Raw genomic sequence first — 72,089 nt, forward strand, 5'->3', positions numbered from 1 at the left:
AAACGGATGTCAGTAATTTTGATATTCTAGCTGAACAACTATATATGTTGATAACCAAGAAGAGCATATATTGCATTTAAGCAACAAACCACAAATTGTGTCAGTAATTTTGACATTCTACCTGGGTTGTTTGATGTCCACGAAGTCCATCTTCTTGCTACATCACCAAAAAAAAACAACTAGAAACAGGTCCTCCAAATATGTTAGACATTTAATAGTGTTTAATTGATAAGAAATCGAACGAATTTGAGGATGGGGAAATTAGGGTTTTTGAGTTTTGGGGGGAAAAGAGAAAAGGGGGAAGAACTATGACAGGGAGAAAGAAAAGGGAAAAAGAAAATAAGTATCCGAGATATTACGTCGATATATATATATAGGTCGGTCAAAGTCAAGGGTGACATGGCACTTAACGAGCTTCGGCTGTCAAAAACTAAAGATATACCTTTTATTAGGAAATTTTTGAAAATAGAATCCTTTAAATAGACGAAAACAAAATAGGTTACCTTTAATAGGAATTTCGTGTAAATAGGTTACCTTTTTTATAGATTTTTCCCTTACATCAATTACTCACGTACAGTTTCTTTTTTTGACACCACCATCACCATCCGTCGGCGCCATCACACCGCCGTCATCATCCCCGCATTGCATGGGTACCAAGATTATATATATATATATATATATATATATGGGGGGGTGAGATATTTTGAGACCACCTCTTATTTTAAGACCAACTAGGACCATTGATTTTTGTACACCATCATGATCTACAAGACTTTTTGTAAAAACACTAACACTTTCCGGTGACGGTCCCACCAGAAAATCATGTGTAAGTTAACTTACACATGATTTTTCTGTGGGCCCATATATCAATTCTATATTTACCTATCACCCTTTCTCTTTCCTAAAATTTCAACCAATCATTTTTTCTCTCTCTCCTGCATAAATCATTTATTCCTCCAATTCATTCAAAATCTTTTATCTCGTACATCGATAAATTATAAAAATTATATGGGTGTTCTTAAAATTTCATGATATTTAATTAGAGATCTCATTCGATATAGACGAATTTTTAAATGCGAGGGCGGAGCCCGTACGATGAAGGCATTTGGCTATCACACTCCATGACCTATCACCCCACCATCTGACCGCCGCAACGCGCGGGTACTCGCTCTCGTATATCGTAAAACGTGAACGTATGATATCTTACTACATTTGCTAGTTTACAGCTACCTTTTGGTATACAAATATAACTTTGTGGTTTAAAACTTTTATTACTAGCTTAATAGGAAATAGGATACAATAATTTTTATATGAGCCTGTACATGCTAGATTAATATTCTAAAAAAAAATACGTACACTACCCCAATTTGTTATGAGAATACATTATTGATGAATGAAATAAACATGTACATTAGAGTCATTTCACCTCTAAGTTGTTATATATATAAATTTGCCAAACACTAAATGCGCAGATTATTTGATTATCTCGATTTCAAAATGCAAAATCAAATCCAAACACTAAGTTTTTATATCACGTTTTGTTACAACTGATTTTCTAATTCTGATTTTATATATATCATAATTCATTTTGAAAATGCAACCCCAAGCACCCCTTAACATCTTCTGCAACATAAATGTTTGGTAATATGAGAGGGGAGTCAACAAATACAGAAGGCAAAAAAAAAAATGCAAAACTTGAAAATGGGCAAAAGTGATTGAGAAAGAGTAATTAAGACAGCAAACTTAGTTTGGAAAGGCAAGACATATGACAGTAACTATGATTTTCAAAGCAGAAACATCATCCTAGCTCTGCATTATGTCTAGTACTAGAAAATAGGAAATGAAAATCTTAATAGTGAGCACAGGTATGAGTCGTTCCATCGTTCTGCTTTCCACACTCGTAACAAAAGTGATGCCCGCACCTGCGAGTCATGAATCAGTGCTAGATCTATAGAAACAAATTAAGCAAAGTCCTAGTTTAATTAATTAACCTGCAAGAGATATGTGGACATCCAGAAGTTCTTTCAACAAAGACCTTGCAGCTGGGGCACCTCATCCATTTCTTGGTTTTAGCAAGATCCATCAACATAAGGTCCTCTGGCTCTCTCTCTCCGTTTTTATACTCGCTACAATCCAACCCGCAATGCCATGCCACTCTACACTGAGCACAAAACAGCCTGTTACATGACGGACATTCGGAGGAAGTGACCGCGACCCCTGCATCATCATCGTCCACCAACATGGCTGAACAGTCTTTAAAAGGGCAGTAAATGAACTTGTCAGACCCCATGATCAGAGACTCGCACAGCACGTCCTCCCATCTTTCCAGAACTTGTTTCGGTACCATACCCTGACACACTTGAGGTCCTATTACACCTGTGCAATTCGGGTCAGGACACTTGACCATGGCTGAGTTTTCTTTGATCATAGCTGCAACATGTTGGCAGATGCAGTCTGTGCAATACACGTGACTGCAAACGTTGGTGTTCCGAAACATCTCTGACTCGGTTTTGGAGTCCATGCAAATGCCGCAGTAAACTAGGGGCTCATATAAGAATACAGTTTTAGATTCCACCAATAATAATGGCTGTTTGTTCTTCAATAGTACCAATGATGACTGGTCCTCGTTTTCGTTTAACGTACTAGAAGAAGCTGACGATGATGGTATTAAATTAGCGGCAGCAGAAGAAGAAGAGTGAATAAGTGCCTCTTGAAGCTGGAGTTCTTCGGCGTCGGAGATGGGAAAGAGTTCATCGTTATCGTGTAAGGCTGAGAAATACTGTTCATCAACAATATTGTGATGATGATCAGAAGAGGTTGAACTGCTGGCCGCCATCTGATCAATCACTACTCCATTCGATCCATCGATCTGTGTACGTATGATGATTTAAGTACCCGCGCGGCCATTCATTCATTCATTATTATACGTACGTGCACATAGAAAGAAATTAAGAATGAATATTAATTCAATTAAATGCAAAAATAAATAGAGATCAATCCATCGATAAAACCCAAGTTATCAAGGAATGTCAAGAGGTGGTAGTTTTGGTCCTTGAACGCTTGTGTTATTCAAATTCCAAACAACGGTTTAATTACCACTTTTAATGATTTTGATTTTTGGTAACCCGACTAAACTTTTTGCAGCAACCCTGAGAGGGGCCCGCTTTTATGCTGTCATATTTACCATTATAGACATGGGGGCCCACACCTTTTTCACTTTCGCTGCAAAAAGTAGTGGTGGTCGAGATATTAAAAAATAGTGGTGGGGATATGGGGGGCGTTTTTGAATCTTGTGCTTTTTAAAAAAAAAACTAATACGGAGTAATAATTACAGTACCTTTTTCAAAAAACAAAACAAGTGATTAAATTAGCTAGCAGATACTAAAACGCCTTTTTCATCGACCTCAGTGACTCTGGCTCCCATTATTCACATTACTACTGATCGATAAAAGAATAATTTATAAGGGGTCTCCAACGCAGGCATAAATTAAACTGCCTTCCGCGTCGCCGTGAAACAATGGGTTCGCCGTTATAATCAGCGCGTCGATGTGAAAGATTAAGCTTTGCTTTATTTTATAAAAATAAAAAAAATACTGTACCATAGATACAGTCAATACATACACTTGAAAATGAAAACCCCTAAACGATATGATGCCGAATGGATTATACACACAAAAATAATAAAGAAAAAATTAATTAGTGGGCTGGGGAATGATATTTATTGATTACCTTTCTGTGCGTGTGATACTACTGGAAATCGGTAGAGAAACTAAAGAACGAATATTTTGCTGCTTACTAAAGTGTACTTTGTGTGACTGAGAAGATCCATATATGGCAGATACACACGTACATCAATATTTTTAGAGGTAATTTCGTATATACCCATTTTTCCAACTTATTAAAAAGTTGTAAAATGTCCCCATATAAACTATGGTTATCCATAGGACATTATTCAGATAGTTAAGTTTAAATTTTGAATTTCTGAAGTGTTTTGATTAATTATATATATCACGTAATACATCTATCTGTACAAATTCCGTATGCGTTTTTAACTCAAAGTCGTTGAGTCTCTCTACTCTCCGTAGAGAATAGAGATCTAGATATGAGACATTTTGGTTTTTCATGGATAAAATTTTAGACTGAAAATTCTATAGGAAAAAGTTTTTCGTGTAAAACAATGATAATTAATTATACAGTATGTTAGTTTTATAACCTTTTAATGTATAAAATGATGTTTTTAAGTGTTTTGATTGTGTTCGTATTTTAAGAGTGTCCTTATCGTAATGTTACTCTACTAGTATATTACATATATTTAATTTATTTATATTGCATTAAAAGAAATTTTAATATTTACTAGATTTTAGACCCGTGTCAAATGCACGGGATTTACAACATTATCATTATAAGGAATAATATGTGCAAAACGATAATATATACTGGTAAGTTAGTATGTAAAACTATACTCTAAAAAAATTGAGATATTCAAATGTAAATACAGAGTCCTAATTCAAATGGTTTAAAAAAAGTTTATATATCATCCTTCATCTTTTGCAATACTTTTTTTAGACGACATTATTGAAGTGATTTTTGTCTTTCCATCTGTCTTATATCAACACATTGAGACCCTTTTTCAACTTAACCCGAGAGACCGTAATATACAATTGCCCATATATAAAAACTTAATGTTATAAATACAAACCAATAGTCGATAAAGATTGGTGTTGGGATGACTAAAACTACCTAACATCTACCTCTCTTGTAGATAATGTAATATCAATTTTTATCCTACTCTAACTTCAATTGGTAGTTATGAACCATCTAAGATTACTTTAATTTATTAATATACATAAAAAAATTGTATGAATAGAGTTTTTCAATAATAAGGTCGACATTTTTTTTACATAACAAAATCTTATTTATTAGGTATATTGAATTAATAGTTGCATAAAAAAATTGTATGAATAGAGTTTTTCAATAATAAGGTCGACATTTTTTTTACATAACAAAATCTTATTTATTAGGTATATTGAATTAATAGTTGTATTTATCTAGAGTATATAACTTAGTTAATAGTTGTAGTTATCTAGAGTGTTTTTAGTCAGACATTTAATTTTTGTTTTAAATTGCATAACTTAATTTTAATAATAAATTGAATTAAGTCACATGTTTAATTTGATAATTTAAATAAATTAAGGGCTATGATTGGTCAATTGAAGTTTGGTTAGTTACCTTTTAGTATTTATTAAGATTAAGATAAGATCAAGATTAAGATTGTTAATTTAAAAAGTGTGAAATTATTACTTTGACTATCAAATGGAAAGAATATTGATCCGTTATTTCTATATATAATTAAAAGAAAATTCATACAATTTCAACAGAAACTTCTTAGAAGTTATCATTATTTGAACTAGCGTTTATTTTTTTCTTATCCAATTTACTTATTCACCCATCTTTATTAACTAAATATTATATTTTTTTATTATCTTTTTCCAGTATTTCTTTTTTATAATCAATTCCCTTTAAAACTATGATAGAAGTATAAAAAAGTTTTTTTTTATTTGATTACACTAAAAAATAATTATAAAAATGAAAACCTAATTAGATATAAGTATATAAATATTAAATTTCAAAGTCAGTGTGTGTGGGAGTACTATAGCTAAAAGTACTCCCGCTAATGCATAAGGTATATTAAGCTTTTGCACACCCAAATTAATCAATGGTCTTAAAGGTTGTTAATAATTAACGGTAGTTACAAAAGGGTATTTAACGAAGTTTGTTTTCAAGTTTAAGTTTTTAAACTCTGTCACCAAGTTTTGCTTTATTTATATTTTTGTCAAATAACTTTTGGTTTTTAAGTTTTTCCATTCTTATTTTTACCACATAACTTTTACTTATTAAACTTTCGTCAGGGAAAGTTTCTTAACTTTTGTAATTTTTTCCACATAACTTTTTTTTAGTCTCGCTCTGAAAATTTTATTTTATTTGCTTTTACCACGTAACTTTTGGTTTTTAAATTTTGTCACCAAAGTTTCATTTTCTTTACTTTTGACCACAATTTTTGTTTTCTTAACTTTTGTCACAGAAATTTTGTTTTTCGGCTTAATTTTTTTTAACTTTTATCGCGAGAATTTTGTCCCAATAAAAATACTAGTATAATATAATGAGGAAACGGCCCCATTGGATAACAAATAAAAAAACAAACTGTATGTAATCTCTTTTAACAAAAATATAATAACGTTGCTATCATTTTAAGTCTATAAATTAATGATAATATCAGGAGGTATAATATGTATCTTTTAACAAAAATGTAATAACATTATTATCATTTTGAGTTGATTATGACTTGTTTTGGGTCGGATTTGAAAAGACATGGTACTCCTTAGCAAAGATGCTAAAAAAGAGGCCACAAATTAAAAACTCCAATAAATAATAGAAATTGAACGCGTGACCTCCAACTTAAGAGGAAGAGGGTAAACATCAAGGGGTAAGTGGGATTAAGAAACAATTGAGATTTAATATTCAATGGGCCATATATATATTCCTAGCACGCATATCATCCGATACTAGCTTTTAGACTCATGTCCAACACTAAAATTGAGACTTACGACATTATTAATATTAGACATTGATACATGTAACTCATAAAAACTTATAAGTTTAAAAGTTGAAGATATAAATAGATACTAAGTATTTAATTCAAATGCCAAGAATATTAAGCTAATAGAAAGAAAACTAATGTAATAAAAGAACATTGGAAGCATATACCCTCCTTCATCATTTGAAAGACTTCTTTATAGACGAAATTTGTTGTAGTGTTTCTTCTCTTCTCATCTTTGTCCCATATTAACACCTTAAAGCCCCTTCACGACTTAACTCGATACTGCAATGTACAATTGTTCCTGTGTGAAAATCGAGCTTTGTAGATAGAAACCAATTTTAATGACATTGTAAAAATAATTATTAGTTATTTGTTTTTAATAAATAAAATAAAATTATGTAAAAAACTAAATGATGACATCAGCGAAAGTCAATTTGATGAAATCGAGTGATAAGATTGGTTAATAAGTCATTAGTTTAACTGTCTTTTAACTTAGAGTTAATTGCAGGATTCGTCTCTGTGGTTTACCTATTTTCGTGGTTTACATCCCTGCTAAGTTTTTTTAAACAAATCAGTCTAAACTTGTCACAAATGGCGTTAGTATTTGGCCGTTAAGTCGACGCACGTGAGCTGCATGTGAGGGCAGTTTTGTAATCTGCCACCCACAAATAGCTTTGTAACTGCACGATTCGTCCATGTGGTTTGTCCATTTTAATAGTTTACATCCCTACTTAAGAATTTTCGTAGAATAGATCCAAAGTACGAAAAACAGCTATAGAATAGGTATACTTTCACGGGTAAAACAACTAGAATAACTGGATGTATATATAATGGCATGCAGGGCATATAACAAAAGATATATTGATCGAGAAACAAAAAGATGAAAATGATGGATCGATCAAGGTCCTCAACTTAATCAGTTTTATAGCTAGCTGGGTCTGATAAAAAATGTAAATTTAATATTAATAAGAACGAATTGCATTTTTGGTTCCTGTGTTATCATACATTTTGCAAGTTTGATACAAATATATATAAAGTCGCGAAACGCATCCCTGTCATATTACACCTGTTGCAATTTTGGTCCAACAGTAACATTCCGTCTATTTTTACCGTTAAAAACATCATGTGCCCCTCACGTGAGGGGCAATATTGTCTTTTCAAATGAACAAGGACCATTATTGCAAACTAACTCAAACTTCCTTTTTTTCTTTTTTGTTTTTCATGTATTTATCATCACCGTCATCAAAAGACAACATAAAAAAAAGATTTATGATCTTTAAACACCTTATTATCTTTTATTCTCAGATCTAGACACACAAATCTTTGTACTGTATATCCATTATATGTCTATATCTCCATTATATATAACCAAAATCAATGATCCACATACATACATACATCTAAATATCTATATCATATACACATCTTTATTATCAATGATCCATGTATTATATACACATTTGTTCAATATCTATTTGTATAACATAAAGTGACCCATCTACCTCTTTGATTGTCTTCTTCGGCGACTATTTCTCCAACGAACTCACTGATACTGATGATGTCAACCTTCCTTTTGAAGTTATCCTCACTGGATTCGGCTCCCTTCGAAAGATCCACGATGATATATTTATATGGTTGCTCCGGCCTCCGACCATAACCACGATGACCACAACCATCAGCTCTACCGCAAAGACTGTGAGCTTATCCGATCAGATCTTTAAATGTCAACAACTTTTGATTACATATAGTTGTTCACTTTTTGTTAAATAATACTTGGATTGATAATTAAAAAAACAATGAAATAAATTAATATCATTGTAATTACTAGTACAATGATTTACCAGAGCTTTTGTGTTGCTCCGACAAGCCAAAAAGCTAGGTTTGTGGTGTGTACTTTTAGTTGATGTATAAATATGGGTGATGTATGTATGCATAGATGTGGGTGCAAATGTGGATGGTCAGAATCTACACTGCCACCACTTTTCAGATGCATGACGGCCGGAAATTTTGATTGAAACTAATAGTGTTGGCCGATTTTGATTCAAAGGTAATATATGTATGTGTAATTTGTATGTAAAAATAGATTTGAAATTTTCTCATTTTGAATGAGATATGGAATGAATTGGAAGAAGTTTTAAGGAATTGAGACTTTTTCTTATAAGTGATCTCATGATGATGATGTATTAGGTTTAGTTGCAAGAATGGTCCTTTTTTATTTGAAAAGATAATATTGCCTCTCACGTGAGGGGCACATGATGTTTTTAACGGTAAAAATAGACGGAACGTTACTGTTGAACCAAAATTGCAACATGTGTGATATGACAGGGATGCGTTTCGCGACTTTATACATGTTTGTATCAAACTTGCAAAATGTATGATAACACAGGGACCAAAAATGCAATTCGTTCTTTTAATAATAATCAAGACCGACCACAACCACAAGCCGTTGTTCCCGCACTTACAAACGCGAAAGGTGATGTATTGTCGAAAACGGACGGGTACAGATCACCATCCATAATTAAAGAGACACCCACACCTACGCACGTCGGTGCAAAGTTAAAAGAGAGAAAATAATTAAGGAGAACAGTATTAATTGATTAATTAATGGAAAATAAGAGAATTGGAACAATATTGATTAACCTGCAAGAAATAATGGAACAGCCAAATCGTTTTTCAACAAAAAAGCGGCGGTTGGGACACCGCATCCATCTCTTGGCCTCTTCAAGTTGGAGTTGTTGAGCGTCTTCGTCGTCAGAAATGGGAATAATGACTTTATCATCATATTTGGTTGATGAACTACTAGCAGCCATATACTTTTTAGTATATATGTATTGCTGCCTATACCAACGCGGCTATGCACGCACGCACGCTATTTGTATATATATATAAATTTGGAAGTTATTTATAATTATATTAGAGAAGAAGATATATGTTGATGATCAAGTAAACAACGGAATGTGAATGAATATAGGGGCCGTGGAATTTCACAATATTCTTCCAATATTAATTAGCCCACATACTATATCTGCAACTCAAAATCTAACCACTTTTTAATTTTTGAGAGTTTTAAATTTCCGAAAGTTATATTTACTTTTTTATTTTATTATTTAGGAAAATGATAATGACAGCTGTCACTAACAACATATTACATGCTTAAAAACTTGTACATTATATATTAAAAAGCGCCCCTGATTTTTCTAACAGCAAGGTACAATTTTTAATGCATCCAATTAGTTTTTACTGACAACCCCAGGGGCTAGGGGCTGTCACTAACAAAACCCTATTATTTAATTCGATTCAATTTTAATTGCATAATCGTTTCCTTGTTTATACCTATTATTGACATTGACATTTAACAATATAACAATAAATTAAAAGAGGATTATAGCTTCCATTTAATAATTAAATTAACGTTTCCATCAATTTCCAAAGTTGCTGATTCTTAAGATCTCAAAGACATAAAATCATTGTACATATGTTTGATATTAAATTATATTATAGCCCAAAATTTTGGTAACAAAAGTGTCTAAATATGGTAACAAATTTAATACAATAATAATCATTTATAAGTATTTCAACTTTTATTAAAAAAAAAAGTGTTTGCTAAATACAACACTTAGGGCTGTGTTTAAGGTGCATAAATTGTTTGTACATTTACCATGAAAATCAGGGGGCGAACTTTTAATATGAAAGGTACAAGTTTTTTTATGCACGTGCTGTATTTAGCATTTCCAAAAAAAAAATCAGCAACTTTGGAAATTGATGGAAAAGTTGTACTCTGATTGTTTTACTTCTTTTAAACTCTAAAAATCAGTAATTGTTTAATGGAATAACCGTATCTCTAGATGGTATATATAGGCTAGCTTGCAAAGAATTAAGATTATACGTGTATTATTCTTAATTTTATTCTTATTACTTACTAATAAAATAAGGAAACTTTATAATAGATAAGGAAAAAAAGTTTAGGGAAGAGTTAGAGAATGATTGGCATAAGGAAATAATTATAATATACATAACTAATACATATTTTATAATTATTATTTGATAGAATTTTTTTGATTGTATATGATTTAAAAGACATTTGTTGCTTTAAGACGGTACCACGTGTCATTCAATGGAAGTTATAATCCTGTTTTAGTTTATTGTTAAATTGTTAAATGTCAATGTCAATAATAGGTATAAACAAGGAAATGATTATGCAATTAATATTGAATATTAAAAAATCACCCCTCATTTTTTTTTAATTGTACGACTATTTAATATATATGTATTTGTTTAGCAAAATCTTTTATTTAATTGCCTATTTATCAAAAGCATATATATAATTTATCTTATATAAATGAATAATTATGAGTCAACCGTGCAATATGCACGAGTATTAGCCCTCGTAATAATAATAAACACATACAATTGTTAGAATTGGTGTACGTTTTAATTATTTAAACATGATGATGATGATTTTGACTTACAAGCTTGATTAATATATTAATTGAGGGGATTTTTTCCCTTCTTTTTATATAATACGTGAGTAGAGATGTACAAGTAACAAAATGGAAGTTTATTGCTTCAAATTCTGAATTGATACATAATTGTGAACATGAAATGCCTACCTATAAGTCGGTTGGAACCATCCGTTAATTTCTCTAATTTACTTTAGCTAACATCTATGCCATATTCTAATCAACTCCACTAATTTCTCGAGGATTCCATTAAACTAAATATCTAGTTATTTATAATTTTAGACAATCCTAGAAACACATTAAATTAAACGCTTTTCCTTAATGTATTTCGATGTAACTTCGCTGTTGTAGTTGACTCCAGGTTGGTTGTTTGTGAGTAGCCTATAGCCACTAGTCTTGCTTTGTGTATTTGTATAAAACCATCGGGTTTAAGTTTTGTTTGTTGACCCGCTTAACTCCAATGATTTTTTCACTCCAATGATTTCTTTATTTCTGGGAAGATCAAGTAATTCCCATGGATTGTTTTTCGCAATCATTTTAATTTCTTCATTTATAGCTGTCACTCATTTTTTTTGTCTTCGGTTGTAGCTTCATAGCTTTCATGTTCTATAGATGTGAAGTAGCAAGTCTCGTAGACTTTGGTTAATGTTTTGACTCCTCTAGGTGTTGACTTCGGAACTTGACTCCTCTTGTGCCAAAGGTAATGTTGATGGCGTAAAAGTTGATGTAGTTGGGCTTGTTTGCCTGTACTTTCATGAGTTCATCTCCTCCATAATGCTCAATTTGTGGTGGTTGTTGAGCGGAAGTCTCTATAGATATCCTTTGAAGATATGTTTGTTTATTAACTTTTTTTTTTTCTCTAAATTCCAAGAAGCATTTTCATCAAACTCTACATCTCAGCTTCAGAATATAGACTCGCTAGCCTTTTGATTGTGCTATAGCCCAAGAATATTCCTTTTTCTAAAACATGCTAAATAAGCACATATTTAATTTTAGTCATGTTGAATAATAAACAAAGATAAGCCTTCCAACAAACCCAGTTCGTAATTGAAAAGAAAAAATACAATATATATATATATATATATATATATTAAAACAATAAGAATCCTAGTTTTTTAAAACCCTCTTTAATTTAAAACTATTTTTAAAATTTGCCACATAGTATTTCATCCTATGTATCATCTCTATAATTTTCCACAATATATATTTATTTATGCAATAAAAAATATTAAATATATATTGGTATGTAAAAAAAAAATTATGAAATTAATAAAATTGATTTTGTTTCCTAAAACCCAACATTAGTTTCATATATAGATTAGATAATTGTGTCGACACATCACACCATTGTCATATTTTTTTTTTAAAGTTGGTTTTTGATTATTCTTTTCGACTTTTAATATGAAAAGTAATTGGGTTGTTAATTTTTATGTGCTTTATACATCATTATATTTCTCAAAAAATTTATATGCTTTAATGTATTATTATATATTAGTTCATGTTCATTTTTATTCTTTTTACGTAGGTTATTTTAAATAGCCGCACATCGTGTGGGTAAAAGACCTAGTATATATATATATATATAGGGAAAAGTGAGTATGGGGTTGTCCCCCATCTAAGCTTAGATGAGAATCTCTCACATACAAATATTTTACTATTTGTTTGAATTTTAAATAAATACATGGCCTGTCATGATTTTTATGATTATAAAAACTAAATGTGAGGGGTTCCCCAACTAAGCTTAGATGGGGGACAACCCCATACTCACTTCCCCCATATATATATATATATATATATATATACTATAGTATAAATCAAATTATATTTTGTTTTAATTCTAAGTTTTAACATCCAACGATTCTTCAAAACCATATTACATCAATAACTTACATTACCCGCCGCCACCGCCACCACCACCACTACCAGCACCACTACCGCTACCGCCACACGATACCATCATCCGTCATCGTCACTATCACGCATGGCGCAGGTAACCTCTAGTATAACACAAACCAAATACAAGTTCATGTATGTTAATGCTACGTGATGTTTAAACACATGATAAATTCATAATCTATACTATATTAATATACAAATTACTCTTCCCTTTTCAATTCTCTACCTTTAAAATACTCAAAATACCCTTAATATTCAACACATTCTTAACTCTCACACTAAATCTACCCAATATATTTTTTAAAATATTTTACACTCATATTTATATATACGATATTAATATACAAACTACTATCCCCTTTTCAACTCTCTACCTTTAAAATACCCAAAATACCCTTAGTATTCAACACATTCTTAACTCTCACATTAAATCTACCCAATATATTTTCTACAATATTTTAGACTCATATTTATCTAAATTATCTGTATCTCCTTTATTAATTAATTTAAATATTTTCACCTAATTTATAATATTATTAATAAAGTTATTTAAAAAGATACACCCCTTAATCATAAAATAATTACACTACCATTTACGTTAATTACTTTTAGATTAATAACCTCATCATTACCACCACCGCCACTAACACCACCAGTTGCCGCCACCGCCGCCGAAATGCGCGGGTCGTCGTAATAGATACGAACACAAGTTGTGAAATCCAAACCAGCAAGACTAGCCTCTTTGTATATAAATGGAACACGGCCGCACTAATGCGTGTACATCCAAAATAACCAAAAACAACATCAGAGAATATGTGCCAAACCCATTTAAAAAAAAAAAAAATCCATCAACAATCGTTAACACTTTTTATTAATGCAGATAAAAGCAAGCAATTCAGGTGCACCAATGCTATATTTAAAAAAAAATCAAAAAACCACCGACTTCATTGTCAACAAAAAAACACATAACAAAATTTTTATATAGCGTACTATAAACTGCCAAAAGAATTCCTCCAAGTTACAAGTAAAGCTGGATAAGCTCATCACTAACAACAGACGGTGTCAACACACCCAAATCTGTAAAAAGTAGGGTCAGATATTGTGGTGGGGTGTAATCTCTAGCTGATCTCTCAACTTCAACTTTTGCTGGGATGGGTACTCCAAAATCAACAGGGCGTAATGCAGGTACCATATCCTTCTGATCCAACGGATACAGACGAGCAAACTGCAAAGTTTAGAATATAATATATGATGAATAAGATGGCTGGATATTAAAACTTTACACGATCTGTTGAAAATCTCATTTCATACCTTGTAGCTCTCAGCAGCAACATAAACAGGCTTGTCCATGGTCTTGGCCACCAATGCAATCTGATATGTTCCCATCATGTTAATTATACCTCCACTTTCAACCACTCCATCTGCCCCGACGAATACCATATCAACTTCATCCATACTATATGCTACAGCTGAATCAATTAACAGCTTCACCGGAACATCAAGCTTTGCCAGCTCATTGGAAAATCTTAGCCCTGTCCTGTCTGGCCGCCCCTCTGCATTTAAGACCAAGACGATTTAAGTTCTTGAGTAGAAGTTCAGGATTATGAAGTTGCAGTCAGATTTTCAAATACATGCAAGAATGTGGCAGCTGGAGTAATTCAGAAAGCATTCAACCACATGTAAAATCAACTGGTAATTACAATTAATCATAAAAACAAAAATATTGTGTTCACACTTCACAGGGCACAACAGCTAAAATTCAATTCCAAACATATTCGCCATCTGCAAACATGATGAGTGCATTTTGTAGAAGAAAAATAATATGGAAAATAAAAGAGAAGTACGCATGGCGAAGGCCTACGTTAGGCAAGTCAGTGGGTTGGAATTAGATTGGCTCGACTGATAATCTATCCAGCAATCCAGATAAAGGCCGACGTATTAGCTAAAAGAGGTGACCCCTGCGCCAATTAATCTAACAAAAGTGGATCATGTCTGATTGACCTATTAAAACTGGTTTCATTAGCGACTTCCAACCCTTTAGTAGCAAGTAACTGGGCAAATTTGCATTGGATTGACTAATGATCCAACCATAACCCAAGTAAAGGGATCTGAACCATTAGCTAATGAGGGGCTGACCTACCAATTAATGTTAATAAAAAGGATGATGACCAACTGACCCACTAATATCAGCATCGCTCACTCGCTAAGGACCCCCCCCCCCCCCCCCCCCTCCCCCTTCTTTCTCTTCAGCAGGTGAGACAATGATAGATTTGGACAGGATTTACTAAAGCTTGTGATGTGAATATGTGATCCATGGCCCCACTAAATGGGTTGAGCTCTAACCCATGACTCATGACCCGTTTATCTAAATAAATATATTAAAATTCAGATTAACACATTAATATCGATTTTGTTTGCACTCCTCCAGTCCTCCATCTCCTTTCTGAAAATCCCCCTTACCACATCAAACATCAATCCTGCATTCTCGAGTTAAATTATTGTATAAAAACAAGAGGAAAGGAAAACCAATCTATTTTCATGCATTCTTTAGTTCTTTAAGGGCTATTTGATTGGAAAGTCCTCCAACTTGTCCAAAATATCTTTTCTGGGGTCCAAACGAAAAACTTCTTCATTGTGGGGAACAAAACCGGCTACAAAGTCTTTATGGGGTCCGCGACAAGGCTACCCGTCATTTTTAATTTTGAATTTCATTTTAATTATTTTTAGCCAAATTGATGATCTGTATCTTCCACCTCATTTTTCTCTTTTACTTTTTGTCTTTGTTTCTTTACTATATATAGATTTTGGTGTTTCATATATAGATACATATATGTATGATTGTTGTTGTGTATATAACAACATCAGCTAACCAAATACACCCTCGCTGAAATTCATCTCCGGCCAACCTCACCGGATATCAACCGAAGACTTGGATAACAATCGAGCTCGTTACCACCGAACATCATTGTAACGTTTGTGATTTTTACGTGTAATTAACGTGAACTAAACGTGATTAATTTTGATTTAATTCCATGATTTTGTGGCTTAATCGATTCTCGACCCGTTGACTCGAACGTGCTAAATGATTTATCATTTTATATGATTAAATAATTCATTTATTTATTTATGAATTAGGGAACGTGTATTTATGCTAAACGAGACTATGTGGACGCACTTAACAAGTTGAGACGTAAAACGATTTATTAGTTGGTTAGAAATGTAATCGGGTGATCCATGGGTCGACCCATGACCCATGAAACACCCAATGACCCAACCCTATCCAATCACCCAACCAATGCCTTCCACCCTCCCCCATTCATATCACTCTTTCCTTTCTCTCTCTAATTGAAGGCAAAACTACATCCTCTTTCCCTCTCACTAAATTCTTGCACTAACTAAATGTTGTTCAAGTTGGATTGGTATTAAATTCATCATCATTATCATCAAGTAATCTTCATCTTCAAATTTAGAAAGTCAAAGTGCAAGGAATCCACATTTATAGCTCAAATTCGGATTATTGGGCTTGTGGAAGAATTTGGTAAGTAAACTTGTGTTATTATTACCCTTTGATGTTTATAAACATGTTTTTAATCAATATGAAGTAACCATGAGTCAAAATGCAAGTCAAAATGATTTTTTGTCAAAAATTAGGGTTTTAATTTAATTAAATGGGTCAAAAATCAAATTTCCAGATTTGGGTATGTTATAGACCAAACTTTGAGTGGTTCAAGCTTGAAATCATGTTTGTAATCTAAACTAAGCAACTTGTGGTCAAAATTCGGATTTAAAAGTTATCTAAAGCAAAAATTTGGGTTTTATGCCCATAAACTAGGTCAAAACTAATTATATGCATAATGATGGGTTGTGGACCGATTTGAAAGGGGGTTTGAGTTTGTACATGTCCATTTCGACTAATGAGTACCTAAAAACAAGTATGATTTCAACACAAAACGAATTACAAGCAAATTAGGGTTCATATATTTTAAAATTAGGTCAAAAACAATAATTAATATGAAAATGATGATTCTGATCGAAATTGAAAAGGGAGTTGTGTTGTTTACATCCATTTCGATGATTAGCATCTAAAACATGTTTCAGTGGGCTCAATTTCGAATCAAAACTGATAATTAGTGTTAATTTGGCTAAAGTCAAGGTTTGACTTTAAAAGTCAAATCTGTCCATGATGTTGTCTGCCCAGAATCGTCCCTGCCATCAACCCAGCGTACCATACGCCCTTTTGGCCGTATCCTACGCTTGCCTGGATCCTTCGATTTCACCTTACGCCCATAACTAACTGTTTACGCTAAAAAATCTTGTTTCAGACGCCAAAATTGCAATTTTTGAGGCACCGTAATGTACGCCCAAATCCACCGTACTGTACGCCTATTCTGGTCTAGCCTAGCGTATCCTACGCTCCTTCTCACAGTATATTACTCCCCTTATGCTCTCTGCCGCCGTACCAGACGCCGCCACCACCGTACCTTACGGTGGTGGGGAATTCTTGTATTCCAGATTTTTGGCCAGCCTTCCTCCTCCTTTCTTGCATGGAGTCTGGTCCCATGTGGGGTCCTCTTGGGCTCTGTCTGAGTCGTATGCTGTGTTGAAGTGGCGTGGGAAAAAGCCTAATCTGATATGTTGAAGAAGAAGGAAGCTTTTTGTAAATACATATATATAAAAACACACGACCCTTTTTCTATTCAGCCTTCTAATTGGGCCCATTTCCCTAGCATGGGTCTGGCTTCCTTTTTGGGCCGTCCACTAGCCCCTTTTGCTGCCCTTTTTAATTGGTTTCGAGATTTAAAGGTCGGGAGTTCAAGCAAGCCCATATATACGTAAAATCATATACCTATTTAACTAAAACTAAAAGGTGGTTTTGTCACATAATAATAATCGTAATAAATATATATATATATATATAGGGGAAAGATAATTTGAGACCAACTAAAAAAAGTCCAAAAAAGGACCATTGATTTTCGTAACTTACACACCACCATCATCATCTACTACGATATACAAGACTTTTTTGTAAAAACACTAAGACTTTCCAGCGACGGGCCCACAGAAAAATCATGAGTAAGTTAACTTACACATGTGTAAGTAACTTACACGTGTGTAAGTTAACTTACACATGATTTTCTGGTGGGCCCGTCGTTGGAAAGTCTTAGTGTTTTTACAAAAAAGTCTTGCATATCGTAGTAGATGATGATGATGTACAAAAATCAATGGTCCTAGTTGGTCCTAAAATAAGAGGTGGTCTCAAAATATCTCACCCCTATATATATATATATATATATGATAGGCGTAAAACCCTAAACCAGTTGATGTCGGGCTAAGTTAGAGCATTACATGCGTATATACAAATATACCCATAAACGTACAAAATTATATACAAGTATATATATATACATATATGAATATATGAAAGTCTACATGAGCGTACATTCAATTAAGACGTATGTCATATATAAATGCATTGATAGGTGGTGATCCTTGATGGTTCTTGGACAATCTTGGCTCATCAAATATTTATAAATCAATTTAAACCTTGACGATCAAAGCAAAGGTGAGTTTCATAGCCCCTACGCTTATTTTATTTGGGGTGGAAAGTGTACTCATTTGTTAAACGCTTGTCGATTGATACGATTCATTATGATATGAAACGAGATGCCTATTTGCTTGCTTGTGATACGTGTTATTCAACGTTTATATGTGATGAATAACGTTATGTGGTAGTGTATTGAAACGTTTATTATGTATATGTACACTCACGTTATGGGTTGTTGAATCCACGTTATGGGTATCTTTATATCCACGTTACGGGTATCTCTATATCCACGTTATGGGTATCCCTATATCCACGCTATGGGTATCTCTATATCCACGTTATGGATTGTTGAATCCACGTTATGGGTACCTCTATATCCACGTTATGGGTTGTTGAGCCCACGTTATTGAACGTTATTAATCCTCGTATATCGTTAACGGTTGTTATCCCGATACTTGACTTTTTTTACTTAAATCTACGAACTCACCAACTTTATGTTGACCCGTTTTAGTACACTTTTCAGGTGAACAGGTGAATGAAAGACGTATCGGATGATGATTGATTATTTGCATGCTAGGACTGGACTTGGACTTTACCGTGGATCCGTGATTCATAGTCCCCGCTTATGGTTATGCTTAGGATCATATGTCATCTTTTGTACTCTCTTTTGTAAACGTTTGATGGTCGTGCTCCTTATGCATTTTTGTATGATCTCGGGATTTTAATTGATTGAATTGTATGGATTTCCATTCCTTTTAATGCATTTAGAATTGTCTCGTACTTAATTTCCATGTCGTGTTGTGCTTAGTATGTAACCTCGTGATTCCGCCTTGTCGAGGTGTTACAATCATCTCCAGCCAACCTCACCAGAATTCACCTCCGGTCATCTGCTACCATCTACACCCTCGCAACCCATACCTGGTCTTCACCTACGAATCCCGCCACACCTCTCTGTTGAATAAAACTTCCACCACCAAAATCTGACGGGGAGAGAGATAATAAAGGAATAAAACTCCACCCATCAAAAATGACGTCGTTACGACAATCAACATTGTAACCTAGCAAGTCATTTTCCAACAAATCTGTATCTATATCTACTATCAAAACAAATTTATATCTATATATCATCTCATAAAAACGCAGGGACTAAAACAAATTTGTATTTATGTACCAATTTCTATTTTAATGAACCCAAAAAATAAAACCAAAAATTACAAAAAAAATGAATCTTTAATGAAGATTATGTGTGGGTGGTTCAGCAAAAGATAGTTAGATAGGATAAATTTTGGTCGGTTTTGCTTGAAACCGAAAATAACCAAAAAAGAGTGGTGTTAGGAGGCTGTCGCAACGCGATGGTTAACTTAAGGTGGTGCGACTACGACGGTGCAACGTGAGGGTGGCAGCAAAGATGGCAGTGTTGGGGGTTCGATGGTTGCCCTTTGTTGCTTAGATAATGGAGGTAGCTTTTGCAGAGTTTTGAGGTGTAACCCATTTTCCCGGCAAGGGCGGCGGTCTAGCGATAATGGTGGCCAGAATAAGAAAATGCGGAGAAGAATAGAGATAGAAGGATGGTAACACTAAAGCTTGATTGATAAATCAATTGTAAGTATAAAAAAGATCAATCAGAATAGAACTCAAATTTCTTTGTTAGAAATATGAAACTGATGTATTAATTGAGTTTGAATGCATCAATTCTGTCTGCAACTCTACAAGTGTTTTCATATATCCCCATGAATTTATAGTTATATTTATATTAATATTAATATAATAAAAAATAGAGTTAAGTAGGTCCAAATATATACACATGGCTGCTAGGTAGCAGTAACCGATGAGCTTCTAGCCGGTACAGGCCCTATAAAGATGTTTTAACCGGTTTTGATCCCCACACTAGAGAAATTTTTATTCGGACCCCAAAAAAGATATTTTGGACATGTTGGAGGACTTTTCCATCATATAGCCCTTCTTTCAAAAAAAGAAAAACAAAAGGGAAAAGAAAGAGATGTTTTGGGCTTTGCGGTTTTAAAAAAATTCTACAAATATGGCTGATTGACAAGGAAAACAGTCTAATATCTTGTTTAGCTACTAACCTATTCTGCTAAACCAAATACTCTGTATTCTATGCAAGGATCCTTTATATCTGTAGTGCTCCTCTCCCAAGGCACTGACAACACACCAGCCTACAGCATCTTATGGAGTGCTATGATACTATCTTATATACTAAGTTACAATCTCAATTTGACTATTGCATGAACCATTAATTGTGTCAAACACTTGCGCCGACCCCAGGAAACAATTGTACATTTATTTATGAGAATTCAACGTTTGTAGACTTGTGCAACAAATTTTATTTAACAAATATCAAAAGACTCATGTATTGTGTGTATTGGATAAATAAAAGAAGCACAACTAATAATTTTCTTTGTAGTAGAATCAGATTTGTGAAATTATTTTTTCACAGTTATAGATTTAGAGAAGATTAAACTGAACCATAGTTGTCAAAATCCATCATCTTGTACGCATAGGCACTAGGACAAGGCGATTTCACTTATACCGCATCAAAACGCTAAAAGGCCCACTAAAAAAAGGTGCCTTTCTTGAGTTTATATTTATTAATTAATATCAGGTATACAGTATATTAAACATATTTATCCAGAAATTTCATTGCATTATCTTCTATATTACGAATACCTCTCAATATATACCAAAGTATTGAGATTTTATGCTGTCAATTTATGAACAATTTGTTTTCAAGCTTTTGGTGGAATGGAAATATTGGTTTTAGAATGGTAAAGTTAAATTTGGATGGCATTTGCTAATTTTAATTAAGTGTGCTTTTTCTTTCCCAGTCCTGCACTTTTTTTTGCGCATCTCGCCTAGGCCATATCCTTTGCGCATTGAGTGCGTCCCCGTGGGGCTACTTAAAAAATACATGTAGAAGAGATAATTATAATATATATATATATATAGGCTATACAATTAGGGTTGCTAAACTTGTTTTCCAAGTTACTAACAAACTGGGCTTAATTAATCAAGGTCTGCTCTTGGCCTAAGCCTAATTAATTATATCCCTTTTTAAGTGGGCCGATGACCACGTAACTCGCCAACAATCTCACACTTGATGTCTTCGGACCATGAAGTGCACCATATCCAACTCTTCTGCACATCTATAACAAGAACCCGTCCTGTTCTTTAATGCTCCCTAGTTACCCCAGCCTTCTCTTCAGTCGACCTGAAGGCCTATAAAAGCTCCACTAAACTTCAACCCATCTGTCACAAACATTAACTCCAATTATGTACCTGCCGGCTCCCACCGACTCGAACTGTCGATACTTGAAACTGAAACATGATGAGAACAAACACTCTCCGAATAAAGCAGATAATCATCGACTGGAGAGACTTTAACAGCTTTTTCTTAACCTAATGTCTAGAAGCTTTGACCGAAACACAACACCATGCTCCCACCACCATGAAAACCCTGTCTGGTTTCTCTGAACCTTTCCTAGCTCATTCAACCTGAATCCCGACATGTAGTTTTGGGTTTGCCATCTACAAATCAAACCTTCTTCTTGCCACGAGATTTTGTGAACCGGATTTCATTTTTCTTCAGAACTGGGACAGTCACTCCCTTAGACGGTAAACTGACCATATAACGAAAACCATGTACATCGAGTCACGACTAGATTTCCCTTGATAACTCTCCATTAATCGTTCCCAAGCCTACCTCATGCCATGTTCTGCCCGCAAAAAACAACTACTTCTTCAGACTTGGAATAACCCAGACATTTTTTAAAGTGCATGAACCGGCCGAAGTCTTCAAATCTATGTGATCCATGCCCTTCACAACGAAAACTTCATGCTTCGCTAGTCTTACCTTTCCAAAATCCCTAACTTTAAGTTTTGCACTGCTTCACTGCCGTGGGTAGCGTGAATGAAGCACGAAACCCATGACCCAGGAATCCACGCTACTCTCTACTCTCCAATCAATGTCGCGTTTAAAATTGTAGTCTTCTGTAGTGTTCAATTCCTAGTTATTTTACGGACAATGATTCCTAAAATGTCTCACCTCTTCTAATCATGCTTGTCCATAGAAGCATCTTCACCGACCACGAAACCAAGCCTCATGCTTCTAAAGTTTTCTTTCACCTTGCTAAGCGAGATGAATCCAAGCTCCAAAGCCGCCTGCTTTCGGATCCTTAGAGCCCATTTTTCATGCAACACGCCAAGAACTCGATATCAGCATTAAGAAACTTCTGATTTGATCTTCGCTACCGGTTACTTTCGTTCCGAGTTGTTTAACAGCTGTTACAACCACAACCAAATGAAATAAAAAACAAGAACTACTACTCTTTATTCTGACATCCATATTTTTTTCACAAGCTAAGCGTGACCCAATTCAAAGCCTCCTGCTTGACAAATCTTTCCTGTCCACTTATGCCTCGAGAACAAACCGCCTTACTTCCCCGTTATTATACTAGGCACAAAAGGATGATAGAACTCGGTTGAAGGAACTTGATCGACACCTACTTTTAAAACAGCCATGCAAACAACCTGCTGTTGTTTTTCATGCAAGGACCTTTGTCCCAAACATCCGTGAAACAACCCCTATTGTCCCAACTCCCCAGAGACCTGAAACAGCCCCTGCGGTAGATAATCTCCTTTTCTGTTGTGAACACACTCTCGAAACAGCCCCTGCAGTCCCGACCCAGTTCTTCATACTGCTAATTCATGAATCCCAAAAAAAACCCAATCTGCCCGAATGAACCCTGATCTTCTAACTCTGCCTAAACAGTTTCTCTGAAACAATAAACTTCCCAATTCAGACCTAAATCTGCCTAAATCAGACCCGACTCGGTCTAAATCAGACCCAATACTGCTTAACTCAGCTTTGCCCAAGCCCCAAGTGGTGAGCCCTAGCTGGTGGATGTGGTGACTTATCTAGCTGGAACCCTAATCTCCTAATCTGGGTGACAGCTGGGGTAGTGATAATGGGGTGACTGTGATCTGTATGCCACCTGTTCTCTGGTACCACTTGTTAGGATTAGACAACATACGCACACAACACAGGATTAACAGAGAGAAGCAAAAGAAAACAAACGATTAACGTGGCATCTCGCACTAAACTATGTGCATTGGTTTTTCTTTATTAAGTCCTCAAAAAATACATGTACAAGAGACAATACTATATATATATATATATATATAGGGTAGAGATCCAGAGAGAAGGTTCTTAAGTAGAGAAGGGAGAGAAGATCCATTTTTTATTTTTTTTAACTTTGTTTTTTTGTTTTTTTCACTTTTTTATTCTTTTTTTAACTAATTCAATCCATAAAAAAATTTTAAAAAAAAAATAAAAATTTTTTAACCCGAGTTAGTGAGTTATACATGTATGGATACGGTACGGGCTTCGCCTTTAAGGATATTAATAAGGGGTAGCTGGTGGGAGTGATAGGTCATAGAGAGTAATAGGTCGTAGGGGGTGATCGGTGATGAAGTGATCTACCTAATGGGCTTCGCCCTTAGCTATTATGGCTCCACCATAAGCTAAGAGGTTTCGCCTATAGCTTACGGGCTACGCCCTTTGAAAAAAAAATATTTTTAAAAATTTTATATGGAATAAGTTAATTAAAGAAAGAGTGAAAAAAGTGAAAAAAAGGAAAAAAGTTTAAAAAACAAGTTAAAAAAAATCAAAAACGAACCTTCTCACTCTTCTCTCCTTAAGGTACCTTCTCATTTGATCTCTATCATATATATATATATAGGCTACACAAATAGGGTTGCTAAACTTGTTCTCCAAGTTACTAACAAACTGAGCTTAATTGTTTATTAAACTAATTAATTAACTAAGGCCTACTGCCTTTCTACAGTTCTGTAGCTTTTAAGTGGGCTAATGACAACATATCTCGCCAACAAACACTAAAAAAAATTTGATTATATAGTATTTGTAAATTCAATTAATTGTACTTGAATATGTCATACAAACTTACAAAGTGTATCATTGTATAATTGTAGGCTTTTTTCTTTCTTCTTTCCTCTGCAACTCAAGAACACAAAAACTCTTAACCTTCTTTTCCTTTCTTATGATAATCTTTTAGCTCGAGAATGAACTAATTCCTTCATTTTCATTACTTTTTATTCCTTCTATTCTTTTCCTTTCATTTCAATGTAAAGAACACCACAACACCCTCTGACAAACCCTTTTCTTTTTTACTACAGATTTTTCATCATGCAACTTGGGAACTTCCTCCAAGATTCTCAAGGCTTAAAAGGGTACTTGTCAAAAAACAGCCATATCATTAAAAAAAAAGGCGTCATAAAACCAACAATGTGCTAAGACAAGCATTTCTCATATTTTTCATTCAAAATACAAACACACCAATTTACAAAACTTAATGTTATAGAAAAGTTACACTAATGTATATAACAATACTCCAATGTTGACTCCAAAACCCACTTTTACGCTAAGCTTAGTTTAAAACATACACAAAGATCTCATTGCTACACTAATATTAGATTTAATCTAGATCAAGACTCATTCCATTATCAGACCAATTATAAGTCTATAACATACATCCTGTGTGACATTCTATTCCTAAGGGTCCCAAAGGTGATGCTTGTACAATTACTAAAGGTTGCTAAGATATGTCAATATGAGAATGAGACTTTCCATAATGATTCAAGATATTAATATATTATTGGTCTGTTTTCCGTTATAAGGTCATTTACATTTGCTTAACAAAAGCATGTCAAGGGCAGTCTCTCACTTTCCGTAGATATAAATCAAATAAAGACATCCGATTTGTTATCAGGAGATGTCTTATGTAATTCGTCCCCCGCTCGTCCCGGCTCGTCCTCCTTCCAGGGACTCGTCCCCATGTGTTTCATTCCTCAACGGACTGTAACGGCTGATTTGGTCCTCCCCTATATATACACTACCATTTCACTACAACTCACACATATTCATCTATACTTATACATAAACCATCTTTATACATCATAAAAAAATTCAAAAACCCAAATGGATCCATCTTCACAAGAATCCTCGACTAAAGGTCGAAATTATAGGCCAAACATGACTCTGTTCGAGTTTAAAAACTCGATGCAGCTTCACATCTTGACGATAACAAGCACAAAACGGACGTCAAGGGCTGTGATAAACATCATGAACACAGAAAAAGCGGGTTACACGGCCGAAATTGAAAAACTTCTCAAAATCGGCCGACATCCTAATGTCTTGGACCAACACTGCGTGGCATACCTACAACATAAGGTTGCATGGTTGGAACTAACCATTGTCAAACTAACTGGTGCCGAGTCAAGTTTAATGACCACGCTTGAGCACGCGAAATATTGGCAAGGCAATGTCGGCCCGCTTAATAATGGTGGTCAGCCCGAAGGTTACGTAACTCACCCGGGGGAGGAATACGCAACAGAAGTCCACCTTCGAGGATCAAATAATCCATCCCGGCTATGAACACCATAAGTACATCCACCGCAATCCACCGCAATGATGGTGACAGTGGCGTGTCGTCTACGGATTATCAATTTGGTTGCCAATATTAGGACTCGTAATTTAAATTTTTTTGTACTATGTCATGTGTTGTTTGTTATTTTAAATAATGTATTGTCTGTGATTTTAAGTAATGTAGTGTTTATAATTTTAATGAAATGTTTTTGATTTGGGGGATTGAAAGTGTAAAGTTAGATAAAGTGTAAAATTAATTAAAAAGGTGAGTCCAAGACTATTCCTTAGTATAAGGTTGGTTTAGGGGGATTAGTCCTTGGATAGTTTTTTGCTCATATGGCGCTGATTAGGACTAGTCCTCCTGGGGACTAGTCTTTAGTATAAGGCTGCCACTTAGGCTTGCTGACTGTGGAAAATGAGATCAGGTACAAGAAAGAGGTAGTTGAAAGAAAAATAGACCTGTGCAGAGAACTCGAAAGACTTTCTTGCTTTGTGCTGCAGTCTTCAAAATTTCCAGAACAACTCTTGAAAAACCATGAACAAGGATGGTACAACCATTGAAAATGAAATCTTGACCTAGCATCGCAATGATTTTCCGAGCCTGAAAAGTAAGTTTTGGTTAGAAGTTGCAAATCGTTAATTAGTATTTAGAAGGTATATTTGGTAAGCATATTCCTAGCGGTTTACTTTATAGTTTATACGCAATAGAGTGCCTTAAAAACGCTAAAATCCCTTGGGGTGTGTTTAGTTGTAGAAAAATATAAGGGCGCGGTTAGTTGTAAGAAAAGGAATTCTAATATTCCATTTTCAATTTTCTAGAAAATGAAAGGGGTTTTCAATCTCTGGAAAACAAATGAAATTGATGAGAACATATTCAATGGGGGGGTAGAGAGGAAAACATCAATAAGTTGTTTTCCAAATTCATGTTATAAAATGGAAAATGGTTTATTCCATTTTCAAGGAAAACTGGAAAACTCTAATTTGATCATGCATTTTTTGTTTTCCATGTTTTCTTGAGAAACTAATCTAGAAAACAAGGGATGTTTTCTAGAAACATTTTCAAGGAAAATAAACCGTGTTGAAATGTGATTTTCCAAAATTATTTTCACTGCAAACAGAAAACTCTTGTTTTCCAACTAATAACAACCCCAAGGAAAATGCAATATATATAGTTAATCTATAAAACGCCCTTGTTAGTCTTAGATAGAGATGGTAGCAGTTGGGCATTGATTGATACATATAAAGGAAAACATACCTTGTAAGAAATGTCACCAAACTTGTCAGCACGTTCAAGAAAGCGAGCCTTGGCAGAATCAAAATCCTCGTATTCAAAAGCAGAAGTTCTAGTTACGTAACGCATAAAAAGATCACACCCGGCCGTCAAAGAGATAGAAGTTGTGTCCCATGACTGTTAAGCATAGTAGGTTTAGTTAAATTATACTACTGTATTAGAAAAAAGAAAAAAAAAAAAAAAAAAAGGGGGTAGGTTGCGTTGCGTTGCCTTGAGGGAAAGGGAAGCAGAATCGAGTTCAGACTGAAGTTCCATGATAGTAGTAGCTTCACTGGAGCGTATAACGGAAGCCAAGGCCCTGATTGCAGCAACGGCTTCTGCAAGATCCGCCTGTTTTCTCCAATTGTTGAATTCCTCTATCACACTCCCTTGTTTTCTTATTTTTTCCAACATATCCGAAGATGACGATGACGGTGGTGTTTGAGGAGGTCCAACGGCCGCTTGAGCCTGGGCCAGCCAGTCGCTTGTTACCACCCCGTGATGAGCGGCTCTTGTTTGATAGTAAGCCGATAGATTGTGATTAGGGTTTTGATTCAAGGGGGGGTCAGATGAAGAAGAAGCCATAATAATAATACAACAGTCAATCAATGAAATGATTGTTCGTCAGGGATTCATAGGATTCCTCATATACACAGAATATTACTACCCTTCTATCGCGTCCGACGCCGACTAAACGATTCTTTTTACCCTGTATTTTTTAGTTAATAAGAAATAACACACAAACAAAACAACTACTCATCCTCTCTTTCTTTTTCACACTTTAAATATTATTTTTTTTTAAATTTTATCCTCTTCGCTTATTCTTTCCGCACTTCAAAAAGAACTATATTTATACCCGGTCGTTCAAAACCATATATAATTATATGAAACTAAGAGTACATGAAATTTATATATAAACAAAAAATAAATAATAAAAATGCAAACATCCAACATTTATTAGTTACGTCCGTAACATAAAACGTTGCAAACACAAACATAAGATAAGTGAAAAACAAATAATTTCTAGATATTCAAACAAATAAATTGACGGTGCAAGAAGTAGATGGAAAATATATAAGGCTATGTATTCTTCCCCAAGTTATCATTAGAAACGCCAACTTCTATAGTAGCTTCAACCATTGAATCACCACCATCATTAATTATTATATTATCTACATCTTCAATGGTATCTACAACGTTGGAATTTTCACCTTCCATGGTAGCATCGTCCATGTTACATTCGCCAATGTTATTGGAAGGTTCCTCATTTGTGCCATTTGAGACCATATTAGGGGCATCTTTTATGGTTGTTGAAGTCACACATTCATCCATCATTTCTTTGTTACTATAAGTATTGTATTATATAATGTTACCTTTTCATCGCCTGAATCTTTAACATTGATGACTTCATGCAATTCCAATATTTTGAGGTTTGCCTCACGCTTTATCTTTCTGCTCGATGAACCCTCGCTTCCTTGTTTAGATACATCACCTGTCAAAAAGTCGTTGTCGTCGTTCAAGTTGTGTTCATTAAAATCAAATGCATCTTCATTTTTCTTGTCATTCTTGAAGTCATCGATATTTTCAAAGTCCTATAAAAAACAAATAACATCTTTTAAATTATATAACACATAAAATAATATGTAAATATGAATGTAAAACGACATTACATTCTTCATATTGTTTGTTGTAAAATTCTTCATCTTTTGGTTCAAAAATATACTTCATTCGAATGAGAAGAATATGGTGCTTTTATAGTGTAAAATTATTTATATAATTTAATGGGAATTGATGTAACACCCCAACAAGGCGGAATCATGGGGTATCATAAGAAAAGCACAGCACGACATGGAAATTATGTAGATTAAAACTAAATGCATAAAAGGATCAAGTAAATCCATACGAACCATTCAATAATGCAAGTAATCGGATCACATCTAAGCATAAACCCTAATCGGGAATGATGAATCATGGATCCAAGAAGAGTCCAAATCCAATTCTAGCATAATCAAGCAATCAATCATCCAATACATCTTTGAGCTAACATGTTCACCTGAAAAGTGTACTAAAACAGGTCAACATAAAGCTGGTGAGTTTGTAGGGACAAGTAACAGGAAATAAGTGTGTCGAGATAACAACCGTTAACGATATACGAGGATTAGAGTACTTAATCAAGTTCCAAGGAAACCCTAAAAGGTTTCACGTTATCACAAATCAATACAAGTCAACGTTTACGTTCAATTATAGTTATAATGGCATGACTTACATAATAAATAATGCGCAATAAACCGGCATGACTTACATGATAAACAATGCCTATAATACGTTTCAGGCACGACTTACATATATTTCAAATGCGTAAACTACGTTCCAGGCACGACTTACATATATTTCAAATGCGTAAAATACGTTCCAGGCACGACTTACATATATTTCAAATGCGTAATATCACGACACGACTTACATATATTTCAAATGCGTAATATCAACGTTACGTTACAACTAAACATTCATATTCAATATACATGTTAAACAATATCGTTAACAACAAAGTTATGCCACAAATCGTCGGCTTATCGTTATGCCATCAACATGGACTTAATCGTTATCACCATCACAAATCTATAATACGTTAAGGGGGAAAATGTTATCATGCGAGATCCTATGTCCCGATCCTTATCAAAACGTTTTCCATCAATCAACAACACAATGCACATACACTTCTTACGATTCTAATTTCAAGGAATCATTGATGCTTATATATAGGGTCACCCGCAGCCTTCCCACCACATCTCCTATTCATTGAAAGTATAACCGTCTTCCATGTATGCATAACTACCCAAACCACAACAAGTATTCATAAATGGAAGCATAATTAACCGAGCAACAAGTCAATACGTTAATCAATCAATCGATTAAACAACAATAACAAGCACGTACACTTTTCAGCCCGAATCTCAATTGAGTATGGAGGGTTTACGAAACTCACCTTGGCCTCTAGAAGTAATTAGAATGAGCTTAATCGGGTGAGCGGGGAGCACAACAATCACAACCTATTAAATCAACAATTTATCATCACAAGGTATCCTCAATTGATAAGGTCTAGCTAGCTAAACTATGCCACAATCCCCCCAAGGATACTTAGAAGTGATTCAAGAACGTTTAAGTGACAAAGGGAAAGGTTTTAGTTAAATTCGGTTCGATGACTTAGCACCAAAATTTGACTTTCAATGATCCAAAGCTTGTTTATTAGTCTTATATCATCATTTTAAGGTCAACAAATGATCCAAAGCTTGTTTGTTGGTCGAAATTAGCGGAGCGGGAGCCACTTTTGGACCTCTCTAGGCCGGCCCCCCAACCCCCACCTCACACCCTCTACTCATTCAATTCTCCATATCCCCCTCTCACTTACTTCCTTTTCTTCTTCTTCATCTACCAAAAGAACCCCATCATAAATTCACAATAAATCCTTGCAAATCTTGTGTTGTTAGTGTTGGGGTTCTTTTGGTAGATGAAGAAAAAGAAAAGGAAGTAAGTGAGAGGGAGATATGGAGAAATGAATGAGTGGAGGGTGTGAGGTGGGGGTTGGGGGGTCGGCCTAGAGAGGTCCAAAAGTGGCTCCCGCTCTGCTAATTTCGACCAATAGCTATTCGTTAATCATTTAAACGCCAAAACGAACCCGTAAACACATTTAAACCCAACGTTATGTTAAAACATGTCAAAACGTTCAATAATTCATATATATTCACAAAGTCGTTCTCACTTAATTACGTTTAATTACAAGTCAATTAAGGTCAAAAGTCACGAATGTTACAATTAATTACATAATTATCATTAATTACATTTTTTTTATTAGATAGTTAATTGGCAACTAATATATTTATTGATATGTATCTATATCTATTATAATATAAAGTTGAAGGCCTGATGTTTTTTGGCACTTCATTCATTAGGGTACTAAATGAGGTTAGTTAATTACTTAATTATATATATAAAGGAGTATTAAGGATTAATAATCTATAATTTAACCATTTTGATATTGGTAATTTGGTATTAGTATGAAAATAATAGTACAAGTAAATGATTTAAGTCATTAACTATAACCTTTTGATATTCCTTATAATTCATCAGCCCAACCTAAAAGATTCTAATCGGTTTTATAAAAATAAACCCAGCCTCCACCCTTTCATTTATGTAATTGAAAAATACAAACAAATAATAATTATAATGTTGATGCCATCACACTAACCCATTCAATTTCCCACTATTATTACTCAAAAATTTCTTTCAAAAACTATCATACCAGTTCTTTCAATCCATCTCTATAAGGTGAAGAACAGATACGGTTTATGACCATTACTTTTTGGTTATGACCATTTTTTTGATTTATTATAAATTGAAAAATGAATGAAAATTTTGGATTGAAACTCCTCTGTTTCTATTTCATCTCTTCTTTTCTAATTTAGGTACTTAAAAATTATGAGTTTTTTTTCTTTTTAATGCTTTTGTTGTGCCATATTATAAGGTTACACTTTAAGAGTTTGATGAAATGCCTAGAAGAGTGGTTTCTGAATTCTTGGTATTATGTTAGTCATATTCTTTGATAATGATTTATATGCATTTGTATATTTGTTTGTCTTTAACCAATATTCTTATTTCAGGGTATAGAGAGTGTTTGAGGATGTAAAAGCATTAACTTCAATTCAAGATGATAGGTATTTAGAAACTATCATCCACTCCTCTATATATCTCTCTTTTCACGTTATCCTTTTCATTACAAAACAAATTGGCTCGAGGAATCTTATTGTCTTCAGTTATCGTTTAATTAGCTATAACTCTAATTTATTTATCTGATCGTGCAACAGGTTTCAACTCCAATCGAAGCTTTTGTTTCCCATTGAAAGGGATAAATAATTTAAAGGAAGAAAATGATCAACACGTGTTGGATATATATCATTGGTTGACTTCTAATGAAAATAATAATCAACACGTTTTTAATATCCAGGTTTTCCTTTTTCAAATAAAGTATAGGTTAGAGGTGGTAAATTAGGAAATTTTTTGGTTGAGTTTGGTCAATGGGTTGAAATGGGTTCATTTATATTTATTTTTTTGATATTTAGTCTAGAGGTTGTAAGATGGGCAAGTTGGTTCTATAGGTCAATGGATTTAAACGGTTGCATTATTACTTATGTTTTGGTTTGAGGCTGTAAAGTGTGTGAGTCGGGTCGGGTGGGCAACGAGTTGAATGTGTTTATATTGCTAACTGTTTAGGTTAGAGGCTGTAAAATGGGAGAGTTTGGGTCGTGTTGGGTAGCGGGTAAAAATGGGCCCAGACTGAGACACTACATAAGAAAATGCCCTTTTTGTATTGTTCTTATAAGGGAGTACTGTAATTTAGTTGTGTGTTAGGATTGAATATAATTGTATTTTATGATTTGATGATAATATTGACAAGTTTTCCAAGTTGGGATGCATTGATGATACTTGAAATCATAAGCGAATAAATCCACTGCTGTGATCATATTGGCACCAATAGTTTTAACAGTTCCAAGACAGCCCCTTCCTTTGACTACCTGGTAATTGTAGTTTGATTTTAAACCGTTTAGGGTGCGGTGGACTGAGTAAATATACCGTTCCAAGACAACGCCTTCCAAGTTTTATATTTGTGTTTATAAGATGAAACCACGTTCGTTAATATAGCGTTTGACAAAAATATAAAATTCAAACCGTGCATCGCACGGGTCTTCACTCTAGTATCTATATAAAGTTGAGTTATAGTTACTTAGTTAGCACAAATTTGATGGAATAAAAAGATTTATGAGTGAATTTATGATTTTGTATTAATGATGGTGCTTTATGCTTATGATGCTTATGTTCATGTGATAATGTAATGATTTATGAGAGATTTTATGATTGTGTATTAATGGTGATGTTAATATGGTTCTTCATGCATTGTGCTAGAGTTATAACCAATTTTTTTGTTAGTTTTGGGTGGTGAAAAGTTTTTTGTGTTAACGGTATTAATTAATTTTATGTTATGATTGTTCTATATGCTTATGATGCCTTCTTACTTCTTATGGTTGCTGTATTTACTATAAATTTTTTTTGAAGGTTATATGTATAGATATATTAACCGATTTTTTATTAACTTGAGTTATATCTAATCTATATCTATCTATATATATTTTAAAGTTGGATCATAGTTGCTTCCTTAGTTTTGTTTAGTTATGGAGTAATAAATATACATATCTATCATTCTATATATTTATATAAGTTAAATAAAAGTTGTTTCATTAGCATTTAAATATGATGAAATTTAAGAGGTTCATTAATAAGTTTATTATATATTTTCTTTAATTTTGTGTAATTGTGTGTAGTATGTTAAATTAAGCACTAAACAATTACTCATTATTATTTGTATGCAACCCAAAAATTAGAGCCCACTTGACATATCTTCCGATGCATTAAACTGAGCCTTTTGCCTATCGTCTTGAAATATCTTCCGATGCATTAAACCGAGTCTTTTGCCTTTCCTTTTTCAATATATCTTCCCTGCTCCTCTTCCAAACCCCCATCTTCTGCCTCTTATAATTCCGCAATCTGATGATGCAAACCTATTCCATCTTCTTCGGCTCCTACGCCCTGTTGCATTCAAACAATCAGGTTAGTGATTTTTAACCCCTTTTTCATTTATTTCGCATATTGTGTGTGTGTATATATATATATATATTAATGTCTATTATAATAATTTTGGTTTGTTTCTTTGTGAAAATAATGTGAAATTAGAGAAGTTGATTGATCCCAATATATGACAGTGATGTATAATTTGTATAGCTTCCGCAATTTCCTGTGTTGGCTTAAAAAGTTTAGATGCTATAATATGGATCAAACAAAAAAAAGCTTCGAGAAATGTTGTTCTTTTTTGTGTTCGTATGTCTATAAGACTATGTGAAATGGGTCTGATGTTGTTAGAAGAACATGTTACAGCATAATCTTGGACTGGCATTAACCTATGTAGTCTCTCATGTTTGACTTATTAGTTTAACATATGCTTCATATTACCCCTATTTAACTTGATGTTAAGTATCTGCAAATGATTGTTGTAGGTATCTTCCTGTGGAAAAATAATGTGTCAGTCTTGCATTGGGGATGCACGGATTATGATGTATGATTTGTTTGTTGTTGTTTCATGGTATGCACGTACCTCAACTTACATGCGGATTTTACTTTTTGCTCACTTATATAGTTGTGTTGCATCAAGATTTTTAACAATTAATGACTTCATAGACATAAAATGTTGTATCTATATACTTAGAAGTCCTTATTTTGCTTATTTGACTACTAAATTAAATAAATCGTAATTTTTTAGTTTTGTTGCCATGAATTAACTTACAAAGAATCTAGCGGTTCAAACCTATTTGTCGATAAATATCCATTTTCGTATTACTTAACTCTGAACATTACTCATGACTTCAAAAATCAACATGTTTCTAGCTATAAGGTCGGCATTGAAAGTAAGTTTGTTTCACCTCAACACTCAATGGGTTTCAAATGAAAGAAATGTTTTTTGTTACAAACTATAGTTTTACATGCTTTAAGTTTTAGCCGTAATGTTCATGAATTAAAGGCTAGAGCTTTCAAAACATTGCTTACTTTAAAAGGGATGAATTAAAGGTTCCCTACATATTATTTTACTGAAAACGGTTGCTACATTTATGTTTAATATGCAGTGTTCTTTCTCATTTTTCCCCTTCATGTTGTTATTTTGTAGACATGTTTGCTTACTTCATTCTAATATGTTTGTGAACTTATACTAAACAATGATATCAGTTAATGTGGCTTTCTCATTTGTCTAGCAGCAAAACTGATATTGCATATCTTAATTTAAATAGGAACTGTGAGCCAATATTTTCTACCCTTTCTCCCTAGATAATGTAAAATGATTGTTATATTTTTTACAGGCTGGTGCACTAATGTTTGCTGACAATGGTAACTTTTGCGTTTGTGGATTTGAAAAAAAGGATATTAAAGATCTGGTAATTATCTTAGATTTAGAACCTCATATGTTACTTTCTTAAGTTTAATATGTTAAATTACCAGCTTTCCCACCTACTTATGAATGGGTCGATGTTGGCTGTTGTCACATCTTTGCATTTTTTTTTAGCATCATCACTTTTACCAGGCCACTTGATATACATTCGTAATGAGATTTATATTCGACACCATCATGAAGAAGTTTCTTGTGTTTCGAGGCATTGTTAGCTTAGTTATAGTGAGTTTATGACAACGGCCTTTCCAACATTTTTTGCTTTGAAGAAATAACTTACAGTTAACTGGACCTATCAGTTAAAATGTATTTCAATGCACAATGGGGTAATCTTGATGCTCAAGTTTTTCACGGGTCAAGTACGGGTTTCATTCAAGGATAATTGGGTACAGATACATGAGTTTGGATGGAGTATTGGTTGACTAGAAAAGTAGGATGTTGAACATGGAGTTGAGGTGAAGTATACGTTGGTAAAAGGGGTGGGTTGTTTGTTTGTTTGGTTCTTTAGAGAAGTTAATAGTATTTTAACATGTTTATTAGTCCCCGCATTTGCTTTTGTTAGGCTATTTATAGCCTCATAGTTTTAATGAAAGATACCAAGTTTTCGCATACTATTTTCATTTTCTCTGCATATTTATATTTTCATACATATTAGTGTGTTGAGTGTGTGAGTTTGGCGTTGTGAAACTAACATTTGGTGTTTGAGCAAAGCTTAAAAGAAGGCAGTTTAAGAGTTGGTGGCGAGAAGAGAGAGCAGCCCCATGGCTCATCGGAGTATGTGATTAGTAGAAAGAATCAGAAGGCTGGTCATTCTGTGATCATCGACAAGAAAACAGTTTGGTCTAAATCGGTTTGCCAAAAGTGAAGAAAGTTGCAGGTGATATGTTGTTGTAAGCAAGTTGTAAAGAAAGACCAAAAAGTAAAGAAATCACAATTTCAGACTTGAGAAGGATAAAGTTGGCTGGTCCAAATCAGCTTAAAGAAAAAGACCAGTGGTATTGCAATAAAGGAAGAAAGTAGCAAGCCACAAGATAGAAAGAACTTGAGTCGATTAGAAAGAAGAAAAAAAATTGGACAACCTGAAAGAAAGAAAGATGCTGACCAGAAAGAGAGAGAAAAGACGCTTTAGAAAAGAAGATCGTTCAGGTAGTAAGAAAGACCGAGAACAAGAACTGAATTACGACGTCTGTGTAGTAAGTGACTGGTCATGTATGGCTCGCAGCTTCTAAATATTTAACCTCCATGGATTCATGATCTGAGAAATTTAGGAGGAACTGGAAGATAGTTGCAAGATAATAAGCATGAAGGTTTGATGTGAGAAATCTAAGAACGGAAAGATGATTGCAAGATAACAAGCATGAAGGTTTGATATCTAAACTGTAAGAGTAAGAGAAGTATCAAGGAGATTCGAAACAAGCAAGAGAGTTCGAATCAAGAAAGATCAAGTAGGTTTAGCAAGAAACAACATCAAGATGATGGGGGTAAATTCTTGGGTTAATCTTGGTGGGTCGAGTTTGCTCACGGGCCAATTACAAGTTTCACCCATGGATAATTGGGTACGGATACATGAGTTTGGAAGGAGTCATCGTTGGCCTGAAAATTAGGAGCTGAACATGGAGTTGAGGTACATGTTGAGGTGAAGTCTACATTGGTTAAAAAAGGTGGGTTGTAATATTTATGTTTGTTATAAGCTAGCATATGATTCCTTTTTTTTGTTAGCCTATTTATAGCCTCATTTGTGTATTGAAAGATACCAAAATTTTCCATATTATTCCCCTTTTCTCTGCGTATTTATATTTTCATACATATTAGTGTTGCGTGTGTGAGTTCGGACCAGTGAAACCAACAAACTAAACTATCAAATTTAGTATTGTTTCCAAACCTCAACCATTGCCAACTCCAACACTAGAAAATCAGAGTCTTTTCTCTTTTGTACCTTTTCAAACAAAGCATAAGTGACAACAATTAGCAACATCATTAAGGTAATATCTTTTCACTTATTATCATTAATATATTTTTTGTCTATCCAGTTTCCTGCTACATATGTATTTGTTTACAGATTTAAACAGTTGGCCTATCATTGAGGGATCGACATCTCGGGCAGCGAATCTCCTTCATCAGCAAGAAAAGAGTAAAATACACTCATGGAAGGAACGGGCTGATGTACGGAAGTGCCTGGAATAGTGGTTTGTAAATGTTGGTAGTCCTTTTAATTAGAACTTCAAAGAGTCAGATTCGACGTTTCAAAGTTACAAGAAGCTTTGCACGGTTCTTTTATTGTACGAATATTGGATCCAATATCATGAGTTATAAGAATCATCTTCTTCCGCAAGCTCAAGAGTTGTACGGTGGTTGAGATATATGGGTTTTCTGGTTCCGGAGGGATGGGGGAGGAGCGTTCCAGCAATTACCTGCTTCATTCCAAGCATACCATAAGTGTAACGTTGAATTTTGATCAGGCAATGGAAAATTTAAGGAAACAAGGAAAAATGAGAGATTGAATCCAAATGGAAGCCAAATGAGGGTGATCAAGGCATTAAACGGGTTGGGTGTTGGACCAGACCACCGATCAGGTGACACTAGGGTTGTCTTTTAGGATCATAAAATCTTCCTGCAAATTTGCTAGATCTTTAGATGAAACCAAACGATGTGTGGTGATAAAATTAACTTGTATTAATTTGCAAACAATTTCTATGACATGGTTTATTACTGTTGAGGGACACCTCAGTTATCGTCGAAGGACAACTCCATTAGTCTATCATTAAAGGACAACTTCTTGCAATTTGCCACCATGCATTAATACTACACACTGTGATCACTTTCTGCCTATCGACTGTACTTTCACTAAGCAAAGATTAGATAAACTACTACACTAACGTCAACCCGATGATCACAAAACTTTATCAACTTTATCAAAGTCATGAAACACATAGACTTAGCTCGCCGTGCATCGCACGAGACTGCACTCTAGTATGTATAATAGATTAGCAAAAGTATAATAGGTTGCCTGGCTTTGTGTATACGCGTTTTTGCAATTCCAATTTGTAAGCCAAAATATAGTTTCCATATATAAGTAAAATTTGAATTTGACTCTTATGTGTTTATGAATTCACGTGGACTATGTAGTAGGCATATGTAGTAATTGTGGGTATGTAACTCCACCAGGTACTAAACATTGATTATGACTTTTTTTTTTTTAATTTTAATGGCTTAGATTGATTACTTTTATATTTTCAATGGTCAAGATTATCTTGAAATTAATTTTTTTTCTTAGTTATGGTAGCTATATATATATATATATAACTTAAAAATGGCTTATGTGATTTTTCTCTTTTATCCACTTTCATTTTCACCCTTAATTAAACTAAACAATAAAGGCTGTTAAAATATTTTAAAATAATACGAAATTTTGAGTATTTTTTGAAAATAAAAATGAAAAAAAAAATGAAATGAAACAAAAGAATTGTCTAATTACATTTTTACCTATTGAGTAAAAAAGTAAAGATAATAACACGATTTTGTTATTCCCTGCAAATACAAGCACTTTTGCCTGTTATTAATATAATTCGTCATTTAAAGTCATAATTGATAACATGAAATAAATTATACTACCTCCTACCAAGATTGATTCATATTTCAACCTACAAGAAAACTCAAATATTTACAAACGCAAAATTTAAAACTTGTAATTAATTGATCCCACCACCCGTATACCCTATTTATGGTTCGTCCATATTCCGTAAAGACGATAACACATGTGATATTACGCTTTATAAAATAAGATTGAACAATTATTTATATAAAATAAGTGGTTGGGTATCGTAAAAGAAGTATTAAAGTAAAACAAATAAGACAAGATATTGACTCTTGGATCATTGTTAAATTGATGCACGAAGATTCACGAAGCAATTGATACACGATGATTTTCATGATGCACGGTGATCTTCAGGGAAGAGAAACCTATTGTTTTATTTCTTTTATTACTTTAATACTTGTTTTATTTTACCTAAAACCTATAAAATAATAATAACCTTATAAATCAAAGTTATTTTTTATCAAGAAAATGTGTTTATTAAATAGTAACGAATTGCGTAATATTTTTAAACTAGTTATTCTCAACTCACGCTTCGCGACGGATCAACTAAATTACATATTTGAAGAACGATGATCAATAATAGTTACCCTGTAAGAAAATCTAAATGTTGAAAGGCGGACTCAATCATGAGTAGATACAAACATCCTGCACAAATGCAAACTAACTATATCCAAGTGTTTTACTAAAGTAAAGTTTGAAGTAGTCTTAACAATGGTAGCAGTTGCGTACAATTCAGAACCATAAGGGCCTCATATATGTTGATTAGGCTTTAAAGAAAACCATGAACTTAAGTATCCACTAAGAACACTCACACTCTTTAGCCAACTGAAGTGTTTTTGATGGATCCAAAGTGTAACAATTAATTTTGTATAGGTTCAAACCCTATGAGGAGCATTACATCAAACACATCTATCTCCGTTTTTTTAATCAACCCCCCCCCCCCCCTCCCCCCCCCCCCCCCCCCCCCAAAAAAAAAAAAAAAAAAAAAGAATACAACAAATTCGGGAAAAAGCTTCAATAATTTATCCAATTTTTTTTTCAAAATTCCACTGGTGGATAAATTAAAAAAATACACTTCAAACACACCTAAATACATAAATGAAACCACGACCAGGCAAATCTTCTTTGGAAACCTAGCTGACAATGGCGAGTTGATTGCATCGATTTAGATGGGACAACTTTGGGGAAAAACGACCTAGTCAAAAATTAGGGCACATAGAAAATTATTTGGAGATAGAAATAAACTTTGATGTGGAGGAAGCCGATATGTGAAATCGAGTTTAATAATTTATAACAAGATCCACCGCTTACTGACTACCACACACTTACGGGCAGTGTACCCGTTCGTATGTAATATAGTTAATTGGTAAGACCAGGATCGAACACAAGGACTGAATGTTGTACTTAAGGTTGTAAAAATGTAAATCAAGAGAAAGTTTGGTTTTTGACCGAGTTGTCACTTTGCGTTTCAGAACACAAATTTAAGAACACAAATATCACCAAGAACACAAATTTAAGGAGAAGAAATCACTTCATTAAGATCTTTGACAAAATGTTAAGTAAAACCAACTTGAATTCAAAATACTATGCAACCATAACTAATTGTTTCATTTCATCTTCATAGATGTATAAAGATTTAGCTACTCATAATGTTAAAAGCTAAAGATTGAAATAGAAAGGAAGACATAATGTACCAAATATAGAGAATAAATCCAAATCGAAGTTACAATCGAGCTACAATGAGTAACAATAGCTAAAATTAATCTTCAAGTCTTCAAATGATGTTGGAGTAGTGAAAAACTCTTGAAAACCCTTGAAAATCGGCTGGAGTATAAGTGTGTGAGCTAAAGTGTCCAAGACTAGGGTTTGGGTGGAATGGTGGATGGTATTTATACCCCAGGAGAGAGAAAATGGTGATGTCAGCTCGATCTCGCGCCGCTAGGAACTCGGGTCGCGCCGCTAGAGGTGTTATTGAGCATTTCTGACCGAAAAACAGCAAACTCGCGCCGCTATATCTTCTCCTCGCGCCGATACTGGGCTGAACACACTGGATCGCGCTGCCAGAGCACCAGCTCACGCCGCTATCTCCGTCAAGCCAAAGTTCTGACTTTGAATTCCCTCAACTCGCGCCGCGACCTCCCATCCTCGCGCCGCTAGGTCTTGCCTGGAGTTGCCGTTTCAGCTTCGTTCTTCTTCCGTTATTGCATATGGACCACTTCTGAGCTATTTTCTACCATTTGGGAGCAATATACCTGTTGTAGGCCTGAAACCACTAGCAAATACCATAACGCACCACAAAACAAGTATAAACGGCTATAAAACTAGTACAAAACGTCCAATTCGGTGTAGGGAAACATGTACAATTTGAGGCTTATCAAACCTCCCCATACTTAAACCTTTCTTGTCCTTTGGCAAGTATGCACTTAAAGAATCAAAGACTCAAATTGTCAAAACAAAATATAGTTAAGAGAAAAGTTTCCTACCAAGCGGTGTTGAATACCAAAAGCAAATGCATTTAAAAACTAATGAGCAAAGTTTTAGACGAAATCAGAATATTCTACTAATCTAAAGCAAAACCATCTTTCGGTTACAATTAAAATCCTTCCTATGCTTGTGTTTACCTCTTTAACATTTCTATTGTTCCAATTGACCTTAAGCTCGTTCTTACTAAGCTTATAATCCACTGGCAAGCTTCAAAATTATTATTGGCACTCACAACACTGAACATGGTGAATTGTTATTATATTAATTTTATAAGTAATTAAATGGAATCTGAATTCCATTACCAAACAAGATACGAAATAGAATTGAGATTCCAATTTTATCAAATTCCATGGAATTCTGCGAACCAAACATCGATTAGTTTTAAAAAACAATCATTACTCTATCTATCTATCTATCTATCTATCTATCTATCTATCTATCTATCTATCTATCTATCTATCTATCTATCTATCTATCTATCGAATTCCATCGATCCATTTATCATATTATTTGAAGGAAATGGAAAGGATCAAGGAAATATAAGAAATTAATTGAAATAATTTGGATTGGTTTAATTTATGGAAGAGAATGTGTAATCTAATCTAGTTACGTCGGTCACCAGGTGTAACACCATTCTGTTGGGATTTTATTAACTATACAACACTTTGTATCGATTATGAATGTTCACAATTTGAAAAAACTTCAAATTAGTTTATTCAAAACTTAGGGTTTAAAGTGTAAATAATTAAAAATCAATTTAATTAACCCGAACTCAACTTCCCTTAAAAGGGTTGTAGAACTCGAATTCGACTTCCCCTTGGAAAGGGGATGTCGAATTTCAGACCTAGTTTGACCAGAATAAGTTTAGTTAAACACCTTTTAATAAAACATGAACATCCTTAATTAATTACGATTAATTAATTAAGCAAATAAATTAATCTAGTTTAATTTATTTATGCCATAATTAATTAACCTAACTAATTATATATGCGGAATAAGTTAATAAAACAATTAACTAATTAATTCCCTAATTACGATCTATCATGCATGCAACATAACCAACTAATAAATAAATAAATAAATAAATAAATAAATAAATAATGAAAGAAGACTAACCTCTTTGTAGAAACCCGGAAACAAGAACTCCGTCACATACTAGAGCCCAAAGTATGAACTCCTTTAAAGACTCGTACGGAACCTAGCTAAGTGCTAGCTATAACTTCCATTATAACAAAATACCCACCATATTTAAAAATAACTAGAAAAGCTAGCTCAAAAATCTCCACCAAAGGGTGGTGATTATCGACCCATGCTTCACAAGAGAGAATAGAGAGTTAAATTGAAATAGGGTTTTAGGTCTCTATTTATAAGAATAGAAAACCCTTAGGTTTCCTTCTCCCAATCAATGTGGGACAAGGAAACATCCTTTTTCCCTTTTTCCTTTTCTCATGGCCGTCCTAGTGTGGAACCCCATGGGTCGACTTCGGGTTGACTCATGGTGCTTGATGTCCGATCCCGCTTTCGACCCGACTTGCGTTTCCGACCCGCTCGTCATTTCCAAATCTGTTTTCGGAAACTTTTCCAAAAACTATTTTTAGAAACTTTTAGATATTATCTTTTACAATGTACATTTGTTATAAATATAAAGTTCAACTAAGCTCTCCCCATTCTTCGCGTGCGACCCTAAAGGTTCATAGATATGAGGCCATATAAATATATTGGAATACTCTCATAAATTCAACATGTTCCGCGGGCCTTAGCTGGATCCAGGCTGTTTCCCTCTCGATAATGAAGCTTATCCCCCGTCGTCTCACTGGCCAACCTTGGCCCCTGTTAATTTGAGGTCATATCTAGTATTCAGAGTTTGCCCACTCCTCCCCACTCCTCATCACCTAAATAAACACAAAAGAAACAAGAAAAAGAAAAAAAGAAAGAAAGAGAAACTCGTAGACACACTTGGGCAATGCGGTTCGCACCCAATAGGTACCGGAAAAACTTGCCCGACTCCCCTTCTCCATTTTTTCTATAAATGCTAACCTAGTGACACACTAGGGCCATAAGCAATCTACTATCAGATGGTAGAACTATCTTGTTCTTAAGAAATACATTACCAAATACAAGATAATAACAAAGAATTTAAACTTTCACGTCGATGGGTGATTGTACACCACTACGAGGTTAGGTTTTGAAAAGGGTGATGATGGGTGTTTTGGTTATTTTTTGGTGATTCCTGAAGGTAGGGTTCGTGCCTCTTTACGCCAATCAAACGTGTGTAGGCGCTAGCCAATTATGATTGTACTAGCGAATGAGGTTTAGATCTGGTAAATTGTGTTATGTGTTGTACGAGTGAATGAATGAATGAATGCCTTTGGAAGGTCTTATGAATCTCCTTTTATAGGTTGAGTTTATCTTGGGAGAAAAGTAAAGACTTCTAGGGTTTTCTTAAGCCCTAGACCAGGAATATCTTTTCCTTATTTACCAGCCTCAAATGATAAGATCATATCCCGAACTTATAGGGGAACAATTCTTAACCCTTTTATCTTCTGCGGGAACTTTCGTTACGAAGAACCTTCATGTCATAGCGTGCTACTGTACCTTCGTGTAACATGTCCTGTGTACCGCTCAAAGGATATACTATCACGAACGGACTAAAGCGAGGAGTTCTTTGGCCATACATAGTTAAAGAGGATGGGAGCCAACCTCTTTCATGACCCATGGCCCCGATCTTTGTTTTTTCGTATTTATTATGGAAGAGGATTCCCTCAAGTTACAATACTAACTTGAGTCAAGTTAGAAGAATCATGGCCCTTGGATTAAAATCAAGGGCCAGGGTTCAATGATCATCATTGAATCTTGACCTTTGATTTTAATTCAAGGGCCATGATTCTTCTAACTTGACCTATCAAGTTGTTTCAACTTGAGTGAATCTCTTTCCATTTATATGGGTGATGAATGGGGAAGAGTGGGGAGATATTACAATCAATGTTTTGAAAACCGGACCGGACACTGAACCGGTCTCATAAAATTTTACAGGTCGGACCGGTCGGATCGGTCGAACCGTAGTCAGACCGGATTTTGATTAATGAATAAATATTTGTCCCTCATGTATTTAATGGATTAAAAAAATAATATGTGAGTGTTTCACACCTTAGCTTAAGTACCTAACAGCCTTATATTAGCATCCCCTATAAAATATATCTATATTTATATTTATTGTGATTTTTTACTTATTAATTTATTATATAACTTTTAAGATAGAAATACAACGACTTTATACTTGAAGGAACAAATTGGTGATATTTTTTGCCGGCTTTTAAAATCATCAAAAAGACCTACTTTACCAATCTCGTTGTATTAATTGAAAAAGAAAGCATCAGAGAGACATCAAAACACAGTTCATGGTCCATACACACAACTACATACTGTATATGTGGTCTTTTATCATCATCATCATCATCATCATCATCATCATCATTATCATGTAGATATCAATTCTTTAACCCATCTACACTACAAAACACTAAACTAAATTTGGAAGTCAAATCGATCTACAACAGTTGAGGAATCTCCGGCGATGGCAACCCAGCTATCTCCGGCAAGCTTTCAAATACACTTTCCACAAGCCATTCGACTCGATTTCCCAGCGACTAACCATTTCCGGTAACCCAGTTATCGACGGCGACCCTTAAGATCGAATTTCCGGCAAAGTATTCCTCGTTTGACCATTTGACTGGTAGACACGGGTTGAAAGCGATCCGGTTTGGTCCGGTTCACCCGATTCACAGCGATTTCATCCGGTCCAATTTCATCAATCCGACTGCTATCTATCAAACCGGATTTTGTAAAAATTCCTTTTAGATCGCGGTCCGATCGATCCAACCGGCCGGTTTGAAAACATTGATTAAAATCTTTCTCATAAAAAATGTATTTGACTTTTCAAACCCCCAACCAACCCTATGTTGAAAAGGAAAGTGTAAAACCTTTGCATCTCTATCTCTCCATCTATTTTGTATGATTTTATCAAAATCTAAATCTAAATTAAATATATTTCTTTCACCTTTTCCAGGTATCCCCTCCCCCTTCACGGTTTCTATCACTTTTTTTTTCTCTCTTTCTAAATTTCCACTCTCTTTTTTCTCTCTCTGTGTGTCTCCCTTCTCCTTTGTAAATTTAAAAAAAAATTAACAATTGAATAATAATAATAATACGAGTAATATATTAGAAAATTAATCAATCAATTAACATATCAAACCACCTGTGTTGTGTTGTGCTGTGTTGTATTTTGTGTCATGTCGTGTCGTGGGGGTTATTAATTCTCCTCCCCTCTCGTCTCGTCTCCTCTTTCTCTTATGTATTTGTTATGATTATTATGAGATCATCATCATCCGGATCCTAAAGTAAGTAATACACACATATACATACAAAAAACAGCTTGTATCCATCCATCCATCCATCCAGATGTTAATTATTCACTTACTTTCCTAAATTTTTATAATTCCTCTCCAAATTTCTGATCGGGTTTGCCCTATTTTTCATTTTGAAATCCTATTTTCATAATTGTTTCTGCTGTTTGTGTATTTGATTCTGATATATATTTTATATTGTATAAATACACAACAAGATAGATAGATAGTGGTTGCCAGCCTTGATTTTTTATAATCAGAATCATGTTAGTTGCTGAATAGATGACTAGTAGTAGGATTGTTACGTCACAATGACGAGTAATAGTAATAGTAGTAGGAGGATACTAGTAAGAAGAAGAAGATTTGGATTAGATGGAGGAGGGGCCTCCAACTTCCTCCTCCGATCCACCTCCCACATCCACATCCACATCCACATCCACATCCACTGCTAATAATAATAATAATAGAAATCTGTCTTCGTCGTCGAGGAGGGAGTTTTGGATGCCGGATCACAGTTGCAGGGTATGCTACGACTGTGATTCCCCTTTTACTTTATTCAACCGTAGGCATCATTGTAGGTTTTGTGGTCGTGTTTTTTGTGGCAACTGCGCTCTTCTTCATTCCCTCCCTTGTTCTACTACTGATCACATCAGGCTCTGTAATTACTGTTTCAAGCAATGCCAGCAGCAGCAGCAGCAAGGTGCTCCTGATCACGACTCCACTTCACCATCCTCTTCTTCTGCCAGTTTTATTACTACCAAATCAAGCGACACTGACACTACTAGCTTTACTTCTGCACCCACCTCTTTTCATAACATGGATCCCCCTCCTTCAGCTTTAAGGAACCCTCCGTCCGCTTCCTTCGTCAACAGGTTTCTTTTCTTTTCTTTTCTCTCTCTCTCTCTCTCTCTCTATATATATATATAATATGTTTAAGAGTCCATTTCACGCACCCATTATGCATATTTAGTTTGTATGTTTACATGAGAGAGGTTGAATTCATATTCTTGTCTTGCTGATTGACATCAGGGGAGATGACTTGAGTGAAGAATTTACTTATTTAAGGCTTCTTTCAGAGGGGGATGATAATAATGCCTATTATGACGATGATGATGATCTACAAATGGATGACTACGGTTCCCGCAAAGTGCACCCGGATGCTGATTCTACCGGCAGCTCTTATCTTCACAACACCTACGAGTCGAGGTGCTCCCAACAGCATGACAACAAAGACGAACACGATGTTATCGCTGAAAATGAAGCCTCCTCGTCTTTATATGCTGCACAAGGCATTGATGTTGAACCTGTGGATTTCGAGAATAATGGAGACCTATGGCTGGCTCCTGAACCAGAAGATGAAGAAGATGAGAGGGAAGGACTTTTATATGATGATGACGACGATGACGGTGGACAGGATAACGGGGATGCTGTGGGAGAGTGGGGGTATAGTAATTCCGGGAGTGGAGAGTTCCGCAACAGGGATAGGTCAAATGAGGAGCACAAGAAAGCTATGAAGAGTGTAGTTGATGGACACTTTAGGGCTCTAGTTTCTCAGCTATTGCAGGTTGAGAACCTAGGGGTAGGTGATGAAGACAATAAAGATAACTGGCTTGAAATAATCACATCTCTGTCATGGGAAGCTGCATCATTGCTTAAACCTGACACGAGCAAAAGTGGTGGGATGGACCCTGGAGGTTATGTGAAGATCAAATGTTTAGCTTCTGGACGTCCTTCTGACAGGTAACGTTAGACAGTTCTACTTGTAACTAACACCCTGTAATGATCGCTTTTTACCTACAATGTTACCATTGTTACTATCACATAGCCAGCTTAATTGCCAACAAACTATGGGTGAGCTTATGCATTAAGTCTATACTACTAGTTTTCATTTGGTTTAGCTCTAAGTCGGTTGCATTTTTAAGTCGTTTTTGACTGTCTTAGAAATTTAGTCGAACTATAACTTCTAATATACTTGTGACATTCTATGTCATTGAAGTAGGTCATGTCATTGTTGATGGTTGGTCTCATTTTTCTCTATCAGGAGATACTATGCTTGTCATACCTGTTTATTCTGTTAGTGATCTTATATGGCTCTTAAATAGCAGATGGTATCACTTGGAAAGTAGTAGCTAGCTTAAGGACTCCTTTTTGGAGATTTTTCTTTGCACCTTTCCTTCATTATATCGTTGTTTACTAGAGTCTGCTTTAGTATGTAGGTTATAGCATCAGTGGTAATGTTGTTGCCAGGGTGGTAGGAGATAGTGTTTCTCTTGAAAGAAAATAAGGGGATAGATGACAAGTTTGTATAGTTGTTCAAAGATTGACATTACATTCTTATTAGGCTTTGCAAGAAAGGGGTAACCTACACTATGTAGTTATACTGGTCCAAAATTAAATGTCGGTCAAGGGGTATATTTGAGATATCGGTTATCGCGGTGGGTATCGGTTATGTTAATGTTATGTAACATATATCTTTATATATACATGTATGTATAATAATTAATACCTAGTAGAAACATTAAAAGTCAAGCTTAAAAGTGTCAATATCTGATATAATTGGTGTTAATACTTTCCAAAATTAGTTTTTATTATGTTGTGCTTAAGTATGGACCAAAAAAACAAAAAGCAAAACTATCCCACCGAAATTTGGTCTGATATATTGACCGATTCCTGTAATCACCGATAATATCGGGAAATAAATTTGGATTGAAATTCTGAAAGAGGGCTGAAAACTGAATTCCACCGAAATTGACTACACAGCACCTAAATGAAACGAAATGCCATTAGAAGTTCCGATCTTCGGACTGCATTTTATATACCGAAGGTAACATATGCCATTTGGATATCCATAACTTTGCATTGTGAAAATGTGAACTGACTAAATAAAACATATATACGTAGATGGTGCTTCCAATGGTTCTCTCTCATTTTATCTCCCTCACCCTCTCTTGTATGAGGGCTTCTTGCCCTCTTTTTATCTTCTTTGAATGTTTCTTGGGTTCCAGCATGGTGGTGAAAGGAGTTGTTTGCAAGAAAAATGTTGCTCATAGACGGATGACATCAAGAATAGAGAAGCCACGATTTTTGATTCTTGGAGGGGCCCTTGAGTATCAGCGAGTTTCTAACCTCCTATCAAGTTTTGATACTCTATTGCAACAGGTTGCAGTTTTTCTTGTAGCCGTTTTTTATTCTACAAAATTACCACTTGGTGAACCCCATTTTTTTACCGTTTTTTGTAATTTGCTTTTCAGGAAATGGATCATCTAAAGATGGCTGTTGCAAAGATAGATGCACACCAGCCTGATGTTCTTCTGGTAGAGAAATCAGTGTCACGTTATGCGCAAGAATACCTTCTGGCGAAAGACATATCCCTTGTTTTGAATATTAAAAGGCCACTGCTGGAGCGAATAGCTCGCTGCACTGGTGCTCAGATAGTTCCTTCGATCGATCATCTTTCATCTCAGAAATTGGGATACTGCGATACATTTCATGTCGAAAAGTTTCTAGAAGAACATGGAACTGCAGGCCAGGGTGGCAAGAAGCTGGTCAAGACATTGATGTACTTTGAAGGCTGCCCAAAACCCTTTGGCTGCACTGTAAGTCATTTTCCATTCAATAATCATATAAAACAGTTGTAGTTTCTATATGCGTGTAGTACATTTTTTAATTTAATTTTCAGATATTACTGAGAGGTGCGAGTGGTGATGAACTGAAGAAAGTGAAGCATGTGGTTCAGTATGGTGTATTTGCAGCCTATCACCTAGCCTTGGAGACCTCTTTTCTTGCTGATGAAGGAGCTTCACTTCCAGAACTTCCTTTGAATTCTCCACTAACCGTTGCACTTCCTGAGAAGGCATTAAGTATTGAGCGGTCTATTTCAACAATCCCTGGTTTTACTGTTCCCTTGAAAGACACTGAACCACGAGGAACAAACAGTCTCCCCATGTCAGACGTGTTCTCTTCTATAATGAGCCAGAAGTCACAAACGACGCTGTTGCCAGTTGGATCTAATACTCATAATCATCAAAATGGACCCCTGACTTCCATTGGTTCTGCTGTGCTTTCAAAATCGGATGTTTCAGATGTTAATGAAGCTGAGTCTTCTTCTATTAGTGAACATCTGGAGATGGGTACATTAGAAGCAAAGGATTCCCCTGAAGCAATTATTTCTAATGGATTTGAGCACCCCAGGGTACTAGGTGATTTGCTTGAAAGTTCAAAAACTAGTGATGGAACTGAAAATCTTGACCGATTCTTGGATGGAACAAATGGTTCAAAGGAAGATTTTCCTCCAACACCATCAGATAATCAGAGCATACTGGTATCCTTGTCATCACGATGCGTGTGGAAAGGGACTGTTTGTGAAAGGTCCCATCTCTTTCGCATTAAATATTATGGAAATTTTGATAAACCATTGGGACGATTTCTTCGAGATAATTTGTTTGATCAAGTAAGCTGAAATTGTGTATTAACTTATGTGATTCTGATAGTACAAGTTGCATTTTGAAAGTACAGAAATTGTGTTTATATGGCAGGCTTATAGATGTCCTTCATGTGAAATGCCTTCGGAGGCACATGTACAGTGCTACACCCATAGACAAGGCACCCTCACCATATCCGTAAAGAAGCTGACAGAAATACTCTTACCAGGAGAAAAAGATGGTAAGATCTGGATGTGGCACAGGTGCTTAAAGTGTCCACGGGTTAATGGTTTTCCTCCTGCAACCCGAAGAATTGTGATGTCAGATGCAGCTTGGGGCTTATCATTTGGCAAGTTTTTGGAGCTTAGTTTTTCTAACCATGCTGCCGCTAGTAGGGTTGCAAACTGTGGTCATTCTCTGCATCGTGACTGTCTTCGCTTTTATGGGTATTTTTTCATCGTGCACATTAATAAATGTTACTTTCTACAGAAGTTTTAGAGTGGACGTGCATGATTTACTTTTTTATGTTATAATTACAGGTGTGGCAAAATGGTCGCCTGCTTCCGCTATGCATCAATCAGTGTTCATTCAGTTTACCTTCCTCCTGCCAAACTTGTTTTCAGGAATGGGAATCGGGAGTGGATACAAAATGAAGTGAATGAGGTTTAATTATCTTGCAAGTATTTAAGTTTGATTGCATCAACTAAAATATGTTCTCTAATTATATGCATGGGCAGGTTGTTACCCGGGCTGAGCTATTATTTTCAGAAATTCTTAATGCCCTGACCCAGATGGCAGAGAAGAAACTTGGGAAGAGTTCAGTTAATAGTAGCCCGTGTATGCCACAGTCAAGACGTCATATGGTATATCTGGAAGAGATGTTACAGAAAGAGAAAGCAGAATTTGAGGTCACCTATGTTTTATTTATTTTTTACTTTCGCATCATGCAAAGTGTCGGTATATGAGGTTAACCTTTAAAGACAAGCCAGAATGATTTTAAACTGTGATATTTTTACAGGAATCACTTGAAAAGATTTTACACCAGAAGGACATGATTGATATTTTTGAGATTAACCGATTGAGAAGACAACTGCTCTTTCAATCTTACGTGTGGGACCACCGATTGGTATATGCAGCTAGTGTTATGAGTAACAGTCCTCTAGATGATCTGACTGACTTCAAATGTGAAAACATGGATAAACCAAATGAGTCACTTGTTGATTCAGATGTAGGCGAGACTGTTGCTAAAAAGCAAATTCAGTCTGAAGTTTTGGATAAAGAAACTCAAGTGGTTGTAGATTCAAGTCCTAAAGAAGAAAATGAGGTTAGTTTTGAGAAATTTGATCCACTAATAGGCAAGACAAGTGTCCCTAGGGCTGTTTCTGAAGGGCAGCTGTCTGTCATGGCAAGTTTGTCGGATACCTTAGACGCTGCCTGGACTGGTAATCATCTAGGATCTGAGCTAATAGATTCAGATGATACGGGAGATCATGGTGAAGACCATACATCATCACTTCCATCTCCTGCATCATCTACAAGAGGTTCTGAAAGCATAGAAGATTCGTCGAGTTGGTTTAGCATGCCATTTTTAAACTTCTATCGCTCTTTGAATAAAAATTTGTTACCAAGTTCTCAGAAACTGGAGACGCTCAATGATTATAGGCCAGTCTACATCCCATCCTATCGTGACTCAGAACTCCAGGGTGGAGCACGACTTCTTCTAGCCGTGGGGATCAATGACACGGTTGTTCCAGTGTATGATGATGAGCCCACAAGTATTATATCCTATGCATTGCTCTCGCATGATTATGTTTCCCAGATGTCTGGTGAACTAAAAGACGGGGAATCGATTTTTTCGTCACAATCTGCAGACTCAGCAATGTTTCAGTCATTCACCAATTTTGATGAAGCGACATTGGAATCTGTTAAAAGCAGTGGAACTGAGAGTCTATTATCTATGTCAGGATCTCGTGGGTCCTTTGTTTTAGATCCATTGTCATACACAAAGGCTTTGCATGCTAGAGTCGAGTTTGCAGATGAAGGACCTCTTGGTAAAGTCAAATACATCGTGACTTGTTACTATGCAAAACGGTTTGAAGCATTAAGAAGGATTTGTTGCCCTTGTGAACTAGATTATATTAGGTCTCTTAGTCGTTGTAAGAAGTGGGGTGCTCAAGGAGGTAAGAGTAATGTTTTCTTTGCAAAAACATTAGATGACCGGTTCATAATCAAGCAGGTTACAAAGACAGAGCTGGAGTCGTTTATCAAGTTTGCTCCTGCATATTTCAAGTATCTTTCTGAGTCGATTGGTACTGGAAGCCCTACTTGCCTTGCAAAGATTTTGGGCATTTATCAGGTATACCTTTTCTTGGGTAGTTTCCTTTGCTTATCTTTCTGTTGGTTTGTTGTTGTGATTTGTGAATAGCAACTCTGTTCATTTATGCGATTTGACCAAATTTTCGCCTTCTATAAATATCATGTAATTCATCTCTGGACTCTGGGAATCTGGAAACATCATTTGAGGCCTTGAGGGCAAAGAGGCCTATTAGTTTACACTAGCCTATTACCTGCACAATGCGGCAGCAAAAATAAGGTGATAGATTGGAGTGAGATTTTTAAGGTAGTATGTTTTTTGCGTGGGTTGTGTTGGTTTATGTATGGTGAATTGGGTGGAAAGTGAAAGTCACCAAAAAGTGGCGGAATGCTCTCGAAGGGGAAAAGTATAAGAGGGGTGTTTGGTTACTAGGATACGGAATGCAGGGTTAGATTACACCTACAATCCTTAATTTTAAGGCCATTGACTTAATATTTGGGAGGGCCTTATAAGATAGAAGTTGTATATGATAGTATATAGATTATGTAGTGAAATTCTAATTTGGGTTTCTGGTGGGGCTCGGAAAGGTGCTAAAAACCAAAGTTGAATTAACTCAAGTATAAATACCCCGTTTTTGTTGAATTAGTTGTTTCTTCATGTAGACCTGAATTAAGCCACCACTACAATTCTACACGAGGCAGGCCCATAAGATCTTCCCAGATAAAAATTAATTCAGGGAATTAAACTTGACCAAATTTCATCCTGGCATATTATTTGAACCTTTTGATGAATAATTGCGTTTACATTGGTGTGCGGCACTTTAATTTTTTGGAATTTTGTGTATAGGTGAGTAAGCAATTGAAAGGAGGGAAAGAAACCAAAATGGATGTGCTGGTTATGGAGAATCTTTTGTATGGAAGAAATTTGACACGGCTTTACGATCTTAAAGGATCTTCGAGGTCACGGTATAATCCTGATTCCAGTGGGAGTAATAAGGTTCTACTGGATCAGAACTTGATTGAAGCAATGCCAACGTCTCCAATATTTGTTGGAAACAAAGCGAAACGATTGCTGGAAAGAGCTGTTTGGAATGATACTGCCTTCCTTGCTGTAAGTTTGCTTCTTTGATCAATAGTTGGTGAATTTACATAACTATTGTTGCTTGCAACATACTAACATGTCATAATTGCATAATGTATCTAGTCGATTGATGTGATGGATTATTCGTTGCTGGTTGGGGTAGATGAAGAGAATCATGAACTGGTTTTAGGGATAATTGACTTCATGAGACAGTATACATGGGACAAGCACCTGGAGACATGGGTGAAGACTTCTGGGATTCTTGGTGGCCCGAAAAATGCATCTCCAACTGTGATTTCACCAAAACAGTACAAGAAGAGATTCAGGAAAGCAATGACAACTTATTTTCTAATGGTTCCAGATCAATGGTCTCCTCCTGCTGTTGTAACAACCAAATCGCAAACAGATCTTTCTGGAGACAATACTCCTCAAGGTGATGCCGACTGACCGAAGGTTGTATATTTTTAAAGATTACTTTTTGGGAGCCAAGTCCTTTTTGATTTTGCTCTTCCAGATATAGTAGTGTCTATAAAATCATTTTTGAGCTTCAATATGTTCACAAAAAGATAAGAGTGTAATTTGTTGCAAGCAAGATGAAGATAAAAAGAGAAAAAAAAAAGGCTATTTGTTAGAAAGCCATGTGGGAGGTAGTTATTAATCAGCCTCTACCCACCCAAACCCAAGAAAGTTTTGTACATCCAAGTGTTTGTTCGTTCTTTGTTGTATGGTTGGTTCAAATATGTATGTATATTCTATTGATAGTCATTTTGTTATCTGTTGCTGTTATTATTATTATGTTATATTTATATCTGAATGGTGAATATCAATGATTATTGCGTATGTTGATCATTAGAAAGTTTAAGTTGTAAGGAGTAATAATAACAATGCATTAAGAATGCTTCACAGGGAATGATTTTTAAAAGTCAAGGACTATTGGAAACGAGACCTCTATTTGATTTTGCATCGGCTTATGGACTTGAAATAAACTGCCGAGTACAACTTTCCCCGGTCTTTTCAAGCCCTAGAAGGATGAAGGCTGCTATATCTAGATCGCTGCACAAGGAATGATTTTTCTCTCAATGGGAGTGGAGCTGGTCAAGACCCCCATCCACGCCTGTAGAACTACACCAACTCCAAGAGCTACTGTCAAGCATCCAATATCTTAACCTTACATATGCAAGTGACTCATGAGCTTAGGCTTGCGATCAGGCTTATTCACTGTGAAGTCCATGAAACAAAACTTGAGTGCTAACTATGGCCTGAAGCATTGAAACTTCCCACAGGATAGACTGACCCCTTGAAGACCAACATACTTGGATGGAGACTGGAGATGGATCATCTACCCATCAGAGATTTACTTATCCGCAGGAACATTCCAATAGCATCGACAGTCTGCTATTTGTGTAACATCCAAGAAGAAACCTCACAACACCTCTTCATGGCATGCTCCTTCGCGGATGCTTTGTGGACTCTCCTTATATCATGGAGTTAGATTCCGTTGCAAACCTACCCATGATAGAGCTCTATTCAAGGTACACCAAGATCCTTTGATTAATCCCAAGAAATCGAGATATTTTAGCCTTATAATCCTCTCCCACAGGTTGACCATATAGAAAATCCGGAATGAATGCATATTCTCTAACAAAGTCCCATCAATTCAATATGCCATGAAAGAACTCAAATCCTAGATAGTTTCCTTTACAGTGATGGAGCCAGAATGTTTCTTATGTGAGTCCCTAAAAGTTGGTATTGAGAAGGTCGAGTTTAGCTTATGTGAGTGTTGTTTATGGAACTTCTATCTTTAAAATCATTATTTGTAAATTTGGAGCATGTGGTGGCGGAAGAGTTATGTTATAGTAAACAAAATAATATAAATTCATCGAAATCAATGACTTATAATTTAGTTTGTACCTTAATGTGATTACTTTTATAATAAAATTTGAAAAAAATAGCAGTTTCACATACAGCTATACTATCGACGAATTTCATGCCCTTTCATTAGAAATGTCGTTCGATATACTTTCAACGAATTTTTAAATCAAAGGGTGGAACCTGTACGGCTAAAGCATTTGATTATCACACTTTATGACTTATCACCTCTTAGGCTATCCCCATTCACAACCCAACCCAACGATACTATTCATTATAAAACTAATTTCTTTCTCTTACATCTATCCAACCAAACTAAAACTTATTTTTACACTCTCATTAACAACCCAACCGAAATCAATTTTTTATTAATTTAACTCAAGTGCATAAACTTTTTAAACCAACTTACAATAACAAAAATAATTACACAACAGATTTTTAATGCCCAAACATTAGTGGCTGGACCGAACAAGTTAGTGGCAATTTGCATACATAAATTAATTAAATATGTTTGACTCCCGACGGACTTAAACTTTTTTATACCGATAGGGTAACCTTATAACTTATCACACTTTACCCACCATCTCATCGCCGGGGTAATTTCCCACGTATCTACCATAAGCAAAGGAATGAAGAAAGAAACAACTTTTTTATACTGGGCCGGTTCGGGTCGGTTACGGGTGGGTCACGGGCGGGTTACGGGTTTCTTTCCTTTTTTTTCGGTTTTTGCCTTCACCCGACCCGGCCCGACCCGCGTGATCCGTGACCTGCGAAAACCACAAAGGCGTGACCCGTGACCCGGCCCGTTTGGGCTCCGGGCGGATTGGTTCGGGCCGGTTCCGGGTCGGGCGCGAGTCTAACAATTTTTTTGCTCATCCCTAGAATGATGAAGAAAGAAACAAAATAGTCAATTGACAAGCCCCATCAGTCAGTTAGTCACATTACTCACTTACCAACAAAACTCTTCTTTTCATGGCTACCTTCTCTTTCTCTCTGTCATCCACTGTGTCACATACTCCGCATATTATATAATACTCTAAATTTTGGTACCATCTTCATCTAATATTACGAGTACTAAATATAAGTGAACTAGTGTGTGTGTGATATATATGGACCATGAGAGTAGCAGCTGAGTACATAAACACTTTGGTGGTCAAAACTAAAAAATAAGGGCTGCTGCTTAAAACTTTGTGTTTTGTTTTTTTTTTTTTTTAAAGTGAGCAGAGCAGCAAGGAATGAGAAAGGGAAATTTATTTGTGGAGGATGATACCAACTCATTTCCAGTTCCACTCCCAGTAGCTACCAAACATGGCGGACCTCCTGCTGCTGCTTATAACAAGAGACATAATGTGGAAGCTCCATCTACACCGGGTCGACCCGTTTTCAGCTTCAGCATTAATAATAATAATGGGCCGTCAAAGAAGTTGGTTCCTTGTTCTTCTTCTTCTAAATGGAATGATGCTGAAAAATGGCTTGTTGTTTCTCATGAAAAAAACCATCATCATCATCATCATCTTATTAATGGTTTTGTAAAGCAGTCTGCAGATTTTGTTTCTAGAAAGTCTACTACTAGTAATCATCAGATAACATCACCACAGCAAAAAGTTTCGACCTTTCAAGACCATCATCATAACTTAACTGCCTCAGATTCCTGCTTTAATGTTGTAAAAGGTATATATATTTAACCCCCCTTTTTTTCTTTATCAACCCTGCTTCCTTGATGCAAAATGGACTCTATATTCGTTCTTGAAAGGAAATTAAATAAATGCATGCATAATATATTCCATTAAACATCTTTAAATTTAGCACCTTAATTTCCTAGTCTAGTACGTACCACAGGATTGGGTGAAGTAACCCGTAGCATAAAGTTTTTTTTTTTATCACTAGACTTATATCCGGCATATAATAGCGATAATGACTAGATTGTTATGACTTTTAGGCTATTGTTAAACATTTCTGGTACTTTGTTAGTTACATTTACCATTTAAGTTGCACTATCAGCTTTATTGTTAAGATAATCTTTTGAAAGTTTAAAGTTAACCAGTATCTCATATTTATTTGACCCGTACCACCAATAAAGAACACATAATTCTCAAAGAAAATCACACTACATAAATCTAGCAAAGCCATAGCACCGGCTACCCGGATATCCTAGTGAAACGGATACCCTGATTAGAGTGTACATTTGTGTAGACATTCCGAGATCCTAAAACCTTACTATAGTTAATTATTATAAATGTGAGAGTGCTTTTTTATCAGATTATAACACTGTTTGCAGATAAATTTACAAATGAGTTAGATCAAGAGCCCAATTTGTTGATGAAAGTACCTGCAGATGAATGTTTGGAGCCATTGAGTGAAAGCTTCTTGTTCAAAGAGGAGGCTGCAAGCAGAGACATTGGGACAGAAATGACTCCGCTTGGAAGCTCCACCACTTCAAGATGCCCAACTCCCTTCAAAACCATGTCCCCCCCACGCCACAATACCCCTGCAACCAGATCCGGCCCAATGGACATGGGGGCAGAATTATTAATACAAGACTCCTGCCATTTAGCCAAGCTAAGGCTAGCAGAGACACCATTTGAATCTTCAAACTGGAGTACCAGGGAGGAGGAAGAAGAGGATTTATCCAAGAGCCTTAGACACTTTGAAATGAACTATCAATGTCGAAAAAGTATTTCAGAATCTGGAGATCTTGCATGGGAACAAGAAGAAAAGACCAAGTGTTGTCTAAGGTGAATCTCTGGGAGAAATTTGCAGTGTAATGTCCCAGAATACGGGCGGATACATTGGGTTGGATATATAGAGTTCTAAAGGGTTTAAACTAAAACCTATCATTTTTTAACAAGGGGTCGAAATGGGTCAGGCATGTTTGGGTTGACCCACAAAAACCTGTTTTGTTCATTTGTGATAAAAATACAAATTTGTTAGTGTTTACAAAAGCATAACATTTTTCTAGAAAATGATACACAAGGCCACAAACACTTCTCAATCCATTGTGACCTCTAGAGTCTAGACAGTATTGCAAAATGTGATTGCAGATTGCTTCAAGAGAAACAAAAAAAGGTTGAATTGGGTGTTTCGGTGTTTAGGTACCAAAGGGAAAAAGCAAATATTCAAGCTTGGGTGGACCTCCAAAATGCTAAAGCAGAAGCTGAATCAAGAAAGCTTGAGGTAAAAATCTTAACTTTTAGTATTAAATTAAAGGGAAATAACATATCCTCCTGAAAGCTAGCCTAATAATTCTCCTAAAACCATGGATTGTGACATATAGAATTCACTCATTTTTTCGTATCTTATCTTTTGAACTTGCCACTTGTCATCATTAATTATATGATTAGAAGAATTTTTAGACTATTTAGTTTTCAAAATCCATATATTCTGAATGGTTTCATAAATGTTGGCAAGGAGGGTGCAAATATACTATACATACATACATACAGAAAGGTCCAAAATAACTTGGTTCAAAGATTGCAACTTACAAAGCCATGTGAAAGCTCTACTATTTATATGGTGGTTTTACTATGGGATTTGTAATTTAAACTTTACAGCAAACAATATGTAGCATACCACCAAGTGTTAGCATGCAAACAAAAATTACATAGAAAGCATACACACACATAATTTAATCATCTTGAAATTAAAGCTAAATTAGGATTTGAGTTAAGAATGTTATTTTAAAGGTGAAGGTTCAAAAGATGAGATCAAAATTTGAGGAGAAGATGATGAGAAAGATGGCGGATGTTCATAGAAAAGCCGAGGAATTAAGAGCAGCTGCACAGCTTGAGCACACGGAGCAATTGCACAAGGCCAAGGAACAAGCGAATAAGACCAAACGACACCTAAACGTGCAATATTCTGGCTGTTCTTGTAGTTGCTTTCCTTGTAACATTAATTTTCATAACTCAAATTAACTGTTAATTTGTTTTAGATGGGTGGTTGACAGAACTACAGAAGTACGTATTCTATAATATTGAATCTTTTATACGGATATGTATATTTGTATAGTATCAAAATCAACATAAACATGGCCCAATCCCATGAGAATAAATTCCAATTTTAAAACCGAAATGACAATCACCCATAGAATTGCAAATATCCCCAAATTTACACCCTAAATTACAAATAGATTAAAAACCTAAATAACAAAAATACCCAATCTTATATTTGGCTATGATTTAGACAATTATACCCTCTATTAATTGGGCTCCAAAATAATAAAAAGTAAAGTAAAATAAAGTATGGGGGAGGTTGATATGTAGACAGCTTTACCCCTACCAAAAGTAGAGAGACTGCTTCCAGGTTTTACCATTGGTAGAAAATGACTTCCAACCTTGCTGGGCATGAGGATCGAACCCATGACCTCTACTAGTTAACTCTTAACTGGGTTATGTCTACAATTGATCATTTTTCCTAATTCCCACCTATTGCTTCTAATCACAGCAATTATATATCCTGAATAATGTAAGTTTTTTCTTCCTCTTCTTTGATAATAAAGTGTCATTCTATTCTTATGTCTTCCTTCATTATGCTTTATTTATGATTTTTAATTTTAAAATGGCCAAAAGATGAATGATTTTGATGTTATTATGACGGTGGCATTTCAATTAACTATTAGATGATCAGAATAATATATATTTTTTTAGATGCTAATATTAATTTTGATGTATTTTACTTGGCATTTTATTGAATCTTTGTAATCATTAATCAAATTTCTTTCATGTGCCGAGTGATATTTAGTTGCAAGAATACGGCATCTCAAAGTTCCGATCAATGTCGTACGTCCACCCGTAAAAGGTTAACCGAATTTAATACCTGGTTATAAAAAATCTCAAAGTTCCGATCAATGTTCCTGTAAACATTTGGTTTTAGAAGTTGTAGTTTTAGTTAAGTTGTTTTGGGTGGAATTTTTGAACTTTTGGTTCCAAAAATTATGGATTTTGATTTGCGATACTGTTAAGTTGGTTAAGGATTTTGATTTTCGTAATTTTAAAGTCATTCATCTATCATTGTTCATTGGATTTCATGTGGATTATCGCATCAAAGATCTTTTGTTTTTAGTTCTAGTTTTAGTCTGCAATATTCGATTTGATAGCTACTGCTTGATGGAATATTATTATGGGTTTTATATGTTCTTGATGAATTTGGTGGTTTTAGGTTCTACTAGTTTTAGCTGCTACAATCTGAAATAGTTATTTTGATGGGTTTTTTATTTTTACTTTTTTGTTAATGAATTTGAAATGTCGTCGTGTTCATGTGAAGTTTAGCTAGGGGATGCTTGAATTAAAGTTTTATAAATAGAAAAAGGTATAATGGTCATGATATAATATTTATATGAGAAAATAGATATAGATGGGTAAATATGTGTTTTAAAAGAAAATAATGGGTATTTTTGTTATTTTGATTTTTAATTGAGGAAATTTGTAATATAGAGTGTAAATTTGGGGATATTTGCAATTCTCCCTAAAATATAGGTTTAAAAATATACTTAAAACATTTAATAGATGACACATGGATGTGACTCAATTTTTTACTTAATCTCTGCCATTAATCATGTCATGTGTCATCATTAGATTTTTAGTCACATCATTAGCTCTATTATTTAGGCATATAAATTCGGTTTACCTTTTACGGGTAGACGTACGACATTGATTGGAACTTTGAGATGCCGTATTTTTACAACTAAATATCACTCGTCACATGAAAGAAATTTGATTAATGATTACAAAGATTCAATAAAATGGCAAGTAAAATACATCAATATAATATTAGCATCTAATAAAAAATATATTATTCTGATCATCTAATAGCTAATAGAATAGCCACCGTCATAATAACATCAAAATCATTCATCTTTTTGGCCATTTTAAAATTATGAATCATAAATAAAACATAATGAAGGAAGACATAAAAATAGAATGACACTTTATTATTAAAGAAGAGGAAGAAAAAACTAACATTATTCAAGATATTCAATTGCTGTGATTAGAAGCAATAGGTGGGAATTAGAAAAAATGATCAATTGTAGACATAATTCAGTTAAAAGTTAACTAGTAGAATAATTGACGAGAGTATTTTGGAGCCCAATTAATAGAGGGTATAATTGTCTAAATCATAGCCAAATATAAGATTGGGTATTTTTTTTATTTAGGTTTTTAATTGGAGAAATTTGTAATTTAGAGTGTAAATTTAGGAATATTTGCAATTCTTCCTATATTTTAAGCATGAGAAATGATTAATTTTCTTAATCAAATAGCCTAATAATTATCCTAATTATGAGATGATAACATGTGAAAAAATCAGGGGGCAAGATTAAGAAAGGGAATTAGTGGATACCACTTGTCAACTTCTTAATATTTTAGAAGGATTATTAGGCTATTTGATTAGGAGGATTTACCATTTTTTTTTAGGCATAAATATCTGTGGCCACCAAGGGGACCATCTTATTTTTTTAAATATATTTGCAACCCCATTTAGCTTTCTTTTTTCCTTTCAAAATGAATAAGTAAATGTCAAAGATTTTTCACTGAACTTAAATGTGATGTGAAGTAACACTATATTCCAGTCCGTTCATAGTAATTAAGTATGAGTAGTTTTTTTTTTTTTTTGAAAATTTAAGTAGGAGTGGTTAATAACAAACTGAAATCCTATAATAAAAAACAAATCACCTACTTTTTAATTATCCTAAAGTACGTAGTTAGCTAGTTAGGAGCATCACACCAGAAGGTCAAAAGACCAATTAATGTTGCCAAGCAGAAAAGTAAATGGGCAAGAGCAGTTAATGGGCAGGAAATCAAAGGGTAGGGCTGACTGCTAGCATGGGTATTTAAGCAGCATGTTAAGTAAACTTTGTTGGGGGAGTTTATCTTTTTCTATTTTACTTGGGTTCTTTGTTTGGGAGACATAGCCCCTCTCGAATCGGACCTTTCATTTTAGTTTAAATAAATAAAATCGCCTGCATATTTCCAAGTTTCTATCATTTGGTTCCATTGCTGGGGAAAGTTTTAAAGCAATAATGCAAACAAGGAGTTCGGAAACTGGTTATTTCAATTTAGACCAAGTCTCCAACCAACTGGCTGCTATTATGGCCAAATTGGAAAACCATGGATACCCAAGTCTACCAGCCTGGCAATGGCGAAACTTCTTGGAACAAGAATTGGCAGTTTCGTCCATACCACAAATTGGACTTTCCTTCTTTCAGCGAAAGAGATCCAAGGGGATGGATTTTGAAGGCTGAGAAGTATTTCCATTTCTACCACACCCCTAAAGACGACATGGTAGACGTGGAAGCGATGCATCTGCACGTGATGCCCTAGATACTCATAGCTGACTAAAGAACGTGAGATTAATTAACTATTGGGATGGACTTCTTGTTGCCTTGCAAAAACACTTTTGGACCACTTGAATTTCAAAACCTAGATGAACACATGTGTAGTGTAAAAGTGGTAGGTGTTGTTCAAGAATACCGACAGGAGTTTGCCCGATGATCAGCCTGAGTCTCAAACTGACCTGAGCATCGCTTGTTGGGGATTTTATATCATAGAATTAAGGAAGAACTAAAACCAGATGTCAGTATACACAAACCCATATATGTTTTTTTTTTTTTTTGATAGCAACCCATATTTGCTTTTAAAGCAGTAAGTTTGGCTCTTGCGTTTGAGGCTAAAAATTAACAATACTTCATAAACTATGAATGTCGGTTCCACGACTGTCACAACTGCAGACCCAAAGCCAGCATCTTCAAGCAGTGTTAGCTTTCCTGGCTGCCTCTTTTTCCTGGACAATCGTTGCATTAGCCTCATGAAGCTTTTTTTGCAAAGCTTCCAAAGACTTTTTAAACCGCATCTTCAACCATGTCGTTTTCTCCCAAAACCCCCTGAAATCCGCCTCACCGATGCAGAAAAATAGAGAATACACCGTTGTAAAACGAGGACTTTCAAGCTTCTTGAAATTGTTGGTGAGGGAGAAGCAACATCAGTAAACAAGCAAGATGGTACTTCTGAACTAGCTAAAATTAGCCTTCTTGCACTTTTTGGTTAATCATACATATCAACTATGAAACTTTACGACATTTTAGGCACGAGGAAGGTATTGACTCTGATTGATAGCGGATCCACGCACAACTTAATATCTGATATATTAGTGAGTGATTTGAAAGTTATTCCCCAACTTATCTCTCCTTTTGGCGTCCAAAATCTGGAATGACAATAATCTTTGTTGCAATCATATTTGCAAAAAAGTCTCACCACAACTTCAGACCTTAATGTGATCCAAGATTTATACCCGTTTACGTTAGGGGGAGTTGATTAAATACTCCGTGGGTTAGCAGCTCTTAATACGGCTCAAGTGTTGGGGAATTTCGAGATAACAAACAAAATAACCGGATATAATCAATCTTTGAAGGCACGTAATCGCTTTCAGATTGAATCAATTTGGTGGTTCACCGAAACTATTCAATCGGATACAATCAAAGATTAAGAACTTCCGTTGTGTATTAGTTTGAGAGAAGAACCAGAAAGCAGAGAAAAAAGAATTGATCAGAATACACAAACGGGATGCATATTTGATGTATATAAAACCTGTTGGTCCCGTAACTGTCAAAATGGCAGTTATAACATAGGGTTTTGAATTTGCCAGTTTTAGTCCCTCAAGTTCCGAAAAATAAATTTTCAGAGGGATTTTCACTATAACAATATGTTGGAAATACCCAGCCAGGGGCTGCCGCCCCTTAGACCCCGCTTTCAGGGGCGTTGCTCCCGGACCCTCGTACCTTACGGGCTTCGCCCCTAAGGTCATAAATTCAAATAGGCGTGCACTCCGCACCTACAATCCTATATGATGTAATATTAAGACGTTAATCATCAAACAAGTTAAACCAATTACACTAAAATATCCAACAATCCTCCCTTATTTTAGTGTAATCCATGATTAACTAAAAACCATCTCAAACATTCAAACTTTTGCACAAATGAAATGTCGTAACGATTGAATTTCATGGTGTCGTAACGATTGAACCATGAGAACTCTATTGAATACACGAAGATAATGTACACAAAAGTTTACACACATAGTAGTTCTATCTTGACATATGTTTTACCAGCCTATTTCCCTATCCTTCATAAGCATGTCAAAGCCAAGTCTCAACTTCTTGAAGCAGCTAAACTTCATGCTCACATAGGTAGCTCCTTTAATCTTGCACATGCATATGCAATTTTTCAAAAGAGCTATTAAGAATATAAACATTCAACCTCCTTATCTTGCAGGTCTGAACACATATCTTGGGATGAATCTTTAAATGTGTTCCAATCTCTAAACATTAAGCCTTCCATATTGAATTCAGCATCTAGCGTCATACTAGATGGGAATTGGGTATCTCAATGATCAGAGATTTCTAACGAACTTTAATTCCACCCCTATAGCCAACTTATTCATGAGATCTCTATTCAATGTCTTGGTTAAATGGTCGGCTAGATTGTGTTGTGTTTTCACAAACACCACAGATATCAAACCATCGGCGATTAACTCACGTACCATGCTGTGCCTAACACCTAAGTGTCTAGACTTTCTATTATATACTTGACTGTATGCCTTAGCCAATGTGGCTGCACTATCACATCTGATAGATATTGGTGATATCGGTTTAGGCCACAATGAAATTTCATATATCAAATTCCTTAGCCATTCAGCTTCTTTACCAGCTGCTGCTAATGCCACAAACTCCGATTCCATTTTTGAATTAGTGATGCAACTTTGTACCTTCAAGAACAGTAGGAAATCCAGTATAAGTCAAACCATAATCCTTGGTTCCCTTCAAGTATCTAAATACTTGATTAAATGCTTGCCAATGAATCAAACCAGGATTGTGAGTGTACCTACCCAACTTTCCAACAGCAAAGGCTATATCAGGCCTAGTACTAACCATGGCATACATGAGAGATCCAATAGCCTTTGAATATTCAAGTGGATTCACTGCAACTCCCTTGTTAGGCACAAGTTTTAGAGTAGGATCCATATGAGTATTTATTGGAGAACCATCTTTGTGATTGAATTTGTCCAATATCTTCTCAATATAATGAGATTGAGAGATAGTAATACCATGTTCTCCATGTATATCTTAATTCCAAGAATCACATCAGCCTCCACCATGTCTTTCATATCAAACTTTGATGACAGGAATTCCTTAGTTTTATCAACTTGATTTTGGTGAGTACCAAAAATCAACATGTCATCAACATACAAGCAAATGATCACTCCTTTACCAGAAGTGTCAAGTTTGCTATAGACACACTTGTCTGCTTGGTTTAACGCAAAACCATGAGACAACACCACCTCATCAAACTTTTGATGCCATTGCTTAGGGGCTTGCTTCAGACCATAAAGAGATTTTACTAATTTACAAACCTTTTGTTCATTACCAGGCATGACAAATCCTTCAGGTTGTTTCATGTAAATCTCTTCATCCAATTCACCATTTAGAAAGGCAGTCTTAACATACATTTGGTGAATTACAAGATTATGTGTAGCAGCAAGTGCTAGCAATAATCTAAGGGTGGTAATCTTAGCAACGGGAGCATAGGTGTCAAAGTAATCGATACCTGCCTTTTGTCTAAAGCCTTGGATCACCAATCTAGCTTTATACTTGCCTATGCTTCCATCCACCTTCATCTTCCTTTTGAAGATCCATTTACTACGTAAAGGCTTACACCCAGGTGGTAAATTAGCCAATTTCCAAGTATTATTGTCCATGATAGAGTCAATCTCATCTTGGATTGCCTCTTTCCAAAATGCAGCATCCCTTAAAGCCATATCTTCATTGTAGTTCTTAGGATCATCATCGACATTAAAACAATATTGATATTGAAAATCAATTCCATCCCTTGATCCTTCTACCAAATACAATTGGAAATCATCCCCATAAGACTTGGGTTTTCGTGCTCTTTCACTCCTCCTAGGCTCAGGAGGTGTTTCAGTCACTTGTTCATTTTCACCAGTGCCACTAGAGCTTGCCACTGTGTCTCCAGGTCTAGGTAAAGATGTGAACCTATCCTCATTCCCAAAATCAACATCCCTTGACTCAACAATAGAGCGCACGAATACATAGTCATAAGGTTATATGACATAGAACCTATAACAAACAGAATTTTCGGGATAACCAATGAAGATACAATCTATACCTCTTTGACCAATGTTATGAATTTTATGGTCAGTCAGTCTCACCACTGCTCTACAGCCCCAAACTCTAAGATAGCTCAGATTTGGAGTCTTTCTATGCCAAAGTTCATAAAGGGTAACCTTGCTGTTCTTATTAGGAACTCTATTCAATAAATGACAGGATGTCAACATAGCCTCACCCTAAAAACCTTCACTGAGGCCAGAATAGCACAACATGGAATTAACCATTTCTTTCAGTGTCCTATTCTTCCTTTCAGATACACCATTATGTTGTGGTGTATAAGGAGCCGTGGTCTGATGTACTATTCTAGTGGAAGGAAAATACACTGGATCATAATACTCGCCTCCCCTATCAGTGTGAAGGGTTGTAATCTTCACACCATGATAAAGCTCTACCTCTTCCTTATAAATTTTAAATTTATCAAGAGCTTCATCTTTTGAGTGACACTAATAAACATAGCAGTATCTAGTAGCATCATCAATAAAAGTAACTACATATTTTTAATTACCAAGTGATGGCGTAGAATGGAAATCACACAAGTCACTATGCACGAGTTCTAATACCTTTGTATCTCTAGTGACGTTTTTAGTGAAAGGTTGTCTAGTAATCTTAGTCAACATGCAAGTTTTACACCTTTCATTATTAACATCAAAGGAAAGTATTAGACTCATTTTCGACATGTCAACTAATCTCTTGTAATGTACATGTCCTAGTCTAGCATGCCATAATTCAGATTTGCTAAAATTATTGCTAGAACTAGTAAAAGTGATGCAAATAGAATTATCAATAGAAGAAACATCCAAATTTAATTTAAACATTCCATTCAAATATACTTGTCACTTTCAATGACCTGCTTGTATCCATAATTATTCAATACAATACCAGATACTAAGTTCTTACGAATCCAGGTACATATAAAACATTACTTAAGAGTAAAGAGTTTCCAAAAGTAAATATTAATAGAACAGATCCTATTCCTTTAACAGGTTCAGTAGCAACATTGCCCATCATCAATAAAGATCCATCTTCAATTGGTTTAAAGTCCTTGAACCATCAAAGATCCTTGCAAACATGACGTACATGTTGCTCCTGAATCTGTCCACCACGAAATATCATCATTCTGCACATAAATTGCTTCAGAAATTATTGATACATAATAACTACGAACAAAATGATCACATGGTACCAAAAATGAACCTGCTTGTTTTTCTAGATCCTTGGATCCACTTGAACCAGCCTCGTTTTTGCCTTTTCCTTTACCCTTACCAGATCTGCATTCACGCTTCAAGTGTCCAGGTTTCCCACACTTCCAACAGACCAATTTTGGTTTTTTATCAGACCCTTTATTGTTATTGCCTTGAGATTTTCGTTTCCCTTTACCAGCCTTGGAGGTTTCACCCTCCATCATGTTCACAGAAGAACGAGCCATGACTTTAGTACCACCAACAGATGCCTTTTCCATATCACGTATGGATTGTTCAATTTGGAAGTGACTTCCAACTTGAACCATATTCAAATCCTCTTTCTTATGTTTCAGATTATTATTAAAATCTTTCCAAGAGAGGGTCAGTTTATCAATCACACTACATACAAAAATAGATTCATCCATTTTCATATCATATTGTGCCAACTTTCCTAGCATCCTTTCCAATTCATGATATTGTTCCATGACAGACCTAGTATCTACCATCTTATAATTAATGAAATTACTAACGATAAATTTCTTACTAGACACATCTTCTGCCATGTATTTGGCTTCAAGGGAATCCCATAAATCTTTTGCAGACTCTACGTTTTGATAGACATCAAGCAAGGAATCAGACATACCGTTAAGAATATGACCACGACAGATGTAGTCAAAGTTTTTCCACTTTGACCGAGCGCGGGTTTGTTCCAGGGTTTCATTCTCAACATCCTCAGGGCATGGGGTACTCAGAACATACACCACTTTCAAATTCGTCAAGTAAAAGTGCATCTTCCTCTGCCAACGACGAAATTCCTACCCAAAAAACTTGTCCAATTTCCCAAAGGGTTTCATCATATCCTTCCCAGAATCTTTGTTCGTCATCTTCAGTAAATTGATTCAATCTTTGTTGGGGAATTTTGAGATAACAACCAAGATAACCGGATATAATCAATCTTTGATGGCACGTAATCGCTTTCAGATTGAATCAATTTGGTGGTTCACCGAAACTATTCAATCGGATACAATCAAAGATTAAGAACTTCCTGTGTGTATTAGTTTGAGAGAAGAACCAGAAAGCAGAGAAAGAAGAATTGATCAGAATACACAAACGGGATGCATATTTGATGTATATAAAACCTGTTGGTCCCGTAACTGCCAAAACGACAGTTATAACATAGGGTTTTGAAATACCCAGCCAGGGGTTGCCGCCCCTTAGAACCCGCTTTCAGGGGCGTTGCTCCCGGACCCTCGTACCTTACGGGCTTCGCCCCTAAGGTCATAATAAGTTCAAATAGGCGTGCACTCCGTACCTACAATCCTATATGATGTAATATTAAGACGTTACTGATCAAACAAATTAAACCCAATTACACTAAAATATTCAACATCAAGAAAATTGGAAGGAGATGTTTTTAAAGTTCAACCTTAACGACAAAGAATACAAGCTGCTATCCTTCGCAACCTCACAATTGTACCAGTTGATCAGTCTTTGTGTACACAACTTAAGGACAAGTCGTCTCTTGGGTCAGGATGCGTAATGATAAGACACCAAAAGGTCAAAAAGCCTAATTAATGTTGTTAAGCAGGAAAGTAAATGGGAAAGAACAATTAATGGGCAAGAAACCAGAGGCTGACTGTTAGCATGGGAAACTGTTAGCAAGAAACGAGGTTTACATTTTGGGAGAGTTCATGTTTGTCTATATTACTTGGATTCTTTGTTAGGGGGACATAGCCCCTCTCGAATCGGGCCTTTCATTTCAGTGTTAATAAATAAAATCGCTATGCATGCATGATTAATTAAGTTGCATTACAGTTTAATTACAAAAAAGGCCAGAAAGGGAAGCCAGAGAATAGTAGCCAACCCCAACCATCTATGAACCTTGCCACAGTAAAGTTTTTGGCCTCATTTCTATCTTTAATCACACCCCATCCTTTCCATGTTACTCTCTTTGATGTATCCGACCCATGCCCGTTGTTTTGGTATTCTCGATAATAAAGAGTGTCCAGTGCAAAATCACCCTCCCAAGGGTACCATCCTTCACTTTTTATTACATCACTTATTGATGTTCGCATCACCACCGTTCTTGAAAATTCCTTCCATGGCCTTCCTAGGTAGGTTGGAAAGTTCCCTTGAGCCGGTTTTAGGTCATCAGTGGCAGATATATTGCATTTATGAATCACGATGCCTGTGTTCTGGTTACGATCTGTTCGTCCTTGAGCTGTCACCATGTTCCTTTGCCCCGGATCTGGCTTACGGGCCAGGATGTCGCAGAATTGGAATACAACCGCAGCATTGCCAAAAATAAAATCAACAGTGCCGATCACCAAACAGTTGGTGTAGAACTGACGATTGGAATGGACATAAAGCGTATCTTGGTAGCCTTCCATGCCACAATTATGAAATGCGGATAAATCTGCGTTTACACGTAATGCCACAGCTTGATGCCCGGATGGCCCTGCTGTATTTTGAAATGTAATATCTCGTGCTAAGAATCCCCCACCCAACACCGCTGTGTGATCGAGTACGCATGCAATAATGTACGTTAGCCCATTACTCGTATACTAATAAATTACAAAGTATTTTCTTCTATTTTTTTTTTAATCAAATTGTTTTTTTTAAGAACAAATTTTGCTAATAAAAAAATAAAGATAAAATGATTATGAAGCTTATACTTTTAGTTAAGCAAAGGCAAGCTAGCTAACCTACGGTTGCAGAGGCGGTGGTGGTGACACGACCACTTGCGACATTCTTATTTCCAGTAATTATTGTGTTACTTCTTCCATCTCCGATAAACATGATGTTGGTTTTCCTTTTTGGAATTTCCACAGTCTCATTGTAAACTCCCGCGATTATCTTTATCACGTATCTCTTATTACTCTTCTCTGGCGCTGCGGCCACTGCCTCTGCCACTGTCGTGTAGTTTCCCTTACCATTCTTATCCACCGTCACGTTAGCTTTTACTCCCCACAACTGCAGCAGTGTCCTATCTTGGTTGGATAACCATTTTGGCCAAAGCACCGCCTCCTTTTTAACTTCTGACCACCAGTATTAAATTCAACCTGGATGTTGTTGGCTATATCTGTGTCTGTCATGCTCTTAATCATATCTAAAACAATGCTACACATCTTTCCCGCATGCTCTTGGTCTTGGATGATTGATTTGTAATTAGAAGCTGATGAAGTTATAATAAGGATGCCATCTAAGCATGTTTCCTTGTTTGTGATAGTGGTGCTTAAGAGAGTTTTGAGGTTTTCGGCCTGTTGTTGAAGGGCTATTAATTCCTTAGCTGGATACTTACTAAGCTCTTGTATCACTGAGTCAAGATCTTCGAGACTTGAGGCTCCCAACTCTAAGCACTCATGAAGAGCGCGTTTTGTGAGATTGGCGGTTGTAGAGAGCTTCTCCGCTATGGTTTGCAGGTTGACTTGGATCACATCCTTTGTTTTATTGATGGCCAGTTCAATTACATCTTTCTTTGTTGAGACCAACTTTTTGGTGATATCTGGTATGGAGGTGGAGAACAATGAGTAGCATATGTCTAGATATAATGTGGTAGTGCACGTAGAATTGTTGATGACATAAGAGGAAGCTCTGATATCTGATTTTGAAGTTCCATTGACATAGGGAGTTAGTAGTAAAGCAAGAAGAATTATAAGGCTCATATGTTGTTCTTGTTATGAATGTTAGGCAAAAAGTTGATTCCATATATATATATATAATAGGGATAATGACATACGAATCTAACCACCTATGACAAAATGGTTATGTAATGTAGCAACCTGCTCAGGTGGCTATGTAATGTATGCACCTATGTTTTTTTACCTATGACAAAATGGTTATGTAATGTAGTAACCTGCAAAAAGCAAGAATAATTTTATTTGTGTTAGATAATATTTGATGAAAGTTATATGAATTGATTGTGTTTTAGACGTGTTTTCTAATGATATAATTTTTATCAAGTTTTATATAACACAACAAAGCATATTTAAGGTCAAAGTTTACAAATAAAGACTTTGAATATTCAAAATAGGACACTTCTAATGGGATGGAGGGAGTACTATGTAAGGACCTTTTTATTTGGGTCAATCAATGTAAGGACCTATGTAATTTTTTTTGCTATACTATGTAAGGTCCGTACATATTTTACATAGTATAGCAAAAAAAACATAGGTGCATAAATTACATAGCCATCCGAGTAGATCACTACATTACATAACCATTTTGTCATAGGTGGTTACATTCGTATGTCATTACCCTTATATAATATGCATAGTTAGGTAGTCAA

The 72,089-nt window shown here is 35.3% G+C and overlaps 4 protein-coding genes, 2 long non-coding RNA genes and 1 pseudogene across 8 annotated transcripts; 3 read left to right on the top strand and 4 right to left on the bottom strand.

Annotated features, from left to right (window-relative positions):
* Positions 1–1,658: 1,658 nt before the first annotated feature.
* LOC122608724 (E3 ubiquitin-protein ligase RNF144A) lies at positions 1,659–2,911 on the bottom strand. 2 transcript variants are annotated; one of them, XM_043781816.1, is made up of 2 exons: positions 1,992–2,911; positions 1,659–1,885 (listed from the first exon to the last, which is right to left on the bottom strand). In XM_043781816.1, the coding sequence occupies exons 1-2, from the start codon at positions 2,834–2,836 to the stop codon at positions 1,804–1,806; spliced, it is 927 nt and encodes a 308-aa protein (XP_043637751.1). In that variant the 5' UTR covers positions 2,837–2,911; the 3' UTR covers positions 1,659–1,803. The 2 variants fall into 2 exon arrangements, with proteins under 2 accessions (XP_043637751.1, XP_043637752.1); XM_043781817.1 differs by having other exon boundaries at positions 1,764–1,922.
* A 5,382-nt stretch (positions 2,912–8,293) lies between these two features.
* Positions 8,294–9,445, bottom strand: LOC122606523. Its single transcript, XR_006324929.1, has 3 exons — positions 9,239–9,445; positions 9,061–9,134; positions 8,294–8,313 (listed from the first exon to the last, which is right to left on the bottom strand). It is a non-coding gene; the product is annotated as an uncharacterized LOC122606523 (long non-coding RNA).
* Positions 9,446–13,798: 4,353 nt separating this feature from the next.
* Positions 13,799–27,971, bottom strand: LOC122608044 (translation initiation factor eIF-2B subunit alpha-like). The gene is made up of 5 exons (XM_043781126.1): positions 27,463–27,971; positions 27,217–27,369; positions 26,421–26,562; positions 14,266–14,507; positions 13,799–14,179 (listed from the first exon to the last, which is right to left on the bottom strand). Exons 1-5 carry the CDS (start codon positions 27,814–27,816, stop codon positions 13,973–13,975), a joined length of 1,098 nt encoding a protein of 365 aa, XP_043637061.1. The 5' UTR covers positions 27,817–27,971; the 3' UTR covers positions 13,799–13,972.
* Positions 27,972–33,664: 5,693 nt separating this feature from the next.
* On the top strand, positions 33,665–38,017 carry LOC122608287. 2 transcript variants are annotated; one of them, XR_006325199.1, is made up of 4 exons: positions 33,665–33,894; positions 34,338–34,423; positions 35,193–35,267; positions 35,990–38,017. It is a non-coding gene; the product is annotated as an uncharacterized LOC122608287 (long non-coding RNA). The 2 variants fall into 2 exon arrangements; XR_006325200.1 differs by lacking the exon at positions 34,338–34,423.
* Positions 38,018–45,558: 7,541 nt separating this feature from the next.
* LOC122607879 (1-phosphatidylinositol-3-phosphate 5-kinase FAB1B-like) lies at positions 45,559–54,361 on the top strand. Its single transcript, XM_043780947.1, has 11 exons — positions 45,559–46,632; positions 46,790–47,500; positions 48,766–48,919; positions 49,012–49,356; positions 49,440–50,210; positions 50,296–50,627; positions 50,721–50,844; positions 50,919–51,089; positions 51,200–52,537; positions 53,342–53,605; positions 53,699–54,361. The coding sequence occupies exons 1-11, from the start codon at positions 46,133–46,135 to the stop codon at positions 54,020–54,022; spliced, it is 5,034 nt and encodes a 1,677-aa protein (XP_043636882.1). The 5' UTR covers positions 45,559–46,132; the 3' UTR covers positions 54,023–54,361.
* A 2,318-nt stretch (positions 54,362–56,679) lies between these two features.
* Positions 56,680–59,431, top strand: LOC122607174. The gene is made up of 4 exons (XM_043780102.1): positions 56,680–57,115; positions 57,723–58,179; positions 58,537–58,618; positions 59,128–59,431. The coding sequence occupies exons 1-4, from the start codon at positions 56,680–56,682 to the stop codon at positions 59,356–59,358; spliced, it is 1,206 nt and encodes a 401-aa protein (XP_043636037.1). The 3' UTR covers positions 59,359–59,431.
* A 10,162-nt stretch (positions 59,432–69,593) lies between these two features.
* On the bottom strand, positions 69,594–71,469 carry LOC122608176 (annotated as a pseudogene).
* Between the last annotated feature and the right edge of the window lie 620 nt (positions 71,470–72,089).

Source organism: Erigeron canadensis, chromosome 7, assembly GCF_010389155.1.
Source record: "Erigeron canadensis isolate Cc75 chromosome 7, C_canadensis_v1, whole genome shotgun sequence".
Taxonomy (NCBI): domain Eukaryota; kingdom Viridiplantae; phylum Streptophyta; class Magnoliopsida; order Asterales; family Asteraceae; genus Erigeron; species Erigeron canadensis.

Bases quoted from the DNA above. Each gene is read 5' to 3' on its own strand.
- LOC122607174 (XM_043780102.1), top strand. From the start codon at position 56,680: ATGAGAAAGGGAAATTTATTTGTGGAGGATGATACCAACTCATTTCCA. The intron at 58,180-58,536 runs GTGAATCTCTGG...TTCGGTGTTTAG, and splicing joins AAGACCAAGTGTTGTCTAAG to GTACCAAAGGGAAAAAGCAA. The intron at 58,619-59,127 runs GTAAAAATCTTA...GTTATTTTAAAG, and splicing joins CTGAATCAAGAAAGCTTGAG to GTGAAGGTTCAAAAGATGAG.
- LOC122607879 (XM_043780947.1), top strand. From the start codon at position 46,133: ATGGAGGAGGGGCCTCCAACTTCCTCCTCCGATCCACCTCCCACATCC. The intron at 46,633-46,789 runs GTTTCTTTTCTT...GATTGACATCAG, and splicing joins TCCGCTTCCTTCGTCAACAG to GGGAGATGACTTGAGTGAAG. The intron at 50,628-50,720 runs GTATTTTTTCAT...TTATAATTACAG, and splicing joins GACTGTCTTCGCTTTTATGG to GTGTGGCAAAATGGTCGCCT.
- LOC122608724 (XM_043781816.1), bottom strand. From the start codon at position 2,836: ATGGCGGCCAGCAGTTCAACCTCTTCTGATCATCATCACAATATTGTT. The intron at 1,886-1,991 runs GTTAATTAATTA...TGTGGAAAGCAG, and splicing joins TGTCCACATATCTCTTGCAG to AACGATGGAACGACTCATAC.
- LOC122608044 (XM_043781126.1), bottom strand. From the start codon at position 27,816: ATGGCTTCTTCTTCATCTGACCCCCCCTTGAATCAAAACCCTAATCAC. The intron at 26,563-27,216 runs GTATGTTTTCCT...CTTACTTTTCAG, and splicing joins TTGGTGACATTTCTTACAAG to GCTCGGAAAATCATTGCGAT. The intron at 14,180-14,265 runs GTATGAAATGAG...TAAACTTTGCAG, and splicing joins TTGCTGCTGAGAGCTACAAG to TTTGCTCGTCTGTATCCGTT.